This window comes from Ailuropoda melanoleuca, chromosome 7 (genome assembly GCF_002007445.2).
Source record: "Ailuropoda melanoleuca isolate Jingjing chromosome 7, ASM200744v2, whole genome shotgun sequence".
NCBI lineage: Eukaryota > Metazoa > Chordata > Mammalia > Carnivora > Ursidae > Ailuropoda > Ailuropoda melanoleuca.
In genome coordinates, this window is record NC_048224.1 from 87,353,391 (window position 1) to 87,425,479 (window position 72,089).

Genomic DNA, 72,089 nt, shown 5'->3' on the forward strand with positions numbered 1-72,089 from the left:
AGGCACTCAATTAATATTTCATGAATGAGTTAATGAATACTAGCAGAGATATCTTAGGTGCTTTTTTTCCTTTTCTCTAAAGGCAAAATGACAACTACCCACAATTTAGCATCTACCATGACACCTAAATAGGCAATGACACAGGGAAATTGTAGTGGTCTCGAGTGGCCGCCTGTAGTAGTCGTCAGTGTGGCTGCTGCCAATTAAAATAATTGATCCTGGACCTCTTTCACTGTCACAGAGCAACCCCCCCACCCCCGGTCTTGCTTTATTTTATACACAAATAATTCTCAAGAAGCAAAATCGTCACAGAAGTACAAAATTATCTTTCACCTTCCTGAGCCACGGACAATAAAAGTGAGCCACGGACAATAAGAGTAACTTCTTTGGAAATCCAGAGTAGTGGGAGCAGGGGTTCTGTGGCTGGGTTTCTGGAAGGAGTCTCCATGCCTCCAGGGAGAGGAAGAAGGCAGAGGGCTAGAAGACCAAACGTGGTGGAGTCTGCTCCTCCAACTCTCCTACCCAGCTTGACGGAAAGCGGAATCTTGTTTCATTACAATAGCACAGACACACAGGGAAGGTTCCCGTTTCTCAGGGGGAAAGATACAGATCATGGAGGTGTCGAGTCGGAGTCTTAGGTCCCAAAGAGGATAGTTGATTCCGCAGTGTATTCATCAACATTTATCTTTAAAAGACAAAAATGATCATTCACAAATCCTCTCACAAAATCATCTCTAGAAAGTTGAGCCTGTGATAACAAAATTATTTCTATGCCCTGGTAGAGTGCCCGTGAAAATAATGTTTTTGATTTAGTTACAGGAATTCTGTTCAGCAAACAATGCTGTGAAAGTGTTTTCTCTGGGTTCTGTCCACATAATAGTCACTGTCCCTGGGAGGGTAGATTTTATTCTGTAATAGTTATGATGATTTACACTTTTGTCCAGTTATCAAATGATCGTTAGCCTCTATTATCCCCAGTGCTCTAACCTTAAGTAGTCCAACTGTAAAAACATTAACTATGTTAACTTTGAAAAAAAAAAAAAAAACAAGAATAACCACCTACCCCCACCCCAAATCCGGGAAGAAAGAAATCTAGAAGAAAGAAAATGGTTCTTAGAGACTGCTTTTTTGTTTCTCTGACAGTCTTCAAATCATTTATTTTTCCATTTCGGTTTTTGGCTGTTCCATGTGGAGCGACTGAAACTTCCCTTCTGCTATACGTCCGGAAATTTGGGGCTCCAAGACCCAGCGATGCATTCGCTTTAACAAAGCATCATACTAGAAGAATGTTTAGACATTTCCTGGGGTCTCACGGGAGTCTCGCCAGCACATTAGGTTTCGATTTCACATTTCCTGAGGGCCTAGTGTGTGGTAGCCACCATGCTCGGCAGCTTTCCCATGTTAATTTACTTGACACTTTGAAGAGTCTAGAGGGAGAACAGGTATGGTCAGGCTCATGCTAAAGAAATAAAAACTAAGTCTGTAAGAGGTTGTAATGTGCCCAGGGCTGCAAGACTAGTAAGGGGCGAGGCTGAGGCTTGGCCCAGGTCCCCTGCTTGTCATATTACATACAACTGCCTGGTTATTGTCACAGAAGGGCAATACTTCTTCTCCAAGAGATGCAGAGAATATGTTTATCCAACCCAATTTGTCATGTGGTTAGTTTCCATGGTGAAATGAAATGATCCTAAGAGGCTTCAGACATTATTTTAACCTATTCGAAGAGACAAGCACCATCTGTCCAGCTCTCTAGACCCCGTAGATACCTTCCCTGGAATTTCAGACTTTATCAGAGAAACTTCTCCCTTTTCAAAAGTCACTGTAACTTCCAAAGAGGCTTACAAGTAATCGTTTCTGAATCACCTTGGAAGAATTGGTAAGGTGATTGTGCACGAGAAAGAGCAATTTGATCCTATGCAAAGGAAAATGCACCAAAGTTGATGTGCCCAAATTTTGGGGATATATGTGGGCATAGTTGGGTGTGTGCTGGGGGTAGGGCGAGAATGTGTATAACAGAAATTGGATGATGCTGAAAAATACATCCTAATCACTCAGGCCCACATTTTTGATAAGCAAGCAATCGAGTATTCATGGCTACAACTATAGTGGATAAAACAACTCAAGTGGAAAACAGTACAGGAGAAGTAAGAATAGCATGGCACAGTGGTTAAACGTGGGCCCTTGAAATTGTGCGGGTTTATATTCCGGTCCTGCTGCTTACTGGCTGTGTGACGTTTGAAACGTCACAAAACAACAAACAAACAAACCCTGTGTATTCAGTATTTCTACCTATACAATGGACACAGTAACAGTAAGTACGAATAAGGATGTTGTGGGGATTCAATGACAGTGCATATAAAACGTCTGACACTTCATAAAAGTGTGCTATTCTTAAAAGGCGGGTATATTGAGCTCCTTCTGGTAGAATAACCTATTTCTCAGGTTCAAGACATTGGGCAAGTGTTCCTCGTGACAGGAATTGTCATCAGACTTAGAGATAGAGCAGGTGATTTTATTAGTGGAAGTTAATATGACCCCAGTAAATCGGGAGCACAAGACCTACAAAGCATGGGGAAGAGGACATCCAACCAATAAGTAGTAATAATTGCAGCATTACTGGCAGCTGAGCCCTCAGAGCATCTACATGCCTGTAACAATTAATAGGCAAATAACTCCATTCAGTGCCAGTGGATCTGCCCTAGCAATACAAGAGGCGCCAGCCAAACTAGAAAAAATCCAGCAGATGCCCCTTGTAGGAAATTTAATTAAAGTGGAAAGGACTGTAATAACATTCCCATTGTGCTCCTGCCTCAAATTGGAGAGGCAGAGCTTTGTGTGAATTCTCCAGACCAGGAGGCTGGCGTGGAAACAGCTAAACACAGCAGGCCTGCTCAGATCCTGCCAGGCGGACTCGTGGCTGTGTCAATTGATCATCACTTCCCCAAAGTCACAGGACCCTTGCAGATCAGCACAATTCCGGGCCCCGAAACGGGTGGGAAGCCACAGAGCTCTCAGTCCTTTAAATGAAATTAAAGATTACACCATCTGTAATGAAACACCTTTCTATCATGGCCACTAATTAGTCATTGATAATACAGTAAACTCTTCAGAAATAATTCAAGGAGCTAGGAAATCAAGTCCCACCCTTTTAAGTTCTGAGGCATGAGCAATGGCTCCGACTCTTGAAAGATCTATTACACATCGTCAGCCCGTGATACTTTCCTGCAAATGTGTGAGACCATAAATCTTGGAAGGTAGTAGGCAGTTCCACAGGGAGATCGTGTAACGGGTACCTGCCCTGGAATAGCAGCGTCTGGTTTCAAAGGTGGTCTCCACACAGCACTGGGCAAATTACTTCATTCTTGGTTTCCTCATTCACAAAACTGAGTACTAATAGCATCTACCTCCTGTTCTTGTGCCTGGCACACCATAGGCACTGAATAACTGTCATCTGTGATGTCCATTCTTTCAAGCAGTTAATAATGGCCTCACTGTCCAGCAAATAATTTTTTGAAAAAAAAATACATACCCATAAAATGCATATTTCTTATAACCAAAATATCTAAGAGGATATATCCCCAGAAGTGTGATTGCCGTATCATATGGTAGTTCTGCTTTTAATATTTTGAGAAATGTCCATACTGTTTTCCATAGTGGCTGTACTGTTTTACATTCCCAGCAAGACTCCCAACTTCTTCACATCCTTGCCAACACTTGCATTGCTTTTTCTTTTTTGTTTTTTGATAAACTGGTGTGAAGTGATATATATCATTGTGGCTTGGGTTTTGCTTTTTGTATATTAATTATATCTCAATAAAGTTGTTAAAAGTATCTTACATTGTTCCTTACACATTATAGGTAGCTATTGACCCTTTGATTGCTATATGAAAAGATAACATGTCTTGCTTCTTCTCTGAGTGATATTATCCTCCTTTGGTAACTCTGCTGTTTTGACCTTTCCCAGTGGACCTGTTGAAAGGATGACAGATATCTGCCTTTGTCAAGTAGTTACAGGGTTCATTCTAAATTACATACACCCACTAGGTGCTAAGAATAGAGAGGGGGGTACATAGGGAGGGTGTAGACGAGGCCCTTCCTTCGTGGAACTTAAATTCTGGTTAGACAGGTAGTAACAACAAAGCCTGAGAAATGTTAGCATCAGAAACTCTGAGTGTGAGGGAGCCATGTGGCAGGAAATCCTGGAAGGAGGAAGAAAAGGCTTCCCTCATGAAGGAAAGGTAAAACTGAAAACTGAAGGATTCTAGGGTTAGTTACCCTTGAGAAAGTGCTCCAAGAGCGTGGAAGAAGAAGACTCCATGACCTGGAAGGAAAAGAAGCCTGGAGCTGAGAGGAGTTATCCCCCCTCCCCCACCCCCGCCTGTGGCCACAAGAGATGGCAAGGTGGACAGTGGACAGATTTTGGTGTAGGCTTGTCAAAGGGTGAGGGTTGATCCTGAGAATGATGGGGAAATCACCGATGGGTTTCAAGTAGGAGAGTGAAATGATCCGATCTGAGATTAGAAGCATCATTCTGGCTGCTCCATGAGACAGGAGGGAATGTGGGGATCCTATTAGGAGGCATAGATGCCTCATCTCTTGATGATTCTGGCCCAGACTTGGGTGCTTTGGAAGCAAAGTAATAGATAGATTTGAGAGAAATGTAAATATTTGGCTTCAAACCAAAGCTACCACCTCCTACCACCACCGAGATAGGGATGGGATATGTAGAAATCTTAAACTTTGCCTGCCCTTCTGCAAACAACACCCAGAACATATTTAGATTGGGAAAAAGAAGGGAACTGATATCCAAAGTGGACCTAGCGGGTTGTCCATGTCAATTATGTGAGCTAATCTGCTTGACCCATTGCTTCAGCTAATGAAGGGCTGCTTGTTATGCTTATCATCATGCTTAGCATCGCAGGGCCCTAAAGAAGCTGGGAGTAACTCAACACCAGTCCCTCTAGCCAAACAATCAGCAAACAAAGATAACTTTAAAGAGTGTCAAGCCCAACTTTATGACTCCTTCATAGGCACCAAGGGCATTGTCTCAACAGCCTAAGCCACCAGACAGGATAGCCCAGGACTGTTTGTGAATTGACCTGCTGGGACCAACCATGACTCATCTGGTTACAGCAGAGCAAAGGTAACTTGGTATGCAAAAGTTGACAGCTGCCTCCCGGGAGACCAACACACCTGGAAACAAGGGCACTGGGTTTCAACCGGAAATGTTTGCATTGGCACAGACCCAGGCTGGATAAAGCGTGCCCGAGGAGAGGTCACGCCATGGGGAGGTAAGTGAGCACATGCACATATTTTAAAGAACTGGAGTCCTCACAGCCGACTGGCTGTTTCAAGGCACTCTCATGGTTGCTCTGAGCAGCTCAGAGGCTAGCAATCATCACTTGTATGTGCTCTGCTATTTACATTTGGATATAAGCAGACCTCCCCAGAACCAGAATTCCTTTCTTCGTGGAAGATTCAGGGCAGCAAAAATAAAAGAGTAGTAACAGTGATATTGGCATCATTTATTAATGGCATATTATATTCTAGAGGCATTAGGTCATTCGCGCTATATACATTACCTCTACTCTGCCATCACAGCCTGGTGTACATACGAGCTTTAAAATACTGATGCCTGCAACATGGACGGGACTGGAGGAGATAATGCTAAGCAAAATAAGTCAAGCAGAGAACAACAGTTATCATATGGTTTCACTCATTTATGGAACATAAGAAGTAGGAAGATTGGTAGGAGAAGAAAGGGAAGAAGAAAGAGGGGGGTAAACAGAAGGGGGAATGAACCATGAGAGACTATGGACTCTGGGAAACAAACTGAGGGCTTCGGGGAGGGTGGGGGAATGGGATAGGCTGGTGATGGGTATTAAGGCGGGCACGTATTGCCTGGTGCACTGGGTGTTATACGCAAGTAATAATCATGGAACTTTACATCAAAAACTAGGGATGTACTGTATGGCGTCTAACATAATATAATAAAAAATATTGCTTAAAAAAAGAGAAAGAAAAAATAAAAAATAAAATAAAATACTGATGCCTGTGTCCACCCTACAAAGGCTCTGATTTCATTGATCTGGGTGGAGCCCAGACATTGGCACTTTAGGGCTCCCCAAGGAATTCTGATGTGCAGCCAGGGTTGAGAACCAGAGCTTAATCATCATGACAACCTGCAATGTAGGGCTTTGTAGCTTTATTTTATAGATGAGAGGGAAAAATAGAGCTCAGACAGAACAAGTAATTTGCCTAAGTGCAACCTTGAGTCTGTCTGGCCACCAACCTCCTCTCTGCAATATTGCTCCACACGCTATGTAGGGAATCCTCGACTAAAGAGTAAGCAGGGAGAGCACACAGGGGAGAAAGAGCAGCCGTGGGCAGCAGCACCCCCCGGGTACCCGGGAACTCTGAGCAGGAGGCTCCACCCCACTCTGAGCCAGCTATGTACCCCGCAGGGTGAGGATCCATAAAGGAGAGGAGCTGAATGGGCAAATAACCCACCTTCATGGTTGCAGCAGCTGCTGGCGTCCCTCCAAGCCCCAGGGGATGGCACAGAGGAGACATTTGGCAGAAAGTTGAACAGGGCATGGTCAGGCTGGGCAAGCAGCCCCATGCACGCTCATTTACCACTTGCCTTGTCATACCGCTTTAGGGAGATGAACTGCCTTCCCACCTTCTGCCTTCCCACTCTCTGCTGTGTCTGCTCCAGGCTGTGCCAGGTTCCCCAGCTACCTCTGACCTGTACTTTTGAAACCTGCCATTAACTAAAGGAGGTCACACTGATGGATACACTACTGGATGGAAAAGAAGTATCCTCTCATTCTTGTTTCCCAACCATGAGCACCCTTAGCCATAACTCCCTGAAACAAATAATCAAGCGGGAACGTGAAGCTGCACTTTTCCTCTTCCCTGCTGGGAAGACCAGGCCTGGGTCCTCTGCTCCCACCCTCCTAGAATGAAGCATGGACACAAAGCCAAGAGCTGAGGTCCTCTGTATCATCCCACTCCCTAGATGAAGGTGGATCTTCCAAAGTATTTCTGATATTGCTGGGAGTGGCTGGGAAACGATCACCCTCTGAGGGACAAAGGAAGGAGGGAAGAAGTTTCTGGAAATCTGAGGTGGGCAGTGTCTGACCCTCTCTGTACTTCAGGTCTGAACTCTGCTCTTATACTCCCCACAAAGGCTTGGACTTGCCAACTTCATTTGTTTATTTACTCAACAGTTATTAAGGGTTTATAGCACTGGGGATTCTTAGAGGAGGAAGACCGATCCTTGACCTTAAGCAGCTCACAGTTTTAGCAGGGGAGAAGTCACATAAACAGCAACATCATGGCAGGGGGACGCAGTGGTATGGTGGGGGACACCGGGAGAGGCCCTGAGCCCAGTCAGAAGAGGGGGTCAGTGTTCTGGAGGGGTAACCCCTCTCTGGAGACTTATTGCAAGCCTAGTAGGAGTTAGCCAGGAAGGGAGACTTTGGTTTTCTATGTGAAGCAAGCCATTTCGGCAGGGGAGCAGAGATTCTGCCCCTGGCTTCACTGAAGGACATTCCTTGCTGGAAAGTCACACTGACTTAGCTGCTGGCCCTCTTCCCTCTCTAGGGTGCAGAGATTTGGACTTCCTTCTCCACATGCAGGTCAAAGGGCTGAGTCCTAAGTGTGACTGAATTCCTCACTCAGATTTTTCCTCAACAGAAGCAGGGAGTTCTGAAGGCCTGCCAGCCACACATAAGAGCTTCTCCCGAGAAGGCACGGGCCAGGGAGAGACAGCTGCGCAAGGGAAGGGCCAGAAAACACAACTCAAATGAGGCTAACAACACACAAAGCACAGGCACTGCACAGAGTCACTTCCCCCTGTTAGGTTTCATCACAGTAACTGTCGTAACAGGGCAGCTGGAGATCCACGGATGGAGGTGTACCTGGATTTCAGTCCAGGCTCAGCCACATAGAGTCTTGGATGACCTTCAGCAGGCCACTGAGCTTCCCAGTTTTTAAACATAAAAGAGGGCTTAAAATCCACCATGGAGGGGAGAATTGGGTGGGATGACAGCAGGAGAGCCCTTGGACTCGGCACAGAAGGGGTCTCAGCACTTGATGGCTGTGCTGCATGTCCTCCTGCTGGGATCCTCTTCCTTCCAGTCCACTTGCCAGAGAGCCCCCTTCCAAGTCTCTGAGCTCAGTAACCCAACCCTGACCCTCAGAAATGTTTGCCTTTCTCCAAAAGTGATGATTCCATTTTGGATCCTTTGCTGCCTCTTGATACACCCCAACATGTTCCTCCTCAGGCCCCTCCAAGGAGCTCCAATGAATTGGATGCTCACTGACAGGCCTGTGTTTGGTCCTGTAGGCCGAGGGCAGGGAGGGCGGAGTGGGCTGTGGTTCTGTGAGCAGGGGCGAACCCTGCAGGGCTCCCAGCTCCATTTCTGTCTCCTCCTGGCCTGACAGAGCCACAGCCAATGCTCTTACCAGGTCACTTAATTTCCTCATCACCATGACCTTCGCTTGCCCATTTTGGAACAATATACCCACTAATGTTAACGAGCGTTTGTTTCTTTCTGCCTGTGTCGAGCCTGTCTACCTTTGAAGAGAAATCACAAAAGTGGTCATGGTTCTCCTCTTTGCTTTCTGAGGGGAACAGTTCCAGTTCTGACGCTATGTCATTTATAATTAATTATATATTAGGGATCTCTCTTTGATGATGGTGGCAGAGGAGCGTTTGCTAATTCATTCCCTTAAAATGTTTTAAAAATAAGTCCTTAGAACCAAGTCCATTTCATTGTCTTCTTCTATTTTTAGATAGATTTTTTTTTAGTGCTCATCAAGTGAAAAGCTTACTTAAACACCTGTACTCTGTCATATAATGGTGACGGGGAAAAAAATCCAAAAGAAGTGGAGGCCACAGAAATGTTTTAGAAGACAGCGCTTGAACATAAACCCTTTCCTTTTCATTCCCACTGGTGCCCTTGAGGTGAGGCCTTATCGGCTCATACAGAACTGTTTTGAGAACTTCGTACCTTTCCCCAGTCTCCAGGCTCTTTCCACTGTCCTCTGTACCGCCCAAGTGCCTCAGGCATCATGTGACATGCCAGCTACAAGTGTCCAGATAGCTTCTCTGTGATTGCAGGATAAATTCTATCCTTCTTACCCATTCGAGGTACTTTTCTATCAGGCTCCTCCTGACCTTCCAGGACCCCCACAGCTATCAAATGGTTCTTACCCATTGTCCTCTGAAAGCCCTGGAATCTCTTCATTTTGTGCCTAGAGTTATAGATCCCTCCGCAGCCCCCTTGTCAGAAATCCTTCCCCTTCTCCTTCATGTGGGCAAATCCTACCCATGTCCTCAAACTCCTGAGCTGAAAGCATAGTCCCCACTGAGATATGCGTGTGGTTATCATGTCATGCTCTGCTTCCTTGTGCCCATACAGGGGTACGCCCTGTCCCCGAGTCCTCCTTTCCCTTCAGCTACTTCATAACCTGCTTTCTTCACAAACCCAGAAAGGACTTGATGTCACTGAGATATTGCTCTCTGCTGCTCTCTATGTTTTATATAGTTTTATCGTCTTGTCTCTCACACCATGCACCGACCCTCCAGACTCTACACCCGGGCAGGTAAGGAGGGCAGGTAAGATGTACAGGGTTTGTTGCACATCTGCTGTGTGTTGAGCATGGACACATTAAGATACATTTAAATTCATCTACAAATTTGTCTGGAAGTGTTTTGATCCACGCTTTCAAGTGAGGGAACTGAAGCTCAGAGAGAGTAAATGACTTTCTCAAGGACAGTTTGATACAGATATGGTGACAAGGAGGAAAAAAAAAATTGTGGGATGGAGCCTGTTAAGCCAGGCTTCGTGAATGTGGTAAGATTTGAGCCAGAGCCTGGTCTCGTGGGCAGGATGGGAGAGCACGGGGAGTGTGAACAGCACATGAAGGTTTCAGACTCAAAGTGACAATGTGATCATTTATGACTTTCAGAAAGTATACTTGATTTCCTTCAGGAATGAAGTATTTGAGTTAATTGCCTGGTTTTGAGCATGCAAACACGGAAATGTGCTAGACGGGCCAAAGTTCAGGGGTAACTGAACTTTCCTGCAGCATGTTAGGAACAGAATAAATGCTCACAAAGAAGCAGAGATTTTTACATTTTAACTGCAGGTCAAAAGAGGACTCTTCACAGAAGATGGCTGAAATTGAGCAAACACACAATCCCAGATGGTTTCAGACAGTAGGATAAAAATGAATAAGCCAATATGGGTTCATCGAAGATAACAAACGCACCACTCTGTGTGAGTGTGTGTGTACGGCTGGAGGTACGTAGGAAATCTGTATTTTCTGCTCAATTTTGTATGGACCTAAAACTCCTCTTAAATAAAGTCTACTTTAATAAAATAAAATAAAATGAAACAACTTCAAAAAAATGTTTTAAATTAATGAGGCCAGGTCCCAAACCTGTCCCCTGAGGCATGAGGGGAGGGGAGTATGTGCTCTTCTCTTGGCATACCGGACCACAGACACCTTGCCCAGCTGTGGTGAGTTTCATCATCTTTTATTTTTCTAGTTCACCTGCTAAGGAGATGCTGATGAGCATTAAAGGCCCCAAAAAGCAAGATACAAAATACAAAGAAGGAGAAAAAGGAAAATAAAGAGGAGGAATTGGAGGATGCTTTAAAAGCCTGCATATTAAAAAAGTAAAAAGCTGGCTGCACTCACAGGTTGCAAAATCTTAATGATTTCAGTGCCCAAGATGAGGAGTTTTACAGAACATCCAATATATGGTAACACCGGGGGTGGCACCATTGTTTAATTTTCCTTTATCTCTTCTCTAAAATAGGGATAAGGATACCTGCCTGAATGCTTATGGGGAGGATTAAATGACACAATGTATATAACATTCTTAGCCCATGGGCCCCTGGGCAGCACATTCAGTTGGGCTACCGACTTTTGGTTTCGGCTCAGTTCGTGATCTCAGGTCATGAGATCGAGCCCCACGTCGGGCTCCGTGCTCAGTGCAGTCTTTTTGAGTTTCTCTCTCCCTTTCCCTCTGCTCCTCCTCCTCCCTCTCTCTCTCTAATAAATAAATAAATCTTTAAAAAAATAAAATAAAATAAAATTCTTAGCCGCAAAGTCTGCACTCATTCACTAAAAATAATTACTGAGTTGCTAATTAGGAGCTAGCTACCAAGTTGAACAAAACAGATGTGATGCCTCCTGACTCACAACTGAGAAGGGAGAGCCAGATGTTAAACAAAGAAACACAAAGATACACAAAGATAATTAGTTACAAAGTGTGAAGAGTACCACAGAGGAAAACTTCAGAGTTCTGTGAGAAAATGATAGGGCCTCTGAGTCCATGCTCAATAAATAGTAGTCATTTCAACAGACATTTCTTTGCAGCTATGATAGAGTAGTTCCTATCAGACTAGATCCTTCCACAAGGAATAATTGGGGAACCTTGGATAAAAAAAATAAATAAAAAATCTGTTTGAAGAAATACAAGAGCTGCCAAGGCAGCAAGGGCATTAGTAGACAAGATTCCAGAGCAAAGGTAAATGCAAAGAGGTCAGATGGGCACACAGCTCTACTTTCTCCTGAAAGCATGGGCAAGATCGTAAGTTGCTACAGAGAGTTTTCAGCAATCTCATGGGACAAAATTGGAGTTCACAGCCTGCTAAGGAGGAGGAGGGGCACTGAGAAACACCCAGCTTTCAGTTGGGCGCTGTCAAGGGCAACAGTCAAGGAGTAAAGGCAAAGTAGGTACAGACCGGCTCTCGCAAAAACCAAAAGCAGCTACAGCTGAGGTGGGATTAAGGTGATCTGCTTGGCTTAACCACCTAGGAGATAGCCCCTGTTAAGAAACATAATGTCACCCAGAGCCTCAAATCATCCCTATAATTTTTCATACAATGATGTCCCATATTCAGAATTTTAAAAAATTCTAGTATACCAGGAGAAAGTCCGACGATCAAAACAACATTTGAAAATGATAAAAACAGATGTGTAGAAGATTCAGATGCCCTACAGATGCTGGAGTTGTCAGATGCACATTTTAAATACTCTGTTAAATATGCTGAAGCAGATTGACGGCAAGACGGAGAATTTCAGCAGGTTACTATAAATCTATAGGTGAGTCCATAAAAAAGAAGAAGAAGGAAAGTCTAGAACTGAAAAATAAAATAAATTCACAATTTAATAAAGGAATTAGGAGCACATTGAACATAGCTGAGGAGAGAAATGATAAACCAGAATATAGGTTGGTAGAAAATATCTAGACTGAACCACAAAGAAAAGAAGGGATGCAAAACAGAGGAAAAGAAGGAAAGAGCTATATGGGACATTGTAAATTATTATATATAAATGTATAATTGTAGTGCCAAAAAGAGGAGAAAGAGAATGGGCAGAAGCAATATTTAAAGAGATTTTTCCAAAACCAAGAAAGGCATTAAGCCATATGGACAAGAAACTTTGTGAATTCCATGATGGATAGATACAAGTAAACTACTACCATAATAAAGCTGTTGAAAACCAAAGACAAAGATAAAAATGTTAAAAGTGGTTAGAGGGAAAAAAATATTACCTTCAAAAGAACAGGACTTACTGCTGAATTCTTAAGAAAAATCATGGAAGCCGAAGACATTGGTGTACTGTTCTAAGGTGCAAAATACCCCTTCCAAACAAATTCCCTAAAAGCAACCCTTACCCTTTAATACTTCTATTGTAATCTTTTTCTTGTATTTATACTTTGATTATCCAAATATTCATCCCTAGACATTTTAGTGTAGTCTTGCCTACTTAAAATAATTGACATGTCATGTAACTCACTTTTATCTACTGGAGCTCCTTCCATTTTTTTCTCCTAGACTTTCAACAAGTCCCTTTCTACTCTGTTTTTTGCAAATACTTAGCTGGATTCAGAACCTTGAACACTATATTTTCTGGAAGAATTCATCACCGATACTTGCATTAAAGGAAATACACAAAAGAGGTCTTCAGGCAGAAAAAAAGTGAAGCTAAATGACAGCAAAAATTACAGGAAAGAACAAATAGTAAGGAAAAAATATATGTGTAGGTAAATCTAAATAAATATTGACTATATAGGAACAATACTAATAATGTCGGGGGGGTTAAATATATATAGAATTAAAATAAATGGCAATGATAGGATAAAATTTGGAATGAAGATGAGTAAAGTCAAAGTGTTTAAATATCTTTCATTGTACAAGAATTAATAAAAATATACTGTTATATATTATACTTTAATAAAGTCAAGATTCATGTTAAATCTCTAAAGTAGCCTCTGAAAAAATGGCAAAAGGTTTTGTAACTACCAAAATGTCCAAAAAATGGAGTAGTGAAACCTACTTGATTAACCCAAAAGTAGGTTGGGGGGCGGGCAGGAAGGAACATAGAATAAGTGGGATAAATTTGGAAAAAAATAGTAAGATGGTAAATTTAAACCCAAGTGTTTCAGTAATTATATTTGTTCAAATATAATTAACAATTGCAAACAATTTTAAAAATTTATATTGTCAGACTGCATTAAAAATAATAAGACCCAATAGTATATTACTTACATGAGAAGCACCTTAAAGACAAGGATACAGAAAGAGTAAGAGTAAAGAATAAGGGAAGACACACTCTACAAATCCTACCAAAAGGAAGCTGGCATGGGTGATACCAGTATCAAACAAAGTAAATTGTATGGCAAAAAGGGACCATTTAAAAGTTCTAAAATGATCAATCCTCTAGGATGATACAATAGTCGAATAGTCTTAAATTTGTAGTATTTAATAATGCAGGTTCAGAATATATAAAGAAAAACTGATAGAATTAAAGGAGTAATAAGCAAATTCACAAAAAGTGGAAGCTTTTAAGCATGTTTCTCACTGAAACTGATAGAACAAAAAATACAATAGTGAGAAAAATTCGACATAGTCTCTGTGGCATTGAACTTGCTTCAGAGTAAGGGACACAAATAGTAATTGAATAAGCACAGAAATGAATGTAAAATTGCACATTTGCTGAGTGCTTTTCAGGAAAGGAAGACAATTCTATAATAATGAACAGGCCCTGAACTGAGGGAACTGAGAAGACTTTCCTAAAAAAGGGACACTTGATTTCTGATCTAAAAGATGTGTAAGGGTTAATGAGGTGAGTGGAAGCGTGAGGCAAAGAGCTGACACAGTGGGCATCACGGCACCTGCAGAGATCCCCCAGTAGGAGGGAGCATGTGAGTTTGAAGAGCTGGAAGGAGGCCTGAGTGACTGAAGCACAGTAAATGAAGGAAAGTAGCCCAATGTCAAGCTGGCAAGGTGGGCAAAGCTGGAACACTGAGTACTTTGTAGGCCATGTTACGGATCTTGGACTTTATCCAGAGAGTAACTGGAAAGCAGTCAAGAGTGTTAAAGCAGGTTTATATTGTCATTGGATTTAAGTTTGGAAAAAGGTTACTGTAGCTGTGGCATAAGAATGGATTGTAGAGGGTCAGAATCAACAGAGGAGGCTAAACAACTCCGCATTCCTCAGATAAGCAAGGATGGTGGAGACAGTGGAGATGGAGGGAAGTCAGATTCAAGAGACATTTAAGAGCTAATAAGCAACCTGACTTGGTGAAGGATTCTACATGGTGACTGAGAACAAGGGAGACATCAAGAATGTCTTCTTGGATTCTTGCTTGTGCAAATGTGTCTGACAGGGATGCCAACCTCAAGATAAGGATCAGGAAGAGGGTCAGGTTTTGGAGGGAAGACCATAAATTCAGTTTTGAACATCTCGAGGTTGAGGGCTTTTTCTGTTAGAGATTATTCTGTAGAATGTCTCCTCAAGGCTCTTAATTGATTTTTCTTTGTGGTGTTCAGTTTGTTTTATTTGCTTGTCTTACCCCCCTGCAGTCTAACATTTCAAAAATGCAATTGCAAGTCCTAACTGTGAATATTTATCATGTCACTGCATCAAAATATTGACGTTTGCCTAATTTGAACCTTCCCAGGAAGTAATGCAAACAAGAGAAAAGATGGAAACTTTGTTGCGATCCCCAGGAGTGCTTGCAGGATATTGGACCCTGACCTCAGTTAGAGTCCAAATGTGTCAGAGAACTTTCCTGGCTCTGGTCGTCAAAGACCATTTAATGTGGCAGAATCACTTTTCTTAAAGATGCTGCACAAGGATGAGCAAGCCAAGTTTAGGAGAATTGGCTCTCAATATACAGGGCAATTTCAGAGAAACTTTAATGAGCTCCCCATTCGTTGAAAATTAAATCTGTCAAGGATATGAATCCGGTGTCCTGGGAAAGAGAGCCCGATCAACTCTTTCAAGGCAATTTCCTGTTAGAATTCCAGGATGGGAGATACCATTTCCCTTGCTCCAAGGCAGTTGAGATCTTGTTGGCAAGTTATTTTGAAATCCTTTCCCTGAGAAAGAACACAGTGAAGATGACAGCCTGTACAGTTAATTCACATTCAGAAAAAATGAAATGTATATTCACGGCTTTCTCTCTCTCTCTCTCTTTCTCGGCATTGACCAGTAACTTTGTGAGTGCATATCAAGCCCTTTTTTCAACATATTTTCCCCCCTACTTCTTCCTCATACATCCTTCAATTCTTTTGAGGCTTCACTTAAAAGAAGAAATTGAATTTCTATCTACTAGGGTCTAATAACAAGTTTGCTTATATATTTGACTGGAATAAGGTTCATAGATTATATGAAGTTTAAATTATGTATTCTTCTTTAAGGCAGCTTAAATTTTAAGGTTTTGTCCTAAATCATTATTATTGAGCCTGCCTACAGTTTCAACAGTTGTCAAGCTGGAGGGAAGATCTGCTTCCTTGCATGGAATAGAATCTTGAGCTTTGTAACTGTATGAAGAGGTTAGGAGACAGATGATTTACAGTTGTTTCACAACCTATGAACATAAGCCAATTGTCCAAGGGGGAAAGGTGGTAGATATTCAGGAACTTATTATTTTATGTGGTTTTCTATATTTCTGATTTGTTTGTGGCTCATGGTCTTAGGAATTTATAAAATAAAAGGTTATATACATGTAGGCTGGAACCAGGTCGAAGAGTAGTCACTTTTACCAATGCGGCTCAACCAAAAAGCACCATAGAGTTTTGAAGCATATAGGCGCTTAAACCCTGGTAGTCCAGAGTTCTCTGGAGGGTCTGTGATTTGGGATCCTGGCTTTAATCCTCCCCACGTCCTATTACATATAAAGGGAACAAATCCAAAAAGGGTTAAAGTCACATGACTTGTATCTCAGAATTCACCTTCTTATGAATTTTCTTCAGAGATAAGAAGCAAAAGCTTGAGCCAGTCTTTATTCCAACAGAGGCATATTACAAATGGAAAGTCTCAAATGATAGTGCTGGGAAGAATTCTCCTACATGAAGTCCTTTTCTGGGGGTTCTGGGCTTTGGATATACTTAAGCCATTTTATTTCCATTTTGGATTCCTTTAGACTCTGTAATTTGGAGGAAGCCATCTGGTTCTTGGATGATTGCTGAATGGAATTGAGGGAAAAGAGGAGAGCTTCTTAGAGTGTGTCTGAACTTGTTCCTTGCTTTGGACCCTTCCTACACACTGACAACTGAGTATGGATTTCATGAGCTGATAAATAAGGGTGTTGGAGTTGAGTGTTTTGCTTTCTTATTTCGAGTTTTGTGTTTATTTCCTTTCCTCTAAGAGAACATTTGCTTACTCCACTTGTGGCCCCCAGCCACATATTGGGAAATAATGGGCCAAGTCTACCTTTTAATAATTTATCATGTTGTTGCTTATTCTTGAATTTGATGGATGAAATAAATGACCCAGAGTTTGTGATTTATGGAACCTCATTTCCACTCCAACCGCAATTCATGAACCAATGACTTCTACTTTTGCCTGTCATATTAACAAATATGTCAGAGGCCTTAATTTAAATCTGGAACTAAGCTGATGATGTCAGTTGAAATATTCCAATTCATCCTGAACAATCATTTGATAGAATAGTCTTAGCTTTCCCATCTGTAAAATGAATTCAATGCTGGTAACTCTGGTGTTAAAGTAAAATAACTTTAAGAAAATTGCTGAAGGTTGTGACATACAACCCAGTGTATTATTATTTTATAACAGAGAGTTTTACCTACCAAAGAGAAGCGCTATCAGCTTCTCTTGGCATTGCTGGTAATTTATTATTAATGATTTCTAAAAATTCCAGCATTGCAGGAAGCTTCAAGCATCATTACTGCATTACATTTTGCTTTTGTGTTAATGGACAGCCATTTTTCACTGTCACTTTCACGGAGAGCAAGAGAGCACAGATGAAAAATTTTCACAAATGTAGGATAGTACAAGACATATTCCAGGCTCTGTTCCTTGTTATTGATTGAATGATCAAATTCAGCTTTCTCAGAAGTGAGAATTTTCTAGATGTGGACAGTAACCCATATACCTCCTTCTCCTCGGTGCCCTCGATACATCACACCCACTCAGAGGCAAGGGTCGGGAAATACTGAATTTAGTTAGCACTTTCATGCTTGAAGAATTAAGAAATCTACATCATCGATTTTTTGCTTTTTTCATAATTGAGAAGAAAAAAAGTCACAGTTTAATTCCAGGCAGTGGACAAGTTCCTATTCAATTCAATTTCTCTATGGATTAGAGAAAGGAAGTCCTTTTGATATCACCAAAGAGATTCTTCCTTCTAGAAGGAGGAGAGGGTTTTCTGCTTTAAAGACTGCTCTTGGAGGTAAGGACTCCCTGCTTCCACAATCTGGAATAAACTAAGACAAGCCTCGTTAACGTACCATACAAGCAAAACTATGCTAACCCCCCTGATATTACAAATGGAAGCAATTCTTTTCCTGCTAAATCACATTGTACATCTCCAGCTTGTAATTTGTCTTTCTTCAAATGTTTGTGCTCTTGGGATGGCTGTATCTGAAGGTGCTAACCATCAGCAAGAACAAGGACATCAGGGGTCTTGTTCTGTCTCCTCTTCTTTTCCACACCTGCCCTTTGGTTAGTTGGTGCTGTGTGAACAAACTTACAAATTGGAACAGCATATTTTCAAAGGGACGAAGAACACCAAACAATAGCTCTCTGCAAATGTAGTGCAATTAGCAGATGTAAAAAGTGAAGGAAGGAGATATTTAGCGTGTATACACTCATTATTTATAGCTTACGGCTAAACGATTTCATATTTTGTTTTGATATCTTCTGGCTTCATCGAGTTTTCCTTTGTGCAGTCCAAGCATGTACAGTAAAGACTTTTTCATCCACTTACAGATGACAGTTTATTTTTTCCAATTAGCAGGGTGCTTGGGTGCGTGGTAACAGAAGAAATAAGGACATCAGGGGTCTTGTTCTCTCTGATCTTCCATGCCTGCCCTTTGTTGTTTGGCTTTAAGTCATTTTGCCAAGAAACAGCTCTAGATGCGTCATAGTCACACCCATAAGTCAATGCTAATCCAAAGAAACATGAGGCATGGACAGGGAAGGTCTCTTGCCTTCACTTACAAAACAAATCAGTGTTTATACTTGGAGTGTGTTCTAGACAAATTAGATAAAAGAGAATGCCCTGTCCATTAAGCATCATGACAACCTGGCTGTAAGAACTCACCATTTGTTCAGAGCCAGTAAATGGATATTGTGATATTGTAACCTGTATTATGGTCTAGTGAAGTATTTCCTAAAAGGCATTACAGGGAAAAGAAATCCCTACAGATGCTTCAGAGAAGGGATTCTGGAATTCAGTAAGTTTGGGGAATATGTCACACAAGATTTCCCTTTTAGAGACTCAAAATGCATAACAGAATTTTACAGCTCTGACAACTCCTCCTGTTAAGAACAAAACAGGGAAATAAAACTACTGTACTTTGTATAACCTAGCAGCTTTAAAACTCATTTGATCACAGACCACATTTTTAAACTCATTTTTTGGGATAATACTTATTCATATCTGAAAGTAGCAAGTGAGGTAGGTGAGCTATAACCTATAGTTTGGGAGAAGATCAGTACTTTTAATCAAAAAATTAAGTTTCAAACTCAAGGTCTGCTACTGATTTGTAGTACATCACAAATCGCCATTATATCCTGCTATAGCCCAACAATAATCTTCACTTCTAAATGGAAATAATAATATAAATGAAAATTTATTAAGTTCTTATGATGTGTCAGGTACTGTACTAAGTGCTTGAGATGACTTCTCATTTAATCCTTTAAACTTGTATTTATTTTTAAATGAACCAAAGTAGTGAAAGAATATATTCTCATTTTTTTAAAGTAGAAAGAAACCGTACAAAACATTCCTTTTGTTTTTGCATGTAAACACCTGCATCTTTTTTCTGTGCATTTAAATAAAACTATTTCCTTGCAAACACATATATATTTCCTACTTTCTACATGATCAGAATCCTGTTATGTGTACTGTTGTGCACTAGCTTTTTGTAAAATTTAAAGTATGTATTAGAGATATTACTACATCAGTATGTGCATATCTACAACATTCCATTTAGTGGTTTCATGACATTTATGGTGTATACATACTTCCAAGTTTTTAAAAATATTTTATTCTTTTATTTGAGAGAGAGAGAACATGCAGGGGGAGTGGCAGAGGGAGAGGGAGAAACAGGCTCCCCACCTCACAGGGAGCCCGATGCAGGGCTTGATCTCAGGATGCTGGGATCATGACTTGAGCCAAAGGCAGATGCTCAACCGACTGAGCCACCCAGGCACCCCCATATCTCCAATTTTTTAATGTTTGATAATGTGCTTATTTTCAAATTTTTCACCAATGTAAACAATTATTTCTGGTAGTATGTGAGATAGGTAACCTTGAATGATGCCCTACTTGAAACAACCACAATGCTGCAGAAAATACAGGATTTATTAACTAGTATATAAAGAAGGACTACTCAAGGCTCAAAAGACAAAGTGAAAGCATGGACTCTGTGGAGCAAGAGAGCATCAAACTCATCTTTCTCTCTGAGTTTTTTTCTACTGAACCCTGGAAAATTTGAGCTTCTGTTTGATGAGATGTAGGAGTCAGGAAGTAAAATTAATGTTCATAAGGAGGTAAAGCTAATAGAAAATACCCAACATAAAGCTGGCATCCAAAGCACTATAACTTCAGTATGACAGTGTCCCCAGAAGGGACAATTCACCTGGCTAACTCTGGGTGATGGTTAAGAGATGAGGGTAATCTCTCCTGAGAGTTTAAAGCCACAAGACTGACTTCATGTGGGATTGAAATCTAGTTCATGGTATCTTTGTGTTTTAAAAAATATCAAGTGGAAAATATATAGTTTATCCTTAAACAACCCAGGTTGTGTGGATCCACTTACACACAGATTTTTTTCAATAAACATACATATAGGACTGTAAATGTATTTTCTCTTCCTTATAATTTTCTTAGTAATATTTTATTTTCTCTAGCTTACTTCATTGCAAGAATACAGCATACAGTACATATAACATACAAAATATGTGTTAATCAACTGTGTGTATTACCAGTAAGATTTCCAGTCAGCAGTAGGACATTAGTAGTCAAGTTCGGGGGGATTCAAAAAATCTACACAGATTTTCAACCATGCCAGGAGGTCAGCTTCCCTAACTGCTGCATTATTCAGGGTCAACCTGGATGCAGGTTAGTGGTGCCTCTAAGCATATTATTCAAGTAAAACAAATCCAAATCCTCTTAGAGGAATTTCAACCCAGGCTTTCAAGAATTCCCACTGATAATGTTATAAGAAAAATGATCAGCCTACAGTCAAAGTTCACAATACACACAGGAACCAAGACACTGAGTGAAAACCAGCAGAACCAATGAACAGGAGACTCAGACTTGCAAAGACATCATATATTGGAATTATCACACACTAAATATAAAAAAGAAACAACTGTATTTAATGTTCTGAGAAACAGAACAAAGTTTGAGGATATGAACAAGAATAAGAAATTTTAAAAGAAAACTAAATATATTTGCAAAAGAATTACTAGAAAACTTAAAGAATCTGGAAGTCATAAATATACAGATTGAAATTAATAAGGCAATATAAACAGCAGATGAGACAGGCACAGATAAAGAAGTAGTCAATTAGAAGATATAACTAAAGAAGCTATACAGAATACAGCCCAGTGAGATGAAGAGACCGGCAATATGAAAGAGAGGTTAAAGACAGAGAGGATACAGTAGGGATGTCTGACATACATTAATTAAAGTTTCAGAGGGCAATAATCAAGATAATGGGAAAAAAGCAGTACTTGAAGAGACAATGGCTGAGAATTTTCTCTAATTGCTGAGAGACTTTAATACCCATTTTCAAGAAGAACAATGAGTCACAAGTATGGTAAATAAGAGAAATGATTTTTGTTGTTTTTTTTAAAAGATTTTATTTATGTATTTATTTATTTGAGAGAGAGAGAAAGCACACAGGGGGAGGAGGAGAGGGAGAGGGTCAAGCTGACTCCACACTGAACAGGGAGCCTGACGTGCAGCTCAATCCCAGGACCCCGAGATCATGACCTGAGCCGAAATCAAGAGTTAGACACTTAATTGATTGAGCCACCCAGGGGCCCCAACAAGAGAAATGTTTATATCTAAACATATCATAGTGAAGCAAAACACCGGAGACAAAGAGATAAAAAAAAGCAAGCAAGCAAGCAGTCAGCAAGAAGGCACTAAAGTAAATGCAATTAGAGTGATGGCTAACTTCTCAAAAGCAACAATCGCAACAATCATCTGTTCCAGCTGAGAATATAAATTTTTTTTTTAAAGATTTTATTTATTTATTTGACAGAGATAGAGACAGCCAGCGAGAGAGGGAACACAAGCAGGGGGAGTGGGAGAGGAAGAAGCAGGCTCATAGCAGAAGAGCCTGATGTGGGGCTCGATCCCATAACGCCGGGATCACGCCCTGAGCCGAAGGCAGACGCTTAACCGCTGTGCCACCCAGGCACCCAGAGAATATAAATGTTAATTTAGAATCTTATACTAAGAAAACTCTTTCAAGATTGAGTTAAAGTAAATATATTTTCTATCCTTTTTTTAAAAAGATTTTATCTATTTATTTATTTATTTATTTATTTATTTATTTAACAGAGAGAGAGAGAGAGAGAGAGACAGCCAGTGAGAGAGGGAACACAAGCAGGGTGAGTGGGAGAGGAAGAAGCAGGCTCATAGCAGAGTAGCCTGAATGTGGGGCTCGATCCCAGAACACCGGGATCACGCCCTGAGCCGAAGGCAGACGCTTAACGACTGAGCCACCCAGGAGCCCCCAGATATTTTCTATCCTTTTGCTTAGCCATTCTTACTCTGTGCTATTTCCCTTGTCACAGAATGGTCTTCACTTCTGAGCATTGCACCTGTATTCTGGTAGGAAAAAGGGAAACAGCAAAAGGGAAAAAAAAACTTTTTAAAAATAGGCCAGTTACTCTGCTCCTCTTTTCCTGGAAGTCCCATCTATACTTCCACTGATATCTCGGCCAAAACTCCAACACATAGCCTCACTTACCTGCAACGAAGCCTGAGATGCATTGCCTCCCCCAAAGAAGTTTAGTTTCTACTCGTTAAATGGAGAAGTAGGTTGGATGTAAGATGAGCCACTAATTAGTGATTTCTATTACAATCAAGAATAAAACATGATTTCTGTCCTCAAAGAATTCATAGACTGGTGAGAAAGATGGACCTATAAGAAAGGTAAATGTGGAATTCCAGACATTCATTTCTACAGTTCTTTTTATAAGTTCAATGGGGAGACTATTTACTACTATTATTTTGAGTCTTTGTTTATTTATCATCCCATCAGCAAACCAACCAGTTCATTTTAGTAAGCAGGCTCTCATGCTGGGAATTATACTAGGTCAGGGGTACACAGAATAATCAAATGTGGTTTCCACTCTGTAAAGGTTTATGACTTTGTGGGAGATGTCAGGTAGAAAAAAAATACATTCATGCAAGGAATTATTACAACACAAATAGGAGAAAAGGAATAAAAGAGGATATTTTAAGTTGAATTGTGTCCTACAAAGTTTATGTTGAAGTCTTAACGCCAAGTATCTTAGAATGTGATCTTATTTGAAGTTAGAGTCTTTACAGAGGTAATCAAATTAAAATGAAGTCATTAGGATAGGCCCTAATCCAATATGACTGGTGACCTTGTAAGAAGGGAAAATTTGGACACAGATACGTGTAGAGGGAAGGCAGCGTGGTGAGACAGGGGGAAAAAGAACCAAGGAGAGAGGTCTGGGACAGATCTATCCCTCACAGACCTCAGAAGGAGCCAATCCTGCCAACACCTTGATTCTGGACTTCTGCCTCGAGACTTGTGAGACAATCAGTTACAGTTGTTTAAGCCCCCAAGGCTGTGGTACTTTTTGTCAGGGCAGGCCTAGCAGACGACTACAGAGGGAGTGGTACATTCTCCTGCAGGCAGAGAGAGTAAAAATGTTTCAGAAAGGCTTTCATGGCTTACCTGAAGGTTGAGTTGTAGGATGAATAGACATTTGCCAGGCAGAGCTGGAGAAGGAGGAGCCATAGGAATTCCATTCCAAAAGGACATCGTGACTAGAGAATGAAAAATTGAAGTGTGACAAGACTGAGAAAACAGTAAAATGGGGAAATAGGTTTGGAGTAAGATGCGTCAAGGAAGGAGGCTGGAGTAGCAGGATGCTCACATTAAGAAGGACCTTTGATTTCACACACACACACAAATATCTCTTTGAAAAGTAAATATGAAGCAGAGAAGACTTCGTAGCTAGTTTTGTACTAGATTGAGTCTGTTTCTGATTTATTTGGTGCCATTTCAATGAGCCTTCTTCATGAGTTTAAACTGATGCTCAGATAAAATGTGCACACTCCCACGCACGTCTCCATTGCACAATACCCAGTACACTTCCAGGCACATTGGTGTTGAACAAATATCTCCTGATGGAAATACAGGTACTCGGTGCTATATACTCAGTGAGCGATGAAGCTACACAGCTTAACACACTTTCATGAAGTCAAGGTCTTATTATTAATACAAATGTGTTGTTCTGATTCCTTTAAGACAGCTTTAAGAATTGGGCCTTTCCTTAAAAACATGAAATCACTTAATGTAGAAGATTATAATGTCTAAGGATAGGTTGATATAAAGCTGCTACAATTATGTCTCACAAATAATTGTGATATCCTTGTACCTTTCTAATTTGAAATCTCTGCTCTTGTCATACTAAATTTAATAAATTCAAGTATATGCAGGAAACATTAGAGGAGCAACAGATAATAAGCCTTGCATGTTCAAAACCAGAGAATAGAAAACTCTTGTGTTTTAAAATAGAAACTTTTTCTTTTTCTTTCTCTTCTTTTTTTTTTTTTTTTTTTTTTTAGGGAGAACAAGAATGTGTGTGAGTGTGGCGGGGGTGGGGGGAAAGGCAGAGGGAGAGGAAGCGAGAGAGACTCTTAAGCAGGTTCCATGCTCAGCATGGAGCCCAACGCAGGGCTCGATCTCATGACCCTGAGATCATGACCTCAGCCAAAACTCAAGAGTTGGATGCTTAACCGACTGAGTCACCCAGGTGCCCCTTAAAATAGAAACTTTTCCAATTAAACCAACTCCCTCCTGCTCAATAAAATCCATATAAGTCAAATTTGATGTCAGGACTTCCTAACTATAATAAATGACTGTAAATAGCATAATCTTTATTATAATATTTGTCACACCTTGAATCGATGTTATCAAAAAGGCTGTTTTATAATAGACAACAGCCATTCATTACTGACTTTTGTTAAGCTTATGCTCTAAACCAAGAGTCCATCCTCCATAGAGAAATCAAATTTTAAAAGCAATTAAATAAAACAATATATCACAAATCCTGTGAAAGGTATTATATTATATATCAGGATAGTCTAAATAACACAGCAACTGGATTCCGTTTGAGAAATCTGCTATCCATTCATTGTGAAGCTTGGGTAAACCCTTCACCACTAGGGTACTTCTGCTTTTTCATCTGTAATATAAAAACAGGAGAAATAGATGCCCACTCATCCAAGTGAAGCACATTGGGATCAAAGCACTAATATTCCAGCAGTCCTTGTTTAAATGCGTCCAAAAAATATTACAGAAAAATAAGCATTTTTTCCTTGAAAAGACTAAAGCAATTTATAGCTAATGTTGAAAGACAATGCTCAGACAGAAAGATAAACACCAACTTTGCTTATGCAGAGATTAATTTTTTTTATTCAGTGTCATTTAAGAAAAAGGAGAAAGGAGAAATGAAAAGGAGAAACAGCCAAATAAAAGTTATTTAGAAGAATACCAATATTAATTGAATATGAAAATTGATATCACTGGAGTTGAGCACTCTTGCTGCTTTGGGGACTGAATTTGAAAGAATTATAGTTCATAAAAAGGACTTCATATCAATTCTCACATCAGAGTAGAATCAGTAACAGATTTACAAATAGACAATGACAGCTAAAGGGGATTTAGTTTTTCAAATGCAAATGGAGGTAGACATTTGATTTTTATTTATTAACTAAAGTTCTGTTTGGCATAAAATAGTTGCTGGCCACCCTGAATTTTACACACTTTTCTTATAATCTCACATTTAAAAATGGGCTGGATGATTAGGATGACCACTAGGGAGGAGGGACAATTCTAGGACCCAATGAATGGCAATAATTCTCTGGGTCTCCAGAGTCCCTTGTTACCAGCATGGGTTGTTGGCATTGCCCTTCCCTGATATCAGTCCATTTTTGCCACAAATTGAAAGGTGCTACACTTTTTGTTAAAACAGGGGTTTGAAAATCCACCAGTGCTCCCAGTCTAAAAGATTTTTTAAAAGATTAGAAAATTGTCTTCAGTTTCTATAATAGTGCAGATCAATTTTTTTAAAAATAGGTTGTCTATACTGTTTTTGGCATCAAGATCATGTAACTAGGGAGCATTTTCAAGCATCTTTTTTCAAATTTTATCTCTACTGCTTATACTTCCCCCAAAAGCAATTAATTTTTCATTCGTCATTAAAATAAATGTGTTCATGTTTTTTTAATACCAGTTAGCTTGCTTACTATCAGCCACTTGTCATGGTAGAAATGGTAAGCAATTTTGAATCATTCATCTTTTAAATAGGAGAAAGAAAGTCATCTTCAAATTTAACAGCTCTTTTAAATACCTTGCTGTGAGAGAACCAGGGAGCCTCTGCATTGGACAGAAGAACATTACGGTCATGGGCACAGACACGTGTCAANTTTTCAAGCATCTTTTTTCAAATTTTATCTCTACTGCTTATACTTCCCCCAAAAGCAATTAATTTTTCATTCGTCATTAAAATAAATGTGTTCATGTTTTTTTAATACCAGTTAGCTTGCTTACTATCAGCCACTTGTCATGGTAGAAATGGTAAGCAATTTTGAATCATTCATCTTTTAAATAGGAGAAAGAAAGTCATCTTCAAATTTAACAGCTCTTTTAAATACCTTGCTGTGAGAGAACCAGGGAGCCTCTGCATTGGACAGAAGAACATTACGGTCATGGGCACAGACACGTGTCAACTGCAAAATGTCAGAACACACTGAATATGAACAGATGCTAAAGATGAAACTACAACAGAAAAACAAGACACCTGAGTTTTGCGAGTTGTTTGGTGTTTACTAACAATTCCTCTTAAAGTAAAAGAACGAAAAAAAGGAAAAAGTATAAGAGGTAAAAGGAGAAACCTTCTCCGTCTTCGTGTTAAGATTTTAAAGATCTATTTTGGAGAGGAGGAGGAGAGCACTAGCGGGGGCAGGGCAAAGGAAGAGGGAGAGAGAATTTCAAGCACAGTCCTTAATGAGTGCAGATCCCAAAGCCCGACTTGGGGCTTGAACTCATGACCCTGAGTTCATGACCTGAGCCAAAATCAAGAGTCGNCGTCTTCGTGTTAAGATTTTAAAGATCTATTTTGGAGAGGAGGAGGAGAGCACTAGCGGGGGCAGGGCAAAGGAAGAGGGAGAGAGAATTTCAAGCACAGTCCTTAATGAGTGCAGATCCCAAAGCCCCGACTTGGGGCTTGAACTCATGACCCTGAGTTCATGACCTGAGCCAAAATCAAGAGTCAATGTTTAACCAATGGAGCCACCCAGATGCCTCTGTGTTAAGATTTTATTTCGCAGTGTTTGAATCTAGTGCTCCCAGTGCAAAGTCAAATAATGTCCTGAAACTTCGTTCAAGTGGTATTGGCTCTTAATTCAGATTTTAAATATGCAGAATCCATAGAAGTTTAATTTTTCATCTGTATAGCTAGTATCATTAAATCGACACCAGCTATATCTCAGACAAAACTACAAACTTTACCATTTTCATTGGTAACAAAAGTAAAATGTATTAACTTTGATTTTATTACTTTGTAACATTTTTTTTTTNTTCGTTCAAGTGGTATTGGCTCTTAATTCAGATTTTAAATATGCAGAATCCATAGAAGTTTAATTTTTCATCTGTATAGCTAGTATCATTAAATCGACACCAGCTATATCTCAGACAAAACTACAAACTTTACCATTTTCATTGGTAACAAAAGTAAAATGTATTAACTTTGATTTTATTACTTTGTAACATTTAATCATTCCACATTCATCACCTATAGACNGATCCCATAACACCGGGATCACGCCCTGAGCCGAAGGCAGACGCTTAACCGCTGTGCCACCCGGGTGCCCCAATTACTTTGTAACATTTAATCATTCCACATTCATCACCTATAGACTAGTAATTACACTTTTGGCATTCAAAAGTGAGAACGTGTTAATAAAAACTTAATGTAACCTAAAATAGCAGAATGTTTTATGCAATCTAAAATAACCACTAGTAGGAGATAGTTACGTAGCCAAAATTAGCTGTTGACAAAATAGTATGCAGATATGAAAGGTTATATTTATAAAGCATTTTATAACATGAAAAATTCCTATAAAATTAAGTTTTAAAAGCTCTGTTCTGAATTACATATAAAGTATAAATGCAACGAAGCCAAACCTTGTGTGTAGAAAAATTACTACGAAGAAATATTATTCAGTGTTATCTTTGACTCTGTGTGGGTGCTACAATTACGGGATTTTCTTTCTTTTTCATACTTTTCCCCCTAAATTATTTTTATTGTAGTGTATATTCCAAGCTGCCATCATCTCCTGCCTGGACTATCACAAGAGCCCTCTAGCCAACCTCCCCACTTTCATTATTAAATGTTTTTTTCATTATCCATATATTAGCCAGAGTGATCTCCTTAAATAAGTTGGACCTTTCTTAAAGTAAATTGGTTTTCTATTTCAATTAGAATATAATCCATAATCTTTAACCTGTTGACAATAACCTGCTTAATCAGACCTGGTAATATAGGTCCTGTTTTATTGGGTACGTATTGAAAAGATTTCCCATTTCTCCTGAAATTCATCATTCTCTTCCTGAAATAAAACTTACATCTTATTTATGCTCTCCAGTTCAGTAAATTTCACCTAACTCACTGACTATGAATTATATTTCACACTCACAGTTTGGCCAACTTGATAATTTCAGCAACTTTTACTAAGAGCACATATGTGTATTTCACATTCCATCCATTTAAATATAGGTGCAAATATATATAAATATAAGGTATAAATAAAAAATGTTGCTAGTAATAGACACTGAAGTAAGGGAGTATGAATGAATGATTGACAAGATGAATTCATATTAAGCAGCTTTTTCCTTACTGATTATATAGGAAGGGTGTGCTTTAAGCAGCAAAAACTATGATTGTTTGAGAGATTAAATCATTTGCTCTAGGAAAGAAGAACTGCATTAACCTGGATTGAGTTCCTACCTGTGGTCGATAATTAATATTTGTCATCTCACTTAAGACGGGAAGTGTTAGTAAATACTTGATGCAAGGAAAACAAAGACGGCCAAATAGCAGTCTGAAGTAGGCTGAATCTTTTTCTTAGTTCCAGTTCAGTGGTTCTCCCTGTGTAGAAATTAAAAGAGCTAGATCAGTGTTGTCTTTTAGAAAAATAAGCCACGCAGGTAATTTTAAATTTTCTAGTAGCTATATTACAAAAGTAAAAATGAAACAGGTGAAATTAATGTTAATAATATATTTTATGTAATCTAATTTGCCTAAAATATCAATATTTTAATATCTAATCAATATCAAAATTATTAATGAGATATTTTACCTTTTTTGTACTAAGTACCCAAATTCTACTATGCATTTCATACTTAGAACCATTCCAGCTTGAACCAGACCATTTCAAGCCCTCAGCAGCCATCTCCCAGCTAGGGGCCACCACGTTGGACAGCATAGGGCTCAATAAAGATCCAAGAGGAGAAAGTAACCAAACAACAGAGTCTAAGTTTAATTTTCTGGGTGGCTCATGAGGCAAATTGTAATGCTTCTCTGGGATTGGTTTCAGTTTTTGAGACACCAAATCTGGGAAGTCTGGATTCAAGTAGTCTGAAATGGGTTGTCCAAGATCTCAGCCAGCCTAAGTTCAATCAGTAGATGTGCCTGGTTGCACACCATTGAAACTTGGCAAGATTTCTCTTTGCCATTCAAACACGTCTGTAATACTCCACAGATGAGAACAAGAGTCTTTTATTGCTTCATCAACCACACTGATCTTTAGTTAGGATGACATTATGATCGATTATTTAAACAGGGATACTTTTGAGAGAGAAAAGAGGTGCTGTTAATAATTACCTTGGGACAATAGGCATAATAGAAGACTGTCCCTGCTGACAGATCAGGACACATGGTCATACTCAGCATTTCTACCTCTCAAAACAACCTGAGTTACCTCCAGTAGGTACATACATCTTCAGGACCTATGTAACTCTGTGAAGAGGAGCCAGTTCCCAAAGGAGTCCTACACACAAAGCCCTAAATTCCCCCTATAGAATTCTAGGTCTCATCCCAAGAACCAGCATCATAAAGGGTCTTTTACTCACATGTCTAGTAGCATTGCTTTAATGCAATTTGCAAGCTTCCTGTTTTGCAATTTTCCACTCTGGCTCTTGCTTAAATTGGGGGTTTAATGAGAAATGGCTGTTGTCAGCTAAACGGAGCTTCTTCTTGGCAGGGTCTTCCAAGGAAACTAGAGGACCAGTAAACAAAGCTGTGCATGCGGGTGGCCAGGAGAGGGTGAGTTTTGTGTGTGTTTGTGTGTTTGGCTCTTTCCTTTCCTTTCCTTTCCTTTTTTCTTTCTTTTTCTTTTCTCTTTCCTTTTCTTTTCTCTTCTTTTCTTTCTTTTTCTCCTTATATAAAAAAAGAAATGGAACAATCAGCAATGACAGCTGAGAGAAATGTTTCACACAAAGTAACAGATGGCTCAAAGCCACCCTCACTTCTGAGTGAGAAGAAGGCCTGTGGGCCTGGAAAATTGAAGGTTTGGAAACTAATTTTGTTTGACTCTTTAATCCATTTCAAACATGGGCCCCAAAATGAAAGATTAAAGGATTTTACTTTTGCTGCTGAGTATATTCAGCTCAGAAGGGTAAAAGACACAGAAATAGGATGTCTGTGGATGAAACAGCAGGAGGTTGAACAAGAGAAACTTACCTTTATTAGCCCCATGGTAGTTGGATAAAATTATCAAATTAGAATTTTGTTATTGTTGTTGTTTATGTTAAGACTGAAGTGTTTTACACTGGGTTACCATATGAAGCTATGTTTGATGTAGAAATTACAGGTCTGATTACTCAGAGCAAAAAGTCATAAAGTAAGATTTAGAGGTTGGTTAGTACAAGCATCATAGCAAAAGTAATGAAAAGCACAAAAGACTCAAGCCCATTCATTCGTCAAATATTTATTGAGTAGCTGCTATGTAGCAGGCGTGTTCCATTTTAGTTTGGGGATCAGCCATGAACAAGGTAGAGAAGTACTCTGACCTCTACATTACAGCAGCAAGAAATTGACAATAGAGAAGTAAAGAAATAGTAAGATAATTTTGGAAATGCATAAACATGTGAAAAAAATGTAAAAGTGTATTATTGGGAGAAAAAAAGTCGGATGAAATAGGGGTACTTTAAATAGAGTGGCCAGGGAAGACCTCTCTGAGGAGGTGGTATTTAACCTGAAACCTGAATGGTAAGAAGGAGACTTCCAGATGGCAGGAATAGTGTGTGCAAAGGCAGCTTGGCCTACTATGTGCCAGGCATCATTCTACATAGTAGGGATATAGTGTGAACAAATCAGGCACAATTCTTGCCCTTCTGGGGTTAATCTTTTTGTGCGGGTAGAAAATTTAGTAAGGGCTAAATAGAAAAACTTAGCTGGGGGGCGGTGTGCTAGGTAGAAAAATCAATCAGGGAAGGCAATAGGTTATGGCTCAGAGGAGGTTTCACTGGGAAGTTGTCATTTGAGCAAAGACTTATGGTGGCAAGGGAATGAACCTTGCAAATGTATGAGGGAAGGGAAATGTTCTGGACAGAGGGCACAGCCAGTGCAAGGCCTTAGGCAAGAATCTGTGCAGCTTATTTGAGTAACAGCAAGGAGGCCAGTGTAGCTAGAGTTTACCCCTGAAAAGGACAAGAGCAATTTTTACTTAATAGTTAATATCAGATGGGTGCCTTGCAGGTGGAGAAAGTCTTTATAGCCCAGAACTATCATTCCTCCTGCACAGGGAAGCTCTTTCTCTGACAGAGGAAGGCCTATATCGAGCTCTGGGGAGATAATACCCACTTTAAGTAATATCCTTTCATTTTCTTATTTTCCTCACATTCTTCAAATTCCACAATTCTTTCCAGATATTATGAACTCTACAACTTACAATGTGTGTTCAGAGGTAGTTTGCTTCAATATTTTCTAACTTGATTCTTTTAGTTGTAAGGAAAAAATTAAAGATTCCCTGGCCAAGATACAAATCAAAATCACAATGAGATACCACCTTACACCTGTCAGAATTGCTAAAATTAACAATACAAGAAACAACAGGTGTTGGCGAGGTGGCAGAGAAAGGGGAACCCTCTTGCACTGTTGGTGGGAATGAAAACTGGTCCAGCCACTCTGGAGAACAGTATGAAGGTTCCTCAAAAAGTTAAAAATAGAACTACCTACCCTATGATCCAGCAACTGCACTACTTAAGTATTTACCCANTATGATCCAGCAACTTCACTACTTAAGTATTTACCCAAAGGATTCAAAAATACAGATCTGAAGGGGTACATGCACCCCGATGTTTATAGCAGCATTATCAACAATAGCCAAATTATGGAGCGAGCCCAAATGTCTATCAATTGATGAATGGATAAAGAAGATGTGGTATATATATATATATACNAGGATTCAAAAATACAGATCTGAAGGGGTACATGCACCCCGATGTTTATAGCAGCATTATCAACAATAGCCACATTATGGAGCGAGCCCAAATGTCTATCAATTGATGAATGGATAAAGAAGATGTGGTATATATATGTATATATATATACAGAGAGAGAATGAAATATTACTCAGCCATCAAAAATGAAATCTGGCCATTTGCAACGACGTGGATGGAGCTAGAGTATATTATGTTAAGTGAAAGAAGCAGTCAGAGAAAGACAATTATCATACGATTTCACTCATATATGGAATTTAAGAAACAAAACAGATAAAANAGAGAATGAAATATTACTCAGCCATCAAAAATGAAATCTGGCCATTTGCAACGACGTGGATGGAGCTAGAGTGTATTATGTTAAGTGAAAGAAGCAGTCAGAGAAAGACAATTATCATACGATTTCACTCATATACGGAATTTAAGAAACAAGACAGATAAAAATATGGCGGGGGGAAGATAGAGAAACAAACCATCTTAGAAACAGAGAACAAACTGAGGGGTGATTGGGGGAGGTGGGTTAAGGGTGGGCTAGATGCATGATAGGCATTAAGGAGGGTACCTGATATGATGAGCCCTGGGTGTTGTAAGTGAAGAATCACTGAATTCTACTCCTAAAACCAATATTGCACTGTATGTTAACAAAATAGAATTTAAAAATTTGAAAAGGGGGAAAAAAAAGATTCCCTGGCCAATAATATAAAACTTCAGGATTTCATCAATTATTAGTATGTTGTTTAATCTTCAGTTCTCAAGGGCAACTTACAGGTATCTTTCTGCTATAATCTTTACTTTAATTCTTTGTGGGCAGAGAACATACTTTGTATGATGTAGACTATTTTCTAAATATTGAGATTTGTNACCTGATATGATGAGCACTGGGTGTTGTAAGTGAAGAATCACTGAATTCTACTCCTAAAACCAATATTGCACTGTATGTTAACAAAATAGGAATTTAAAAATTTGAAAAGGGGGAAAAAAAAGATTCCCTGGCCAATAATATAAAACTTCAGGATTTCATCAATTATTAGTATGTTGTTTAATCTTCAGTTCTCAAGGGCAACTTACAGGTATCTTTCTGCTGTAATCTTTAATTCTTTGTGGGCATCATACTTTGTATGATGTAGACTATTTTATAAATATTGAGATTTGTTTAATAGTGCTCAATGTGGTCATAGTGATTGTTCCGCATACACTTGGAAAGAGTGTATTCTGCCATTGGGTAGAAGTCCTACAAATGTCAATTATACCAGTTGGTTGATAGTGTTGTTCAATCGCCTATATTTTTAAAGATTTTCTATCTAGTTGTAGTCCACCAGTTAGTGAAGTAAATGTGTTAAAATCTCCAACTATAATAGTGGATATGTTCATTTCTCTTTGAGCTCTCTCAGCTATCTCCCTTGTGTATTTTGAAGCTCTATAATAGAGACAGACACATTTATAATTGTTATGCCCCCTTAATTAATTTGTTAATCATAAAATACACTATCTTATTCCAGATAATAGTTCTTGAAATAAACCTTATCTGATGTTAATATAATTGAGTTTGCTTTTTTGTCCAATCTAACAATTTCTACCTTCCAATTGGAGCATTTAAACAATTAAATTTAATGTAATCTTTTATACAGTTGAATTTAAATCTACCATTTAGATATTCAATTTCTATTTTTCAGTTGTTTCTTTGTTTTCTTTTACTCTTTTTCTGCTATCTTTTGGAATGAACACTCATGGTGATTCCATGTTTTATCCACTATTGTCTTCTTAACTATACCCTTTTATATTTTTTAGCAATTATTCTTGGGGTTATAATATTCATTTCTAAATTATCACTGTCTACCTTTGAATAATGGAGTGCTACCTAATGTATAAAAATCTTACAACAGAGTACTTCCTCTTCCCATCTTCTATGTTATTGCTGTGGTCAATTTTTCTTCTACATATTGTAAACCCCACAATACACTGCTACTGATTTTGCTTTAAATAGTCTGACACTTCTCATTTTTTAATGGAGATCCCAATTTTCAACTAATTCCATTTCTTTCACTTCTCTTTCTTATACCATAGATCCCCTGATACTGAATTCTCTCAACTTTTCCTTTTAAAAGATCTTTCCTTTCCCTTAATTTTTCAAAGACTTTTTACTGGATATAGAATTCTAGTTAGACAGGTTTTTAAATTTTTTTTTCATTTGATGTTTCAATCCATTGTCTACATGCTTTTATAGATACTAAAAAGAATTCTATTATAATTCTTATATCTGACCCTCCGTACATAATGTCTCTTTCCTCTTGCTGCTTTTAAGACTTCCTTGGTTATTGATGTTCTAAAATTTAACTACAATATGACTTCGTGTGGTCTTTTTTTATGTTTATTCCTTGTAATCGCTGAGCTGCTTTTACCGTCATATTATTTTTTAAATTAATCCACCATTTCTTAATTTTCCATCTTTTAGCATTTTTTGGAGTAATCAAGTATTTTTATTATTTTATTTCCCCCATTAGTTTGTTAGTTATCATTCTAGTGATTAGATATTATAATATGCACACTAAACTTATTCCTGTCTATAATAAAATTAGGATTTTTTAGCACTTCCCAGATAATACAAAGAACTTAGAATACTTTAAACTCATTTACTCCCTACTGTCTTTTGTGTTGTTGTCATGTGTGTTAATTCTGCATGCATTTTAAACCCCAGAAGATATTATCTTTATATTATTGCTTTATTTTATTGTTTCATACAAATCAATGTATTTACTTACATAGCCACCTTTCTATCATTCTTCCCATCTTTGTGCGCTTCCGTGATTTCATTTAAAACAATTTTTCTTCTTCCTGAAGATTTAAAATATTTTTTATTGTGTAGTTTTGCTGGTACTTAATTCTCTAAGTTTTTGTTTGCATGAAAACATCTTTATTTCCCCTTCATTTCTGAATAATATTCTCATTCAAAATAGTGTTCTAGGTTGCCAGTTTTTTATTTCAGCACTTTTTAGATGCTACCAAATTGTCTTCTGACTTCTGGCATTTTCTGTTGAGAAGTAATCAAATTTGTAATTGTTACTTTGAAAGTAATGTCTTTTTTTCCCCAGCCACTTTTTAGTTTTTGCTTTTATTTACAGCAGTTTGACTTCATTGTGCCTTAGATGGCTTTCTTTGTATTTAATAATTTTAGGGTTCTTAGAGTTTTTGAATGTGGGTTGATAGGTTTCATCAGGTTTTGGAAATTCTCCTTTTCTCTTCAAATATTGCTTCTGTTCTATTTTTCTCTTCTCTATTTTTGTAAACCCTATCACAAGTGTTAGCCTTTTTTTTTTCACTATATTTTGGCATATATATATACCCCTATACACTCTCTGTATTTTTGGTCTTCTTTTCTCTCTGTGGTTCAAGCTGAATTTTCCCTCACTTACCTATTTTCCAGTTCACTAATTCCTTCTTCTGCTCTAATTTTCTCTTAAACCCATCTATTGAGTTATTAATCTAAGATACTTTTATCGTTCGACTGTATAATTCCTATTGGATTCTTTATTTAAAGATTCCAGTTTCCTATTCTCCAGCTTGTATCAGTTTTCTCAGAATTATTGATTACAGTTAATCTGAGGTTTCCTTCAAATACCTCCAATATCTGGGTTGCCCATGGATCCATTTCTATTACTTTCTTTTTAAGTTGTGATTTCCAGTCATTTGGTCTCTAGGCATGCCCAGTGATTTTTAATTGAGCAAAGGGTATTATCTATGAAAAACTAGAGGATCTTGTGACATTATTTTCTTCCATAAAATGTTAACTTTTCTTCTGGCAGGCAGAGGAGCGTGTAACCTTGATTCAATGGGCTATTGGGAGAAATCAGGTTGATTTTCAGTATTTTGTGAAGGCTTGTCTATTTCTAATTTGCCTTTACTTTCCACGTGTAGTTCTTCATGGGTCTCAACTTAAAGAGTACAATGTTTACCATTGCAATGGTAAATCCTTGGTTAGGACATGAACTCCCATTTGTGTCTCCCCAGCACCGTGATAACAACAAAAGTTTGCTAGGCTGTTAAACTCTTTTGCGGGTCATTATGTTTGTCTTCTAATCTTTTCACCCTGCATAGCTTTTCAATGGCAGAATGTCTCCAGGGGAAAAGCAACAGAGAATGTCAAATTGTCTCATTGCGTTTTCTTCCTTTTCAGAATATTTATCCCCTTCTCCTTCTCCCCTTGATTGTTCCCTAGTGCCTTCACATGGCTACATTTTAGTATTTGTCCAGCTTTCAGTGAGATTATCAGAGGCAGAGTTGATTTGATATAAGCTATTGATTCTCAAATATGTAGATTAATATATTTTAAATTTTTTCACAATGAAATTTTAGATATCAAAGAATCATTATATTTCTGCCAAGTAAAATAACAACGTGAAGTTAGGACACCTATTACTTGACAACCACATTTTTAAAGGATGACTACATTGTAATCATGCTGGAGACAGAATGAGAGGAGGAAAGAAAAAAACCATGAGATCATATTACCAGCAAGATGTTAGTTGAAACCAAAGGGGAAGATACTGGAAAACAAGTTCTGCAATGTCAGTGTGGGTGTATATAGGAGGAAGAGAACCATTAATAGCCTATTTATTTTTAGAATGTATCTTTTTCATTCTAAAAATATCATTTATCAGGTAGCACTATAGTCTTTCAGTGTATCTTGATCAAAGATGTTGACTGAAAGGCAGGTGCTATTAATTATTCTGTGTCTGCTGAAATTTTGAAAATAAGGTGGCAGAACTGAGTGTCCCCCTTTCCTCAGCTATTAAAAAAATCACAGCTGCATCAGTTATATGAGAGACAGCTTCACACGGTGGCACTGGTGGAACAATGCTGTTCTGCGCTCGATCTATAGTAAGAGCAGTTATGGAAACGAGTGAATGAGGGCAAAAAATGAACGACCTCTAGACCATTTGTTTGGGTTTTTCTACATCCAGCAAACTACCGACCTGCCCTCACACAACAAAAGTGCTCAACCACTGGAGAGTGATGTTACAGTTCACCAAACAGGTGATATGAGGAGGAATGAGGAGGGATCTTGGAATCATAGTAACCAAAGTTCAAATTCCTGGGTTCTGTCACTTCTTAACTATGTGGTCTTAGTCATGTTGCCTGAGTCTCTGATTTTTCATGTGTAAAATGAGGATCATGATACCTACTTGCAATACTGTTGCACAGGTAGGAAATATCCTAGCAAGAGGCACCTGGCTGGCTCAGTCGATTAGGTGTCTGCCTTCCACTCAGTTCATGAGCCCAGGGTCCTGGAATCACGCCCCACTTCAGGCTCCCTGCTCAACGGAGAGTCCGCTTCATCCTTTCCCTCTGCCCCTCCCCCCATGCTCTTTCACGTGCCATCTCTCTCTCTCTCAAATAAATAAAATCTTGTAAAAAAATGAAATATCCTAGCAAAATAACAGACATAAATAGGGTCTCAATAAGTAACTGGTATTCTTGTAATCTCTTTCTCAAAATCATCAGGATAATAATGTCTATTTAGTTACGTACTGTCATGTATCCTTTACGTGGAAGACAATTTGCCTTGGTTCCTTCAGAACAAACTTTCAATTTTTATGTCAAAAGGGTCATGTAAAATTTGCAAAGGGTTAGATGATGATTTCATTAAGAGTTCATAATAATCATCCCAGGAGCTATTGTAATTTTTTATGGAGAAAAGAAACAAACACTATAAGGTTGAGAAAAAAGGGAATCAAATGAATGCTTTTGTAATTATGATTTGTATTCAATTTATCATTTGAATACAATGAGACTTCAGTAGAGCCTTCCTTGTTCTCAGCAATTGGAAACACAAAATTAATTTGTGGTACAATGACCTTGACATTGATCAGTGTACTCTTTCTGGTACCACAACTCTGACGAGTATTCATAAACAAGAACATCTACTTTATTGACCTTACCACCACTGTTCATCACCTTGTTCATGTCCTCAACTTACTGCCTCACTGGGTTTAGGATCCCTGGTCCATAATTATAATCACTCAATCCCCCACTCCATCTCCTTGCTCCTTTCCCCTCCATTATGAAGGCACAGCAAAATACTAACTTTCCAACTCTAACCCATTCCTCTTTATAGAAAAACTTGAGCCTCTTAAGCCCACCCCAGCCAATCAGACTTGTGCACACCCCTCCTCTCAAATTATTCTTATCAAAGGTGTCAAATCCAGTAGTCAACACCACATCTCCATCTTACTCAGCAGCATTTGATGCTGGCAGTAATTCCCTACTTTTTAGAAAACTTTCTTTAATTGGCTACAGGGACGCAATAATTGTCTACTCTGTCTCAGACTTCACAGGTTGTTACTCCTTAGACTCCTCTGAGATTGCTCCTCCTCCTCCTTTCCTTTCCTTGATTTCTGGATGTTGCAATCCACTGGCGAAAGTCCTCTGACTCCTCTTCAACCATATTCACTCTCTTGATCATCTCATCCAGACTGTGGCTTTAAATAGTATCTGCATATTTCATCAAGTCGGAGATTCTGCGATAGGCTGAATGGTGGCTCTCAAAGTTTTCCAGGCCCAAATCCTTGGTGTCTGTACATGTTACCTTTTTTGGTAGAAAGGGCTTTGCAAATGTGATTCCAGGTAGGATCTTCATATGCGAAGACGGACCAGGGTGTTCAGGTGGGCCATAAAGTAAGCACGGGTGTCCTTGTAAGAGGGAGGCAGAGGGAGATTTGAATACAGAGACAGAGGTGATGTGATGACAGAGAGAGATGCTATGCTGTTGGCTTTGAAGATGGAAGCGAGGGCCACAAGCCGAGGAATGCAAGGACCACAGCTCTCAGAGCTGAAAAAGGCAGGGAAATGAATTCTCCCCTAGAGCCTCTGAAGGAATGCGGCTTTTGTTTCAACCCAGTGAGACCGTTCAGACTTCTGGCCTCCAGAACTGTAAAGAGTAGAGATTTGTGCTGTTTTAAGCCCTCAAGTTGGTGACAATCTACTTCAGCTGCCTTAGGGAATGGATACGGTTATACTCCTTTCTTTACATTTTAACATCTTTGAGATCAGGATTCATGTAACAATCATGGCAGTAGAATTGCTGTCAGCCAGACAGAATTTGTGACCTCGTTCGAACAGTTCAGTAAAGTACATTCACATTGCTGTGCAACCCATCTCCAGAACTCCCTTCGTCTTGCAAAACTGAAACTGCCTATTTATTAAACAACACCCCACTGCCCTCTCCTCCCAGCCCCTGGTTATCACTCCTCTACCTTCTGTCTCTAGGAACTTGACCTCATGTAAGGGGAATCACACTGTTTTTGTCTTCTCATGACTGGCTTGTTTCACTTAGTATGATGTCATCAAATTTCATCCATGTTGTAGCACGTGCCTGAACTCCCTTTGTCTTTAAGACTGAATAATATTCCATTGCAGATATACCACCTTTCACTTATAATGTATATACCACATTTTGTTTATCCATTGGTCTGTCAAAGGACATTTGGTTTGCTCCCCCCATGGTTTTTCATCACATTTGGAATAAAATCAGAAGCCCTTACGATGGCTTACAAGGCCCTTTATGATCAGGCCCTTAGCCATCACCTTGTCCTCTTTGCCTATTAAGCTTCTCCTCACTATATCCAGCCACCCCAGCCTCCATCACACCAATGCTGTGTCCTCTTTTTCCAGGACTCCTCTGTGTGTAGCCCACATGGCTCCTCCCTCTCTTCCCTAGGGGTCCCCTCAAATGTCCTTTCTGAGATGACACTACCCTGACCACCTCATCTAAAACAGTGCTGCTTCTCCCTGGCTGCCACTGCGCTGTGCAACTCATGTTCCTCCATAGCTCTTACTGCCTGACAGGATTTGTGTTTTTATGCATTTATTTATTGTCTGTCTACCAACCAGAATAAAATACCAAGAAGGCAGGGATTTTGTGTCATTAAATGTTGACTCCTGAGTGCCTAAAATAAGAAATAGTACATATTAGAAATTCAAAAAATGTCCTAAATATTGAACAAAGTAAAAGAGATCAGATTCAGTGATTCACTTTCAGAATATTTTAAGTTTTTCAATTAAAAGACTTAATTTCTTGGGGCTCCCGGGGGGCTCAGTCGGTTAAGCATCTGACTCTTGATTTTGGCTCAGGTCATGATCTCAGGGTCGTGAGATCAAGCCTCACATCAAGCTCAGCACTGGGCATGAAGCCTGCTTAAAATTCTCTCTTTCCCTCTTTCTTTGCCCTGCCCCTCCCCCCTTCTAAAAAAAAAAAGGTAAGACTTTATTTCTCAGAAAAAATGCACAGAAAGTACAGAGGGGTCCCATATACTCCCTCTCCTCCCTCTAGTTTCCCCTGCCATTAGCATTTTGTATTAGTGTGGCACATTTGTTGCAGTTGATAAATCAATATTAACACATTAGTATTAACTAAAATTCATGGCTTACATTAGGTTTCAGTCTTTGTATTGTACGTTCTATGGATTTTGACAAATGCATAATGCCATGTATCTACCATTAAGGTATCACACAGAATAGTTTCACTTCCCTAAAATCTTCCCGTGCTCCACCTATTCACCTCTCTTTCCTTCTCCCCAGCCTCTGACAATCCCGGGAGTGTTTCAATTTTATGTGACTAGGTGACTAGATGCTTCCCAGGACAGACTTGAGAAAGCCCATGTGTGAGTTTTCTGCTGCTCCTAGCACGCTGTCTTCACGGTGAATGTTCTTGCCTTTCAAAGCTATTAAGGAACCACAACACATTTCTTGGGTTAAAAAAAGAAAGGAAGGGGGGAAAAAAACACTTCACCTAATAATGTTCTATCTTGTTCTCCTTTCAGAAAGATTGCTTGGTTCCTAATTATCACCCAGCTGTGGTCCCAGAGGCTGACGTCTGAAAGCTGTGATGAATAGGGGGACTCACTGGGAAGTCGTTTCTCACATAGATTCATTTCCTCCTTCTAGGATTCTCCCCACTCCCACTTGTTTTCCCCTCATCTTCATTTTCTAACAATTTGGAGTTACTGAGATTTCTAAATCTGTTTTTATGCAATGCCACTTTAATTAAGAAACAGCCAAAAGCAAATTGATTTTTCCAGTCAGTTACGGGGCGGGGGCTGTGCTTGAACATTTCCAAATCATAGAAGCTCTATTATGGATATTGGGGGTGAGGGGTAGGGAATATGGAGAGCACCAAAGGCCTGGGTGTCTTTCTGTGGGGATGGGGACAGAGGAACTGCTAAGTGAATGACTTGTCTTTCCTGATAAGGAGAGGGTCTCTATCCTATTTACTACCTGTGAAGGTGACTGAAATGTGACAAGAGGGAGTAAAGCTTTGAGATCTTTAGCTTGGCTCCTGGGGGTTCCTCTTTCCTTTACTCATATGACCGCTAGCATTGGACCATTTCATTGGCCTTCAGTGCTAGGCTCTCTCCTTGGAGAAACTTGCCAGTTATAAAATCACAGCCATTGCTAAACGCAGAGAAGTCTATTGAGTGCTAAGGAAGAAGAGAATGTATTTGAGAGAGGAAATTATTTATGTTCATTGTATGAATCAAGTTCTTAAGAATGGTTTGTTTCCCAAATTGCTTGCCATTTCCCCAGCACATAATTCTTTCTTTCATACATGTTTTCCATGTGCTCATCCCAAAGTCAGTGTTCACATTTCTCTCTTTCTCCCTCTTCTCCCTCTGTGACGTCTTATCTGTGGCCCAAGGGAGTGAGTCACTCTTTGTTCAATCTCCCCATCGTTCCTTACATCATTTTACTGTAACACTTTTTTCTCCTCTAAGTGAGAAGTTCTTTCTTAAAGGCAAGAAGTTCATCTAGAGCTCCACAATCCGTAGTTAGGAGCTCCAGAAATTGTTGATTGCAAGAACGAGCTTGGATCTTTTTAGAGTGTATGTAGCAGGAGTCCTGGCTTGGGTACAAGCTGTGGGGACCCTATGGACACTCCAGCATGTCCAGAGGATAGGTGGAACCAGGCCACTACAAGCTGTTTTCATGAGGACGGAGACTCTCTGGGGAAAGAATCAGTACTACAAGACTCTTTCCTGGAAAGACCTAATCTCTCCTGCCTCCAGGCCTCTCTACACATGCTCTGCATATGTTCTGCCTGAAAGTCTTCCTCAACCTCTGTACCAAGCTAATTTCATTTATGTTGCAGAGCTGAGTTTAAATCTCATTTCCTTAGGAAGCCTCAGCTAGCCACCCAGACTGACAGCTTCCCTCACTCTTCCCTCTCAAAGTCTAGGGATTCCTGCATCGGTACCTACATCATGCTTAGTTATTGTCTAGTGTCTGTCCTGCTTGCTTGTAAATTTCTAAAGGTCAAGACCATCTCTGTTTTGTTTACTGCTTTACTCCAGAATCTGGCCCAGTTCCTGTGCACAACAGTGACTCAAACATATCTGTTAAATAAACAAATGAGTATATGCAAATGCTGCACTTCAGTGACTCATAAGCACATCAAACTGAATATGTTGCAGACTTCTGATTCCCCCTCTGAGGTCTGTTCTTCATCTTCCTCATTTTAATAAATGCACCCATATTTATCCAGTTCCTTAGCCCAGAAACTTGGTAGTTGGTCCTGACTCTTCTTCTCCTTTACCACACCTCCGTATTGAATCTATCAGCAAATCCTTCCAGAATATGTGTTCCATTTACTTAGAGCCATCTCCAGTGTCACTGTCCTCCTTCAAGCCATCATCAGCTCTCACCTGGATGACTGTAAATCTCTGCCTTGGTCACCATTAGCCTTGCTGTAGACATCTGCAACAACCAGCCTCTCTGTGGGCAGTGGAGGCCAACCTCTCACCTAAGGCACAGGAGTGACAGATGCAGCACAATGGAAGCCAGGACATACTGGAGTCCCATCAGGGCCAAGAAGTTTAGTTGTTTGAAACTTCGGAGAGTGCCATATGGGAAGAATTTGGGCCTTGCTAGGACCCGAATGGGAAGAATTTCCAGGGGTTAAGGATTCTACAAAGTGAGTGAGAGTAGAGCTAGAAAAAAATGCCATCTTGCCAGCATTGTGGCCAGCCACATGTAGGTTTTGATTCATTTAAGCCTGGTCTCTTTATCAGTAACTTATTTGGGGTTTGATTTTTATCTTCGAGACTTAACATAAGCAGCATTAATAATCACCGACATCCATAGCAGTGGAAGATGAGGTCTCAGGGAGTTGAATAAAACCTCAGTCCCACTGATGGGAGTGGTTGCAACTTTATGAAGTCACTTCGGAAGTACATTAAAAAGCAGACACAAAAGGTCTTTGAGCCATGTTCCAGCTGCTGTAGAAACCCTTCAGGTATTTATATCAATGAGTACATTAACAGTCTTAATAGGTCACAGGTGGCTGCATTTTATTTTTTAAAGCATTCCTACAAGGCGATCCAATTTAAGTATACATTTGGGCCAAATTCTCATCCTTTATGGCTCTATGGGGACATGAATTCATTAGTGAAAAGGCATAGAGTCCTTTAAAAGGAAGAATTGTCTACCAGTTAGTTGGCCTAAAATATTAGGAACTCTATATCCTCTTTCCACTCCATTCATTGTCGCATTATTTCCTTCAGTGGGGGCTAGTTTTCCTCAAGGATGATGTTTCTTGTTGTCCTCCCCAATACGCGTTTTACATCATGAAAGTGAGATCACAGCAAACCAACATGGATTAGTCTTGCTCAATATCCGGCCTCATCAGGCTTCCTGTCTCTCTGTGAATGAGACTACATAAGCTCAGTTTCAGGCTCACCCATTCCCTAGGCTTAAACAGCAGCATGATGTTCCAGAACACACCCTGAATCTCTGCACAAAGTCATTTGTGCTGCCCGTCCAGCTCTGACCTTGTGTAGAGGCCTTTCTGTCTAGAACTAGTCTCCACCTCTTGGGCCAGTTCTAAGAAATGGGCTTCCCCTTCACCCCTGTACCTGAGTTTCTGCACTGGAAACCCGATGCTGGCATTGTCTCTTTTTTTCTCATTTACTTTTTTCTTAAAAAATTCATTTATTGTGGTAAAATATACATAACATGATATTTCACACTTTAGCCATTTTGAAGTACACGGTCCATTCACATTGTAAATTCATTTATGTTGCTGTACAAACATCACTGCTACCCTTCTCCAGAACTTGTTCATCATCCCAAACTGAAACTCTGTACCTGTGAAACACTAATGCCCCATTCTCCTACCTCCATGGCCCCTGGTAACCCCTCTTTGACTTTCTTTTCTTTTTTTTCCTATGGCTTTTTTTTAAATAATATTTTTTTATTATATTATGTTAGTCACCATACAGTACATCTCGTTTTTGATGTAAAGTTCCATGATTCATTACTTGCATATAACACCCAGTGCACCATGCAATACGTGCCCTCCTTAATACCTCTCACTAGCCTATCCCATTCCCCCCCCAAAGCCCTCAGTTTGTTTCCCAGAGTCCATAGTCTCTCATGGTTCATTCCCCCTTCTGTTTACCCCCCTTTCTTCTTCCCTTTCTTCTCCTACCGATCTTCTTCCTACTTCTTATGTTCCATAAATGAGTGAAACCATATGATAATTGTCTTTCTCTGCTTGACTTATTTCGCTTAGCATTATCTCCTCCAGTGCCGTCCATGTTGCAGCAAATGTTGAGAATTCGTTCTTTCTGATAGCTGAGTAATATTCCATTGTATATATGGACCACAGCTTCTTAATCCAGTCATCTGTTGAAGGGCATCTCGGCTCCTTCCACGATTTAGCTATTGTGGACAATGCTGCTATGAACATTGGGGTGCATATGGCCCTTCTCTTCACTACGTCTGTATCTTTGGGGTAAACACCCAGTAGTGCAATGGCTGGGTCATAGGGTAGTTCAATTTTTAACTTTTTAAGGGACCTCCACACTGTTTTCCAGAGTGGCTGTACCAACTTGCATTCCCACCAACAATGTAGGAGGGATCCCCTTTCTCCACATCCTCTCCAACAATTGTTGTTTCTTGCCTTGTCTATTTTTGCCATTCTAACTGGCGTAAGGTGGTATCTCAGTGTGGTTTTGATTTGAATTTCCCTGATGGCTAATGATTTTGAACATTTTTTCATGTGTCTGTTAGCCATTTGTATGTCTTCATTGGAAAAGTGTCTGTTCATATCTTCTGCCCATTTTTTGATTTGTTTATTTGTTTCTCGTGTATTGAGTTTGAGAAGTTCTTTGTAGATCTTGGATACCAGTCTTTGATCTGTAGTGTCATTTGCAAATAAATTCTCCCATTCCGTGGGCTGTCTCTTAGTTTTTTTGACTGTTTCCTTGGCTGTGCAGAAGCTCTTTATCCTGATAAAGTCCCATAAGTTCATTTTATCTTTTGTTTCTCTTGCCTTTGGAGATGTGTCATGAAAAAAGTTGCTTTGGCCGATGTCGTAGAGGTTGCTGCCTATGTTCTCCTCTAGGATTTTGATGGATTCCTGTCTCACATCGAGGTCTTTCATCCATTTGGAGTTTATCTTTGTGTATGGTGTGAGAGAGTGGTCAAGTTTCATTCTTTTGCATGTAGCTGTCCAATTTTCCCAGCACCATTTATTGAAGAGACTGTCTTTTTTCCACCGGATGTTTTTTCCTGCTTTGTCAAAGATTAGTTGCCCAAAGAGCTGAGGGTCCATTTCTGGGTTCTCTGTTCTGTTCCATTGGTCTGTGTGTCTGTTTTTGTGCCAGTACCATGCTGTCTTTGTGATCACAGCTTTGTAGTACAGATTGAAACCTGGCAATGTGAAGCCCCCAACTTTGTTTTTCCTTTTCAACAATTCCTTGGCAATACGGGGCCTTTTCTGGTTCCACACAAATTTAAGGGCTGTTTGTTCCAGTTCTTTGAAAAATGACATTGGTATTTTGATTGGCACCAGAGATGTAAAGGATCTATATTCTAGAAACTACAAATCACTCTCAAAAGACATTGAAGAAGACACAAAAAGATGGAAAATATTCCATGCTCATGGATCCGAAGAATTAACATAGTTAAAATGTCTATGCTACCTCTTTGACTTTCTGACCATTGTCCCTCGTACTGAATCTTGCCTTGATTTTGCCTGCCCACCTCTTCATCCCCTAGCCACAAGGACTAGTCAGAGACCAGAATGTTATTTTTGAACTTTGATTTGAGAGATGAAGCCCTGCTACTTGCTAGCAAAATTTTTATATTTTCTGCCTGCATGGACTTCCGAGTACCCCTTCCTACATCAGTCTTCCCTGCCTTTCTCTGCCTGTCTCTCATAGTTGCCCTACTATTTTGCTTTGATTTCCTTACCCTTTGACACACTCTTCCTACTTCCAAACTCCATTTCCCCATGTCTGTGGCTTATTTCCATACTCTCTGAAGCAGTGTTCTATCTGCCAGACTACACTTCTCAGCACCGATAGCTGGACCCTCTCCCCACCCCCTTGCTCTAAATCTTCATCCCTCCCAGCATGCTTTCCAAGGCTACCTGGCAGCAGCTTCTTGAGGCAAGAGAACATTGCCATTCAGTGATGATCACATGGAGGTGAAACCATTGGCTCTGCAAACCCTTGTATATAAAACTCTATGTCCTCTTGGAGGACATAGATTCAAGTTCAGAATTAGTGGCAAAAGGCAATGAGAATTGACAAAGTACTGCACAAGGAGAACAGTCAGCACTCAGGCAACACAAATGAAATGAGTTTTAATGTACTGGAATGATCTAATATGAAATCTCATTTTCTATATAGATTTAAAAGACCGACTTCAAATGTCATTAACTCCGTTTCCCCAGGCCCTTCACACCACTGTGTGAAATGCAAATCTCTTTCCCAATACCCCCCAAAAGAATAGGAACTAAATACATCTCCAAGTGTCCTATTGTACCTGAACAAGTTACATTATTAAAGCCTAAGATTCTATTCTGAAGAAAAGCTTGTTCTTCCAATACAGAGTATTATTCCTCTCTTCTATTAAAGACTGATTCAGCTGAAGAATTAGTTTCTATACCATTTTAATAGTAGATATTTTTAGAGGTCAGTGAAATATTACTGTGAGACTGAATATAATGACCCAATTCCTCATCTCCTTCAAGAGAAATGACACATATTAAGACCTATCTCCCCGAGAAGAGAGATGAAGTAGAATTAGATATTCATAATAACCCTGTGAATTCTCAAGTACTTCATTTTTCAGTGAACCTTTAAAAATAGTTCGCCTATTTAAAATAGCATTTGGGTCGTCTATAACAGTCTAATACTCTGCCATGTGTCACTCCTGGCCAGGACCAAGGACCAAAGCAGAACAGGGTCAGGGATAGGGACCAGGGTCTCAGCATCAAACAGGTAAGTAAAAAGTTTAAGGCAGGATTTTCAGCTGTGAGAGGAATAAGGTCTGAGGATCTAATGTAAAACATGGTAGCTATAGTTGATAACATGGTAGTATATAATTGAATTTGCTAAGAGAGTAGAACTTAAATGTTATTACAAAAAAAGCTAACTTTTTAAAAAAGCTGAATTATAGTATGGAAGCAGAATTGATTAAGGCATAGAGCAACTTCTCACCAACTGAGCAGGAGTTAGAGACCTAAAAGTCTGATCAGACTCAAACAAGAAGCAGAGACAGTGAAAGCATTTGTGGGGCAAATAGAAAATAAATGACTGGAATTGATATTTGGTGATGCTCGGAAGAATTTCCCAGTTCTTTGTAGCAGTGCACATTTAGAAGGCCAAAGCCCACTTTTGGTGCCCTCACTCAACAGGTGACATCTTTTTTATTTTTATTTTTTTTAATTTTTTTAAAAGATTTTATTTATTATTTATTTGACAGAGAGAGATAGCCAGCGAGAGAGGGAACACAAACAGGGGGAGTGGGAGAGGAAGAAGCAGGCTCCTAGCGGAGAAGCCTGATGTGGGGCTCGATCCCAGATCGCTGGGATCACGCCCTGAGCTGAAGGCAGACGCTTAACGACTGTGCCACCCAGGCGCCCCTCAACAGGTGACATCTTGTTCTAGATGCCTGCTGTCTGCTGACATGTGCCAAAGAACAGGACCAAGGCTTTCTCAAGGCACATTTGGTGGTAGAAAGGGTGTTAGAATTTTTTTTTCAAACTATATATATTTTTTAAAGATTTTATTTATTTATTTGAGAGAGAGAGTGAGTGAGATAGAGAGCAGAAGCGCGGGGTGGGGGGGGAAGGCACTGGGAGAGGGAGGAGACTCCCCACTGAGCAAGGAGACTGTCCTGCTGGGATCATGACCTGAGCCCCAGGCAGACACTTAACGGACTGAACCACCTCGTTGCCCCAGAAAGAGTATTGGATTTTAATTTGCAAGAGCAGGTTTAAATTCCAATTCCATTGCTTTTTAAGTATGTATTTGGAGCAAATCACTTACCATCTCCGAACCTGTTTCTTTCTCTAGATAGTAACAACAAAACTCACTTTACAGAGTCCTTTTAGGCATGTAATGAGTTAAGGAGGCTTTGAGCATTGGGAAGCATTGTATAGTTATAAAGGCTAGATTTTCCTAAAAGAAACAAGTCTTGCAGGTTCTAAAAAGAAAAATCCAGCTCTTTGTTCCATAGGAGATGTCAGCTGTATACAGAAAACCAGGTTGAGAGAGTTTGTATTTTTCTCTTCAGTTCTGTTCAAGAGTTCCATGTCATGTTTTTTCAGCTGCTAATAATGGATATTTCTGCCAAATATGTAACAATGATAATACTAACTCAAAACTTTTTCCGGCTGCCACTTTAGCACTAAGCCAGCACACAGCCAATGGTACACATTTTTCTGGAACGTTATCTGTGTGTTATCAGTTAATTTTATCCCAGACTTTCTATATAGATCTTCTCTGATCAGTCCTGTAATACTGCAGAAGAGAGAGAGAGTTTTCATCTTTAGATATATAGAATACTTGTGAAGGCAGTTCAGAGGTTCCCATATATCCTGCACCCAGTTACCTCTGTCATTAACTTCTTACATATCTGTTGCAATTAGTGAGCCAACATTGAAACATTACTATTAAATGAAGTCTATAATTTAGTTCATTTTCCTTAGTTTTTACCTAATGTCCTTTTTATGCTCCAGGGTCCAATCCAGGATACCACATTACATTTACTCATTATGTCTCCTTAGGCTTCTCTTAGCTGTGACGGTTTTTCAGATTGTCCTTGTTTTTGATGACCTTGACAGTTTTGAGGAGTACTGGTCAGATATTTTATAGGATGTCCCTTAGTTGGAATTTGTCTGATATTTCTCATGGTGAGACTGGGCTTTAAAGAGAAAAACCATAGAGACAAAGTACCATTTTCATCATGTCATATTAAGGGTGCATTCTCTCAACATGATTTATCATTGCTGCTCTTCACCCTGATCACCTGGCTGAGGCAGTGTTTGTTAGGCTTCTGTACTGTGAAGTTACTTTTTTATTCCTCCTTTTCACACTGCTCTTCTTTTTTTTTTTTTTTTTAAAGATTTTATTTATTTATCTGACAGAGAGAGACAGCCAGGGAGAGAGGGAACACAGGCAGGGGGAGTGGGAGAGGAAGAAGCAGGCTCCCAGTGGAGGGAGCCTGATGTGGGGCTCGATCCCAGAGCGCTGGGATCACGCCCTGAGCCGAAGGCAGACACTTAACGACTGAGCCACCCAGGCGCCCCCACACTGCTCTTCTGAAGGAAGGCACTGTGTGCAGACTACAGGGCCACGCTTAAGGAACGAGGAGTTATGCCCTACTTCCTTGAGGATGGAGTATCTACATAAATGATTTGGAATTCTTATGTGTGGAAAATATTTCTTCTCCATCCCAATTATTATTTATTCAATCACTTATATCAGTATGGATATGGGTATTTCTTTCATACTTTGGGTTATAATCCAATACTACTTTGAGTTTTTGCCCAAATTGTTCCAGCTTTGGACATTGGGAGCTCTCTCAGTTGGCTCCTGTATCCCTTTGTAGTATCTCCCTCGTTATGGGATTTTGTTTACTTTGTTTTGGCTTTTGGCTTTTGAACACTTCCTGGCACTATAAGATGCTCTAGTCTCATTTTCTCTTTCAGCCCTAGAATCAGCCATTTCTCCAAGGAGTCCTGGCTCCTCTTATTAGAGAATGCTATTGGAGAAACCAAGATCTGAGTGGTGGGTGTGCTTGTTGCTATGGAGTGTTGATGTTTCTGGGATCTCACAGCTGACAGAACAAGGGAATATATGTGTATGTATTAATCCATGTATTTACACAGATGTAAAAATATTTTGATATATAACCATCTTTATCTATATTAACCAAGCATGAGTTTGTACTGATATCTCCAACCCTAATCCATTGTCACTCGGATCATTGTGGCTCCCTCCTCTTGCTTATTTGTAAACTTCCACTTTCACAGTGAGAAACCTGGCTCTCACCATCTGTTATCCATTTACTTGATTGTTCAACTTCAGTATAGATGTATAGTAGTTTCAGAATTAATAAGCCATACCCTTATGGGGTAAAACTACCAACCAGAGTACAGTGCTTATGTACAGTTTCTTTTGCTTTTAAATCTTATGGATTCTGCTCATTCCCTAGATTACTTATGTCAGCACCTTTTCCCCACCTCCCTTAGTGAGGTTGTTTCATACACTGTAACACAGTTCAATTCTCTTGTGATAGTCTACATTCCTCCCTGGTATCCCTTGACATTCTAAATGGTTTCTTAAACTTTTACATAAACTAAGTTTCACCCTTTGTGCTATAAACATCAATGGGTTTGGGCAAATGCATAGTGCTATATCCACATTTACAGTGTCATACAGAATAATTTCACTACCCTAAACTATCTCTTATACTTCACATATTCAAAACTGCCCCCCACCACATGCCTGAACCCTTGATGACTACTGATCATTTTACTATTTCTATAATGTTGCCTCTTCCAGAATGTTACATCGTTGGAATCGTATGGTATATAGCACTCTCAGACTGGCTGTTTTTATAAAGCCGTATGCATTTAAGATACATTCATGTCTTTTTGTGCTTTGTTGGCACATTTCTTATTATGGCTGAATAATATTCCACTGTATAGATGTACTGTAGTTTGTTTATTCATTCACCTGTTGAGGAATATCTTGTAGTTTCCTGGTTTGGGTGATTATGACAAAAGATGCTATAAGAATTCAGAAATAATCCAGTTTTAGCCCATTTCCATCAACTGAAAAATTTCTTTGAACTATTGGCAGTCATCCTTGCTCTCTCCCTCATCCCAGGCAGTATTGCCTTTCTCAGAAATCATTTATAAATGTAATCATCATAGTCTAATGTGTCTGGCTTCTTTCATTTAGCATTATGTTTTTGATGTTCAACTGTGTTGTTCCATATGTCAATAATCCACTCCTTTTTATTATTGTGCAATATTCCATTATCAGGGTTTACTACATTTTTTATGCATTCATCAGTTGATGGACATTTGCCTTTTTTTGGCATAGTAACACTACCATGACCATTCACGTATAAGTTTTTATGTGGACATATGTTCACATTTCTCCTGGGTAGATATCTAGGAGTCGAATTGCTGGCTGTTTGGTAAGTTTTTATTTAACTTTTAAGAAGCTATCAGTTTCCCAAAGTAGTTGCACCATTTGTTCCTACCACCAATGTATGAGGGTTCCACTTCTTCCATATCCTCACCAACACTTGGAATTTTCAGTCTTCTTGAGTTGAGTCACTCTAGTGGGGTTTTAATTTGCATTCCCTACTAATGGCATTGAGCATCTTTTCATATGTTTATTAGCTACTTGTATATCTTCTTTGGAGAAATGTATATTCAAATTGCTCATTTTTTCTTCTTTCCAGTTTGCTCATTTTTTAAGGGAGTTATTTGTCTTCTTATTGAGTTGTAAAATTTATTTACTCTATATAAAAGTCCTCTATCTGATAATGTTTTGTAAATATTTTCTCCCAGTCTCTGTCTTGTCTTTTTATTTTCTTAGTGATCTCTTGTAAAGGACAAAAAAATTTTGATTTTGATGAAGTCCAATTTATCAAATTTTTAATGGATGTGCTTTTGATGTCATATCCAAGAAATACTTACTAACCCAAAATCACAAACATTTTTCTCCTGTGTATTCTTCGAGACATAGTTTTAGCTATGATAATTTACATCTATGATAATTTATTTAAAGTTTGGGGAGGTTTTTTTGGTGAGGGGATGTTTTGTTTGTTTGTTTTTGCAAATGGATTGAGCTCCATTTGTTGAAAAGATTATCTCCCCCATTGAATTACCTTGGCACATTTGTTGAAAATAAATTGGCCATATATATGTAGGGTTTATTTCTGGACTATTCTGCACTGTTGATCTTTATGTCTATCGTTATGCCAATATCACACTTATATACTATTACTTTGTGTTGACTTTTGAAATCAAGCTGTTTATTTATTTTTATTTTTTAACTTTTAAAGATTTTACTTATTTATTTATTTATTTGACAGAGAGAGAGAGACAGCCAGCGAGAGAGGGAACACAAGCAGGGGGAGTGAGAGGAAGAAGCAAACTCCCAGTGGAGGAGCCTGATGTAGGGCTCGATCCCAGAATGCTGGGATCATGTCCTAAGCCGAAGGCAGACGCTTAAGGACTGCACCACCCAGGCGCCCCATGAAATCAAGCTATTTAAGTCAACTTTGTTCGTCTTAAAATTGTTTTGACTATTCTATGTTGTTTGCATTTATATATACATCCTAGGATCAGCTTATTGATATTTAATAAAGGAAGCCAGCCGGGATTTTGGTAGGGGCTATTTTGAATTTCTAGATCAGTTTGGAAAAAATCGACATCTTGAGAATGTCAAGTTTTATAACCCATGAACATAATATATTTCTCACTTATTTAGATCCTTTCATTTCATTCGGTAATGTAATTTTCAATGTATAGAGCAGTCTTACTTTGAAAAAATTTTTCCTATGTATTTTGTTCTTTTTGTTGTTATTGTGAATGGCATTTTTATTAATTACATTTTAGGTTGCTTGTTGCTAGTATACAGCAATACAATGCTGTGTATATATTCATTTAGGATCCTATGACCTTGCTAAACTCTATTAATAGTTTAGTCTTTTTCTTAGCTTCCTTAGAATTTTCTACACGAAAGATCATTTCATCTGTGAATAAAACATTTTATTTCTTCCTTTCTAATCTGTATGCATTTAACTTCTTTTTTTGCCTTACTTCACTGGCTAGAGCCTCCAATACAGTAAATATTCCCAATGTAAAGAAGAAGGAATTTAGTCTTTTACCAGTAAATGTGATACCAACTGTGAGTCTTTTATAGATACCTTTTATTAAGTTGAGGAATCTCTCTTTTCTTTCTAGTTTGTTGAGAGTTTTTAATATGAATGGGTATTGGCTTTTTTTTTTTTCAATTCTTTTTCTGCCTCTATTGAGTTGGGTTTTGCCCTTTATCCTCTTAATATTGTGTATTCTATTGATTGATTTTTCAACTTTACTCTTGCAAATCCCACTCACCTTTTCATTGTTTATAATCCTTTCCATACATTGATGAATTTGATTTGCCGATGTTCTGCTAAGGATTTTTGTGTCTGTACTCATGGGGGTTATTATTCCATAGTTTTAACAAATTATTTTTCTTGCGATGTATGTCTTGCTTTGATATCAGGTTAATACTGGCCTCATTTTATCAGTAGAAAAAGTATTCCTTCCCCTATTTTTTGAGTTTTTGCAGAATTAGTGTTTTTTGTTGTTGTTGTTGTTTAAATGCTTGATAGATTTTATAAGTAAAATCATTTGGGACTGGGCTTTCCTATGTGGAAAGATTTTTGTGTATTAATTCAATTTCTTTACTCAATATACATCTATTCAGAGTCACCAATTCTTTATGAGTCCGTTTTAGTAATTTGTGTCCTTTTAGGACTCTATTAATTCATCAATTAGTTTCATTTAAATTATTTAATCATTTAGCATAAAGTTGTTTATAATATTCCCTTAGAGTTATTTTAATCTCTTTATGGCCTGTGTTAATGTGTCTCTTTCATTCTTGATTTTGGAAATTTCTGTCTGCTTCAACCTTTCCTTGGTCAGTCTAGGTAGAGGTTTATCAATTTGTTGTTTTCACAGAACCAAATTTTAATGTAATTGAAATTCTCTATTGCTTTGCATTTTCTATTTTACATATTTCCATCCAGATCTTTATTATTTCCTTCCTTCTACTCCCTTTGAATTTGATTTGCTCTTCTTTTCCTAGCTTCTTATGATAGAAACTTAGATTATCGACTTTAGATCTTTCTTCTTTTTTAATATAAGCATTTATAGCTATAAGCTCCCCTCGAAGCACTATTTTAGCTGTGCTCCATAAGCTTAGATATTGTTTGTTCTCATTTTTTAATTAGTTCACAATATTTTCTAATTTCTCTTGTGATTTCTTTTTTGACCCATGGGTTATTTAGAAGTGTGCTGTTAAATTCTCAATTATTTGAGGATTTTTCCAGATTTTTTTTGTTACTGATTTTTTATTTAGGTCTACTGGAATCAGAGAATATACTTGGTATGACTTCAATCTTATTAAATTCATTATTATTTGTTTTATGAACTTGGCCTAAGATCTATCCTGGGAAATATTCTATATGCACCTAAAAAGAATGTGTACCCTGTGGCTGGTGATAGTGTGCTTATGTGGGTCAGCTAGGTCAAGTTGGTTGATATCCTTCAAATCTTTCTTACTGATTTTCTTTCTCGTCCTATCAATTGTTGAGAGAGAAGTATTTAAATCTCCAACTATAATTATTGATTTGTCTATTTCTACTATCATTTTGTCAGTTTTTGCTCTATGTATTTTATGGCTTGGTCGTGAGTAGCTTTACATTTATAATTGTTATATAATCCCTGCTTCCTTCTTATCATTACTAAGATTACTGTCATTATTACTATCATTACCTTTTTCTCTCTAAGAATATTCCTTGTCTTAAAGTCTATTTTGTCTGATATTAGTACAGCCATTCCACCTCTTTATTACTGTTTGCATGGTATATCTATCTAAAGGTGTCTCTCGTAGCGCACACCTGCAATACTTTGCTTTTTGTTTCTCTATTGTTGGGCATTTATGTTATACATTGTTCTACAGATACTTACCCTCCACGTGTTCAATTTTTTTAGAATAAGAAATTATTTTAGTTACTATCCCTCAAACAAGAAATGTTTCAAACTTCTTCCATGATTATACGGGCATAATTGTTATCCTTTCATTATAAATTAATGAAAATAAATTATTTTTAAGAGAATTGTATGATATGCTTGTACTTATAATTTAACATAATCCTTAAAACAATCCAGTCATGTAGATATTTTATTCTTTTTACAGGTGAATAGCCTGAGGATCATAGAGATTAAATAAGTGACTCAGGCACACAAAACAAAGATTCAGTGAAGGAGCCCATCCTGTTAGACTCCAAATGATACTGTGACGTTTTTCTTCAACCCCTTCTCTCTCTTCCTTCTGTCCATGCTCTCCTTACTCCCACAATGTTTTCTCCTAACATTCCGCATGTCTCTTTTAGGGACGAGTTGTTTCAGAACAAGTTATTTGTCTTTTTTTGTCAGGGCCAGAGACTATGGTAAACTGAATGGTAAACTCATTCAGAGTTGTTCATAATTGATGATGGGCTGCTTTATAGGAGAGTATGACCAAGAATGGGAATTTTCTCCCATTCTTATTTTATCGCATTCTCTTACATTATCTCTAATTGCACTTGTGGCAGATCAGGAAGAGAAGCATAAGATGAGGATTGAAGAGAGGGGAGTTGTTTTCGCTGTTGCTGTTAACATACTGTGTGTGTGTGTGTGTCTGTTGTGGTGGCAGCCTCCTATGTATTCTCAACCAAATCTTCCCAAAGTGTCTGATCCTGTCTATTTTGGCCAAGGAGGAATATCCTTTTCAGATACGAATTAAAATCCATCACATAACATTTCACAACAGTTTCTAGAAAGAGAACCAAAACTGATACTGAGATTATATAAAGAATTGGCAAATAGATTGATGGTGGTAACATTCTTGTGTGAGTAACACACAAGAGGAATTTTGTCTGAATAAGTTTTATATATATAATAATATAATATTAATATATAATAATGTAAGTGTACATAATTGTATTTATATATCCACACATATATATAGATATAACTTCTCTGTTCTGTGCCAAAATAGCGATCACCTACTTCTTCAGCATGAAATACTTCACTCAGCAATGATTTCCTTCAATGAATCCAAATGTTATTGTATCACTGAAGAGTTAAAGAGATACTTTCCTTTTCTGTGCCAATAGAAAGAAACACACAAGGAGAAGATTGGGTTTTAAACTTAGCAGATTTGAAGTGCTTAGGAATTTCATAAATGTTACAATTTTAGATATATATAGTGTTATTCCATTTTAATACTTTCCCAGAGCCACCATCCTTTTTGATTCTTCAAAGGGATTTAATTTTGATCTTTTAGAAATGTTCCTTTCTCCTGAAAAGAAAAATCTGTCATGGAAACAGTAGCAAATGTAAAAGTTTGGGTGTTTACAATTTCTCAAACTAGTTAGAATTCTCAAGTTCTGTCCTTACTTCTTGTAGTGGTGGGAGCACTAGAGCAGAGGGCAGGGTGAAGGGAGTGTTTGCACCAAGAAGAACATCTAGAAGAGGGTTTTGCCACCAGTTTTATGCCTTATGGTGAAAGACAAAGTGTAAGATGTAGAAGGTAAGAGTAAGAGCCAGGGGCCACTAGGGAGGAGAGGAGCCCTTTTGTGGGATTCTTCTGTGGAATATGATTTGGAAATGATTATACACATGCATATGCGTGGGTACACTTCCCTTTTTTTTTTTTTTAATTGGAAAAGTCTTGCGAGTATTGGAAGTCTGAAAAGCCAAACTTGAGTAACCAATAGTAATGCCTATCGTTTCCATTCAATACCAAAGAAATTCTATTTACCCCGGACCCAGAAAAACCTCTTTTCTTTTTGCCCTCCTCCATCCCCACGCTCTCTTTGCACTTGGCTATTTGGTTGCTGGCCATCTCACATGGTTCATCTGGAGAGAGGTGTGTGGCCAGGGCAGATCAAGAGAGGAGATAGGGTGGGCATTAGCTGTGTATCAATTGCCTTCCTCTCCTTCCCACCCACGGGCCATGTTTCTGGGCATGTAAAATGTATTAGCTTTTATTCTGGTTTCTTAAATTTGAATATAGATTCCTCCCTCCATTTCAAGATGTCTAGAGGGCTATCTAAGGAAGTCAGAAGTAAAACTGACCTGGGCTCTCAATCCCTTTTTTAATTCTCTCTAGAATAATAAAATATTAGAGAGACCATCATCTAGATCAGCATATTAATTTTGCCATTGAGACAACTGAACAGCAGAGGGGCTGAGAGGCTTCGTCACGTCTCACAGCTGGTCCCTGCCCAGCTGGGACTTGGATTTGCTTCTCCGGCCTCCCAGGCCAACATTCTTTCCACTCAGCTATGCCATCTCCTTGATGGATGCTAGCAGGAGAAGGTTCTGATGAAAACAACCTTAATTTTTTACAGTGGCTGTGTGAAATCTTCTCTTTAGCATCACAAAATGTTATGAGTTAGACCTTGTACATAAATGTTATTACTTCCTATTAATTTATTTTTATCTTCATTTTAGACATCAGAAAACTGAGGTGCTGAGTTGCAGCAACCCCCACAGAATCTCAAAAATACACCCAGACTGCTCTTCACAGGGCAAGTCCTCATACGGGCTTCTTATGGAGAAATGTGGCTCGAGCACGAAGTGTCCCTGCTCGTTCACATAGAGCCCAGGGGAATGGCATCTCTTAGGACAGTCTGATTCCCCCAAATAAACCAAGATTTGGATTGCCAAAGGCATTCGTAGGTGATGGTGCTATGGATGCCTGACACTAACACCACACTTTGATCATTCAGTCAAATCAAAAAGCATTTATTAAGCATCAGTTCAAGGCTCCCTGCAGGGGCTTCTCTTTGTGTCTCTGGCATTCACACTTCCCTGCTTCTCTTCTGTGGCTCTTCACCCCTACCCAAGAAAACTGCCCAGCGCACACACATCTCACTGCTGATATTATTGTTATCTGCTTTTTCCCGAGACTTTGAATACAAAGTCCAGGACAGAATTTATTCCACTGTAAATCTATGCACTCTCCCTACTTTCACAGGATTCTGTGTGAAGAGCACCCTAGCCAGTAGTCAAAGCTTATAGGGGTGAAATTTCAGCATCTGTTTTCTTCCTTCTGAACACAGAGTGAATATTTTAGAAGGGTTTTTAGGAAAGAAATTTACAGCCAGTAATTGGAAGTGCAGTGTTTTTGCAAGACCAATGTCTCAGATTAAAGGTTTATGATTTGCCTAAAAATATATCATTTATTTTAGGCTTGGATTTTGAAAAGGAGAAAGATTAAGTTTTAGGATGATTTTCTTCAAGTTTCCCATGATATTCTTTACATCAGCAAGTGAGATGTGGGAAGGCAAGATGGAGTTTCTAGAAAGGAGAAATCCAACACTGTTTTCCCTTGGTTCATTTATAAGACTACATTTTCCTAACCATGTACACTATTTCCAGTTTATGACTCACTCAGACAATTTACTATATTTAAAACTACATTAAATTATCTTTGCAATGCTTAGGTCAAATATTCATACTATGTATACAGTTGGAAATTCTTCCTCATAGATCCAGTACATGGTATGGATGTATTTGTGTCCTTGTTGCCATGGTGACTAGAAAAGGTTAAGCCAAAGCCTCAGAAAACAGAGTGGCTGAGCAATAAAATATCATAAATATGTGTGTGCTTCTTAAAATACTCTTCTCACATATGGATTTAAAAATTTTAGAACCACTGCCTTGAAGTTAATTTTCCATTTCTAGCGTGCAGGTTATTTATTACCTAAAAAGAATATTCTCAAAACGGTCTCTTTCAACTCATTCCCCTTTCTCTCTAAACTGTAATCTATTGGCCATTTATCTCAAAAGACAGACTACGTAAATCATGAGCAATGTTTTGGATTTCAGATATGGATGAGACATGCCATGAGAATGGAGGTCAATGAAGTTGTTTTCTGGTTGAGACACACCATCTTTTACAAATCTCCCCTTTAAATACATCTATATAGGTATAATAAAATATTTTTCCCAGTTTAAGAACTGCGAAACAAATTGGGTAATACTTGAAAGTGCCAAGATGTGAAACATGTTTCGGCTATACAAATTCAAGCCCTTCTTTCTGTCAGCTGATGGCCCTTGGTCCCTTAACCCTTTTTATTTCCTCATACATTTTAACTCTCCTGTGAGATGAATTTTAATGGTTTATCCTCAAAATTAATGCTAAATAGAAGTAAAGAATGTAATTCCTGTAAGGCCTAGAGCCATTGCAGCAATGGGTAAGAGAACTTATATCCATACATCTTTCCTACTTAAATTTCCAAGTGCAGAGGGAAGAAGATGGGTGAAAAACTTTCACTGAGTAATTTTCTTGTCCTCATTGCGCACTTTATAAGTATGCCAGAAAGAATATTATTACATTCCTCAGTCCATAATCCCTAGTTTTTTTAACCTCCAACCTAGCACCTAAATTCTTCACAATCCTTTCTTTATTTCAGGATATTCCTATGTAGGAAGTATAATAAAAATAAAATTATAGCAATATATTTCAGCATTTTTTTTCTACCTCTGAGTAACATCTCATATTTAATATCTAAGAATCAAAGATATCTCAAACTCAATAATCTGGCCCTTCTTCTGCCATCTGGTGGAGAAATGGGGAAGCAGTTTTGTAATGAACCAAGAGTGACTTCACTGAAACCATAAACGCATCAGTCAGCAAATGTTTATGGGGTTATTATTATTATTCATCATTTTTACCCAAATAGGACACATTGAAGCACTTGGTACCATTAAGGACTGTACTCTTAGAATTAGCTAAACTTAGTCCCTATCCCCAAAAGGACTGTGAAATATTACATAATTAATAGCTCTCCTACAGATTAGTCATTTTTCAGCAATCAATTCAACACACAGAACAAGGCAGGGACCCTTTAAGACTATGAGGTTACCACTTAGCTCATTTTAGTAGTAATTTGCTTTATAATGATATTCTGACCCTAAAAGCTCATGCTTTTCTGAGAGTTTTCTGAAGAGAAAGAAAGAGGGTAGAAGGGTGAGGGAAAATATACATTACAAAGCCAAAAGTAAAGTTTGGGGAACATTTTTCAGTTAACCACTTAAAAGTGCCTAAAACATCTCAATATGAGAAAAAATAACATCTCTGTAATCTGTCTGCATTTTTATCCATTCCTAATTTACAGCCTATAGAGAGTAAGAATGTGATAGTAGAGATGTAATAGTAATCATGCTAACGGCCACAGATTTGAGGAAAGTGTCAGCCTCCTCAAATTAGCTTGAACAAAATGAAGCTACAAGCCTATTGAATTGGCCCATATGTAGCCAAGTCTGAATTCCCTTCTTCTTGCCAAAACCCACAGAGAAGAGGCAGCCATAAATCATGTAGGAGATACTGTGGTTGTTATTAAATGTCGTGTACAATTCAAGGAAATGTGACTATGCCACTGGATTCTGGTTGAAAGCACTTGATACAGAAGGACCATGCTGTTTTATGTCAAAAGGGGCTATTGGCTTGGCCTATTGCCATATGCTCTTTGGTTTTTAAAAGACATTGAGATCTAAGAAAAGCCCTTCATAGTGTTCCAGAATCATTACTATGGCACAGAGAGAAAGTAGTGCTTATGTAACTAACATACTCAACTCAAATAGGGCCCTAGACTGGGATGCAGAGCGTAGTTAGGCTCCCATCCCTACTTCCTGCCTTTTCCATTGTAATCCTCTTGCCCAAACCTAGGATGAACTGTCTGCCAGAAATAATTCTCATATTAAAGAAAGGACAAAATCTTGAATAAACTTCATTGCAATCATCAATGGGTACAATTTGAATAGTCACTGCACGTGTGATGTTCTTCTAAGCAAAATGAAGATTTCTATAGTCTAACAATAGGCTTTAAAAATATGCCCTCTGCAGTTTTTGTAGCTGCTTCTCTACTCCAGCTTCCCCCCACGAATTCTGATCTGCTCAGCAACCTGAAAGGTCAATGCAGTCTCACAATTAACTCCTATAAATTCTTATCCCCCACCAGTGTCCACAAGAGGGCTCACAGTGCATTCTAGCCACAGAGGGAGGATGAGGCACCTATAGAAAAGGACCTGGCAATCACCAGAAGCCAGTATAGGTTCTTTAATATCAAGCTATGTCAGTCTAAACTTATTTTCCATTGAAATTGTTTTTATAGTTTAAGTGCAGTGTATCTTCATGACAGCAAAACATCCTTTCTTTTATTTCAGTGCTAGGGATCAATGATGGACAAGATACACAAGGTCCCATTGACGTGGAGATGACTGTTTAGTGAAAACAGAAGATAAACAAATAGTTGATAAGGTAACTTTATATACTGATAACTGTTACTTTAACAACCACCCAAAGTGTGTCCCGTGAAGCCCAATGGAAGGGAACTAGAGACAGGATGTCTAGAGAGGAAAGATGAAAGAGACATGCAAATGTCTTACTAAAATATGAGAAAGATTTTCTATAGGAGACACTACATCCCGTAAGCGCCTGGCAAATAGAACCATGATATCCAATGAGAGACATGAAGACAGAATCAACTCAACATAAGATTAAACTGCCTATAAATCAGGCCACTCCAATGAAGACAGTCTTCATCAAAAGAAGAAATGGTATTTACCAACCCACTTCGCAAAGCAGAAGCTTCACAACTCCCTGCAGGGGTTGGAGGTCTGTGGCTAATGGGTCCAACCTCTGTGTCTCCAGGACTTTGTGGGTGCCTCTGTTAGCACTTCTCATTCAGTCCACTTCTCCAAACCTTGAATTAAATTCACTGGAGTTAATATGTCTGAAACCACACTCTCTAGCCTCTCCAGCTTCTATTCAGCTTCTCATTGTTACCTGGTTCCTTAAGAAATATTCAGTTACAAGTGACAAGAAACTAACTCAAGTTTACTCAGGCACAATGGAATTTATTGGTGTGTGTAACTGGAAAGTCCGTTAGTATACTGATGTTAGACACAGCTGGATCTCTGTCCTAGATTCTAGGGTCTCAAATAATGTCAATTAATCTGTTTCTCCATCTGTTAGTGAATTTTCCTCTAACTATTGGCCTAATGACCAGAAAGCCCTCTCCGTGTAGCAGGAAAGATGGCCTCTGGACGCCAAAAGCTATATCCTTTCATCTTGAGGCAAGAAGAAAGAAAGCAAAATAATCCTATGTCCAGGAGTCCATAAGTGAAATTTCACAAGAGAAATCTGATTTGTGCTGCTTGGATTATGTGACCACCCCTGGGCCAATCATAGTGAACAGTGATACGGTACAATAATAGGCTGAGTTTTAGTCATATATCCACTTCTCCTGTGAAGGTGTGCCAGGGGCTAAGGGCAGGGCACTTCTCTTCCAAAAGGTAGATGCTAGACAGACCCCCCCAAATATGTTAATGAAACAAGACAGAATGCAACAGATATCTTCTATAGTCTCACTATTTCAATAACTTCCTAAATGCCCCATGTTTTCCCCAGTCCATGCTTTTCTTTTCTGGAAGAAAAATCTTCCAAAATGGCAATTATAATTCTCTGCCTTCTCTCCCTAAAACCTTAAGTAGCTCCTATTTGCCTGCAGATAAAGTCAATCTCTTTGACACGCAATACATGCCATTTCTCCCTGACTGCTCTCATGGCCAAAGATCTAACCATTCTAAGTTGCTTAAATTCCCCAAACATCCAAGATCATTCCACGCCTTCAACTCTTTCCTCACATTTTCCCTTCTACCTTGCTCGCTTAATCCCTCTAATTTCCTTTCAAAATTAACCCAAATATCCCTCATCTCCCAGCCCGTCCTGCTCTCCCTCAGGTAGATTTATCCATCTGGGCCGTGTGGACACCTCTGTCTCTTCAGCGTATGCATTTGCTCACATGCCATGTCCCTGTCTAATAACCTGTGGGTTCCTAGAGGGCAAGGATGTGTTTCTGGTAATAGCCTGGCAGATAATAGGCACCTAATAAACAGTTTTAAGAGAGAGCAGAAGGAAGAAAGGAAAATAAAAGGAGGGAAGGAAAAGGACAGATTTCCTAGGGCTTTTCTTTTCCTTCTAGATAATAAATAAATGTTGAGAATTCTATTCTGGGTAAAAGGGCTTGACTTTGTGGTCTAAATCAAAGTAATGAGTAATAGAACTTCAGCCTCAGTCATGGTGGAAGGTAGATGCAGGGAACATGAGAAGAAGGAACAAAAAGGTCTTCATGGTTTTTTTTTTTTTTTTGTTTTTTTTTTTTGGTCTATACCAAGTCAACCAGCCACTCATCCACCCATGCAAAGGGTAAGCCTGGCCACAGGCATGTGAAGCATCATCTTCAGTAATGTGCTGTGTCTACCCTGTTTCTGGCTCACTTCCAACTGGGCAATCATGTGGAGAAATGAAAGTGAATGGAGAATTTAAAAGGTGACCTAATTCTCTGCTGAAAGCATTTCCAATCACAGGTCTGAACGTATTTTAATTATACCTGGACACAGGGGCCCTCACCCAGACATGACTGAAGTCCCGAGTGGACTGTCACTGTGGCTGTAAAGATTTGTCTAAGCTTGTGGTTATCTCAAGAGCCTGACATCACACTGATCATTAAGCAACAGTGTGGAGGAGCAGCTGGGCGTTTCCATGGCAACCTGCGCTGGGTTCGCCTGCGGAGCTTGGTAACAAGAGCATTTTATTATGGGTCATTAAGGGCAAAAGGCTTCATTTACATTATTTCCTGTAAAATCCTATTATTTCAGGTGTTACACTCTATCTCCATCAATGCAGCTCTTCCAGAAGAAATCCTAAAAGTGGGTTATTAGGTAGAGGGACAATAACAAGCTTCAGGTAAACTGTAAAGCACAGTATTCTGTAGATGAGAAAAGCATTTCACAATAGGGATGTGGGCTAAAGAGGCATCCAGCATTCTCTGAAGGCAGAGAATTCTTATTCTGAAAAGAGAAACATCTTTCTTGTTATTTTCTGTTCCCCAGGCCTGAGTCATGCTTTAAGAATTGTTGATAAGGATTCTTATATTAAGGATACTAAATAAGTATCGACAAATCTGCCTCTGTTGTTTTATGTTCTAAATATTATTTTATTGTGATAACACTTAACATGAGACCGACTTCTTAACGAATGTTTAAACGTACAGTACAGTATTGTACAGGTACAATGTTGTATAGCTCTCTAGAGTTTATTCATTTTGCTTCAGTGAAACTTTATGTCTGCTGATTAGCAACACCCCACTTCCCCCTCGTCTGCCCCTGGCAACCACCATTCCACTCCTTGATTCTGTGAATTTGACTATTTTAGATACTTCACATGAGTGGAGTCATGCAGTATTTGTCTTCCTGTGACTTGGCCTGTTTCTTATCCTCACCAGGCACTGAGTCTTCCATGTCTTATGTTCCAGAGTGCCTTTCTTTCCCAGCTCTACCAAATCCAGGAAATGGTAGCTTCTGTCAGCACTCAAGTACTTAACACTCTAGAAGGCAAGGAGCTTCTCCCTTGTTTATCTGTACTTGGGAGTAGGGAAATTAGGCCTTCAAGCTGAGCCAGCAACCTTGTAATAGCCAAGGCCCCTGGCCAGCATTGCAGGCTGACCTGGAACTGACGACAGTGATTGCCTTGTAGCTGTGATAACACCAAGTCAGCTTGAGGACGGGACCCTCCAAGGTCATTCATTCACTCAGAGCTCCACCTGCTGCCTATAATTAAGGATATCAGTTCTACAAAGGCAATACCACAAATGCCACTGAATATGCTCTAGCTTCCAAATCCCTGTGACCTAACAATAGTTAATTTAGCTTCTTCGGAATGGTCACAAGTTCTCTCATGATCAAAAAGACTCTTGGGGGGTCTTGCATCCCAGGATGACAGCTGAGATGTAGAGATAAACAACAAAGGGTCTAATTCTTACATTTCCTGAGTTAATTTAGTATGGTCAGAAATACATGAAATGCTTCCCTGTTCAGAAACCCACTTGCCTAAATGAGTGGAACAATGGGCGTGTCATTGAATTAGTTCACAATTTCACTGGCATTTTAAACCATCCTCCAAGGATGACGGTAATCAACTTCAGATGACCCAAAGTGGGGCACTGGCCAGTGAGTGGGTGATTGTCAATGCTTGGCTTATAGAGAATAGCTGGATCATATTTAAAAAACAAAATACAAAACTGTGTCAAATTCCAATTTTTAAGTATAGAATGAAGGTATGTCTATTCTGAACAGTATGATCTCTTCTTAGGGTTAAATAACACAAGACAAGAGACAGGTGAATGAAGACAATCCAATGAATGTTCTGGGATGTATTTCCTGGTGTAACAGAGGGACCTGGGAGGTAAATTCAGTGCAGACTTCCTGTCAGGCTGTGTGAGCCAACACACAAAACCTCCCATATACTTCCAAGTCCTGAAGATACTCTTTGAGGGTTATGATGGAGAGATTACTTTACAAGTTGATTTTTTTCCCCCTGGAAAAGGAGATCGGGCTAGATTAGATTTGAGGCTATATTGCAGATAAACAATAGTGGATATGTAAACACATGGTGTATGTGGAACAGAGGTGAATATCAGGTTTAACTGGTGCTTTTATACCAGTGATTACCTGCTACTAAAAGGGTTGGGGCTATGTGAGATGTCAAACATCTCTTTAAAAAGATTCTAATTCAGGAAGTGCCTTATGTTGAGAGGTGAATCTTCCAGCTCCCTAAATCAATAAGTATATAATTAATTAGAGTAAAAAGGAAGCAAAGCTCTGAGGACAGGGGTTTCATAGGCAACTCCCAACAGTTGGATTAAAACATTGGATTTAACCACAAATTATTGTCCCAAATCCCCTCCTTCACCTCCGGTATATGCACAGTTAACTCTCATAAAGGTTTTACAGGTGAAGAACTGCTTTTCTTGGATAAAGATAACTGAATAAGAATGGTACTTATACATAAAATTAACCTTTTGTAACCTACATTTTAAATTTCCTTTATCGGAATACATGGGATAACTTTTGAATGGAGTACTAAAATAAAATTTATATGTTTAAATATTACAAACAGAACATACACAGATCAGAGTTAAGGAACACAAATATTTTAGACACAATAATTACAAAGATAAAAGGAGAGAACAAATTTTAAATAAAACCCAATTCAATAAAATGGAAAGGTTTTAAAAATTTAGTGGTGGTATTTACTTCTAAATGTGCTGTTCCATTGTGTACTCTTGGCTTCTAAATTATAAAAAAAAAAAGTTATAGTGATATGCTTTACCAAAAGTAACAATGGATTAATATTATAATAGTCTGAGCAAAGTGAGCTAATTTAATTAACTTGTCTATTATGTCCTAAACTATTAAAAATTAAAATAATCTTGTTCTGAATTAAAGGACTGAGTTTCCTGTGGACATGTATTAGAGAAAATTCATCTCTTTCACCTGGTTCTTTTATTCTTAGTTCTGAAGAAAACCATTATGACCACTTTTCCAGGTCTGTCTATCCACAGTTCCTAAAGAAATAATCACCTCATCCAGATTTGAAAGGCTGTCATACTTCTCATTTAGCATTGGACCTGTGAAAAACCAAAAAGTGCTATTGAAAATGAAAGGCTTAATTATTTCAATTTTTTGGCAGAGACAGTTACTTGAATAACCTTCTGTTCCTTTTTTTTCCAATGTTACAGCCATTCATAAGTGTAATTTAAAAAAATTAATTGAAGTGTAGTTGACATATTATATTTGTTACAGATGTACAACATGGTACAAAATTATGTACATTACAAAATGTTCACCATGGTAAGTGTAGTTACCCTCTGCCACTATGCAAAGTTATTATGATATTACTGACTATATTCTCTATGCTATATTTTTCATCCGCATCATTTATTTCTTTTGTAACTTAATCCCCTTCCAATCTTGGATTGGATGAAATGGTCAAAAGAGCACACTTATAAGACATCTTGATAGGCTAACTGGGAACAATTATCTTCAATCTTGATTAACAAAGAGATCTATAATTAAGATTCTGAGAGCTATCTATGCAGAGGAAAAATTTTGTAATGTTCATATAGAGCCCAAGTCTCAAGGGTTTTAAGGACCTCACAAACGTCATCATTTGATTTTCTGCAGCATCTTAATAAGGTAGTAGAAAGCTGGCATCCTGGCCCCGTAGCACAGATGAAGATGCTAAGCCATAGTCGTAAGTGTTGTATTTATACTGATTATGCATTGAGCCACAATCTTTTTATTTCCTTTTTAAGGACCTCAGATACACAGGACTGAATTGCTTATGCTCATTAGTCCAACGCCCACAATTAGCATCCATCTTAAGAAAGTCTTTGACTTGTTCTATTACTTTTCCCTTCATCTCCATCTCCAATCCCATTCCCCTTCCTACTCTCCTGGAAAAGTATATAAAGGTATGTGCTGTCCTAAGAATACACAATGGGAAAGAGTTTCTTCAACAAATGGGGTTGGGAAAACTGGACAGCTACATGCAAAGAATGAAACTGGACCACTTTTTTACACCATACACAAAAATAAATTTAAAATGGATTAAGGACCTAAATGTGAGACCTGAAATCATAAAAATACTAGAAGAGAGCACAGGCAGTAATTTCTCTGCCATTGGCCATAGCAACATTTTTCTGGATATGTCTCCTGAGGCAAGGGAAATAAAAACAAAAATAAACTGTTGGGACTACAGCAAAGTAAAATGCTTTTGCCCAGCAAAGAAAACAATCAACAAAATTAGAAGACAATCTACTAAATGGGAGAAGATATTTTCAAATGATGTATCTGATAAAGGGTTAGTATCCAAAATATATAAAGAACATATACAACTCAACACCTCCCTCAAAATAATCCAGTTTAAAAATGGGCAATGGGCAGAGCATATGAACAGACATTTCTCCAAAGAAGACATACAGATGGCTGACACATGAAAAAATGCTCAACATCACCGATCGTCAGGGAAATGCAAATCAGACCCACAATGAGATTATCACCTCACACCTGTCAGAATGGTTAAAATCAAAAACAAAAGAAACAGCGAGAGTTGGCAAGGATGTGGCAAGGATGTGGAGGAAAAGAAACCTTTATGCACTGTTGGTGGGAATGCAAACTGGTATAGCTACTGTATAAACAGTATGGAGGTTCCTAACAAATTTAAAAATAGAACTATCCTATGATCTAGTAATTGCACTGTAGTGGGCATTTGACCAAAGAATACAAAACACCAATTGGACAGAATACATGCACTCCTATGTTCATAGCAGCATTATTTAAAATAGCCAAATTATGGAAGCAGCCTAAGTGCTCATTGATAGATGAATGGATAAAGAAGATGTGATATACATTCATACATACATATATATATTATATATATAATTGTATGTATATATATTACTCAGCCATAAAAAAGGATGAAATCTTGCCATTTGCAACAATATGGATAGAGCTAGAGAGTAAAATGCTAAATGAAATAAGTTAGTCAAAGAAAGACAAATATCATATGATTTCACTCATATGTGGAATTTAAGAAACAAAACAAATGAGCAAAGCGAGAAAAAAAAAAAAGAGCGAGAGGCAAACCAAGAAACAGACTCTTAACTATAGAGAACAAACTGGTGATTACCAAGGGGGACTTGGGTGAGGGGATGGGGGAAATAGGTGATGGGGAATAAAGAGTACACTTATGATGAGCACTTAGTAATGTACTGAATTCAATCACTACATTGTACACATGAAACTAATATACCGGGGTTAAAATTAAAAACATAAAAAAATATATGTGCTGTCCTTCCAAGTTGACCATCTAGAAGCATATGCATTTATGACTCAGCAATTTTGCCCCTGGAAATGTACCTCAGAAAAAAGCTTGTACACATTCATAAGGAACTACCTGCCTATTTGTTTATCACAGAGTTGTTTGGGAGTAGCAAAGAAATGGAAGCCACCTGTATCCAACGCTAAGTGAATAGATACATTCTATATGGTTTATAGACATGATATGTAACAATCTAAGATAATGAATTAAATTCTCATATAGTAACATGAGAAACGTAGCAAACAGAATGAGATCTAGAGCACAACGTCATTTACATAAAATTTTCAAACCATATGTATAAAACAATGCTATATGTGCCCTTCTTAATACCCATCATCAGCCTATCCCAATCCCCCGTGCACTGGGTGTTATACGCAAATAATGAATCATGGAATATTGCATCAAAAACTGGGGATGTACTGTATGGTGACTAATACAACAAAATAAAAATTATTGAAAGAAAGAAAGAAAGATTTATCATAAAAAAAAATAAAACTGCTAAATATTTCTCAGATGCATGTTTATCTCTTATTTTTAAGGGAAAAATTGATGTAGTTTATTAAGAATGCAGGGAAGAAAGGAAAGGAAAACATGTAAGGGTAAGAGGGGAAAAAAGAAATTAATCAAAGGGTCTATAGATGTAATTGATTACGTACCAACACAATCCTAGGATGCTGGTATCTTATTTCAAACTTATGAAGTAGATACTATTGTTCCCCTCCTAACAGTTAAGTCAAATGAAGCTCAAAAAGGCTAAATATCTCCCCTAAGTGTTCACTGCAAGAAAGTGGCAGATTCAGCTTACAAAAGCAGGAGATCTGGCCCAAGAGTCACCAAGGCAATTATAAAACCACTCATCTCTGAGAGCTGTTTTTGGTGGAGGCAAGACCGTTCATTTTCCTACAGCCAGTTTCCTCTGTTCTACGCTCTGCAATTCTATACTCTGCTCTCAACTGTTAGTTGTTTTTGTTTCCCCAGACTCCTGCAAGTGAGTATAAAAAGTAGTAGACAAAAGTATAATAGACATTGATAGATATGTTCTGCTTCTGACCAATAAATACACTTGCATCTGATTTATATTTTAACGTTTCATTAATTTGGTTAGCATGAGTTAATACGTAAGAAACTAATGAGCCTAGATGCACTGTTCAAATTCTGGACATGGAAAGGCAAAAGAGTGGTTCCACAGTGTGGTGGTTCATCTGCTACCCTGACGTACCTGAAAACCTGACTTGACCATACGTATCATTTCTCTTTAAACTTTATAGGCTGGTTTTGGTAGATTATTAAGGTCCTGAGAGTACGTGTTGTGTTTCTTAGTAATATAAGCTATTCCATATTTTATCTTTAAAATGTTAAAGACAAATATTAATTAATCAAAACAATCAATTACATTATCTTCTTTGAAGTTTTATGTGATGCTTCTAGGTTGTTAGAAATTAAATTTAACAATGATGAAATCTCTTAGATATTAAGAAGAAAGTGCAAAGTGCTAGGCCACACACCTACTATTGAGTTGGCTCTTTATATTCTCTATAATTGCTGAATGGAAAATGTTTTTTGAGAGCTCTAGCAGAGATGATCATTCTGATCAATGAAACAATGAGAAAGATGAGAAGGGCAACATTGATGACATCACCAAATAATATAATGCTTGAGATTTTTACTTTTCTATTAAATATGTTCAGTATCCATCCAGAGAAAGAAGGAGAAAATTTAATTAGGAAGCCACAATAAAAGGTACTACTTATTGATTATCTCATATGAATCTTCAAAAGCTAGAAAAAAAGAGTCGTGGATGAAACTAGAGGGTATAATGCTAAGTGAAATAAGTCAGAGAAAGACAAATACCATATGATTTCTCTCATATGTGGAATTTAAGAAACAAAACAGATGGACATAGGAGAAAGAAAGGAAAAATAAAATAAGATGAAAATAGAGAGGGAGGCAAACCATAAGTGACACTGAATTCTAGGAAACCAAAAGAGGGTTGCTGGAGGGTAGGTGGGTGGGGAGATGGGGTAACTGGGTGATGGGCATTAAGGAGGGCACTTGATGTAATAAGGACTGGTTGTTATACACAACTGATGAATCACTAAATTCTTCCCCTGAAACTAATAATACAGTATATGCCAACTAAATTGAATTTAAATATAGAATTTTTCAAAATAATTAAATAAATTAATAGAATGCCTACCTACCATTTTTTTAATTATATGTTAGTCACCATATAGTACATCATTAGTTTTTGATGTAGTGTTCCATGATTCATTGTTTGTGTATAACACCCAGTGCTCCATGCAATACGTGCCCTCCTTAATACCCATCACCGGGCTAGCCCATCCCCCCACCCTCTTCCCCTCTAAAACCCTCAGTTTGTTTCCCAGAGTGCATAGTCTCTCATGGTTCATTTCCCCCTCTGTTTGCCCCTCCTTCATTTTTCCCTTCCTTCTCCTACCGATCTCCCTGCTATTCCTTATGTTCCACAAATGAGTGAAACCTTATGATAATTGTCTTTCTCTGCTTCACTTATTTCACTTAGCCTACCTACCATTTAAAAAAAGCTAGGAAAAAAAAAATTTGGGGGGTGAGGTGAGAGAGAACATGAAATATGTTGTAGATGAATTTTGAGATTCATAGTTCCAGAAATAGGAAAGAATTGAATAATAATGATAGAGGGCATAATTAATACTATCTCTTGAAAATTTACTAGTACCTATTTAAAAAATCTTATATCTCCACCAAGAAGAATCTAATTAAAGAATTCCACATGGACTTCATTTCTTTATGTGAAGCAATGATTCTTTATATTTTGGGGGTTATGACCTTCTTTTACAATTTTGGCGAAGGTTCTGGAACATCTTTTTTCAAAATGCACATTCGTGCTCATTTTGCATAAAATTCCAAAGGCTCATAAACCTAAAACCCAAAGACTTAGACT